At 36.9% G+C, this 72,089-nt stretch overlaps 1 protein-coding gene across 1 annotated transcript; it reads right to left on the bottom strand.

The window, feature by feature from the left end:
- Window positions 1-33,381: 33,381 nt before the first annotated feature.
- LOC129248160 (lipase 3-like) lies at window positions 33,382-51,941 on the bottom strand. The gene is made up of 5 exons (XM_054887607.1): window positions 50,904-51,941; window positions 50,645-50,822; window positions 37,477-37,838; window positions 37,243-37,401; window positions 33,382-34,015 (listed from the first exon to the last, which is right to left on the bottom strand). Exons 1-5 carry the CDS (start codon window positions 51,114-51,116, stop codon window positions 33,623-33,625), a joined length of 1,305 nt encoding a protein of 434 aa, XP_054743582.1. The 5' UTR covers window positions 51,117-51,941; the 3' UTR covers window positions 33,382-33,622.
- Window positions 51,942-72,089: the final 20,148 nt, after the last annotated feature.

Here is a 72,089-nt window from a genome sequence, read left to right as displayed (position 1 = left end):
GGCTAAAAAAAATATTTCCTTGTTTCTACTCCACTAATTAATTCCCTACTTTTTGTTTACGGCACACCACTTTTTGTAGTAAAATTTTTTGGATCACAATTAATAAGAAACAATTTTTGTTTTTCGTTTGCCAAAAAAAAATTATCCTGTAACCAAATATCCACAAGCGCATACTGACTTATTTCAGCCACTCGAATCTCCTCACTTTAAAAATAAAAATTTTTTGATAAAAATATCTTTGCTTCCTCTCATTCCTGTTGCACATGAAACCCACAGATTTTGTCGCTAACGGCCATACAACTCGAATCGGCAACGTTCTGGCCTGGAGTTGGAGACCAGCATCTCTAGCCAGTACTGACACTTGCAATGAGGATTATTTGCATGTACGCAAGTGGGAGTTTTCCGCAACCAAGCATGCATAAAAGGATAATAATAATAATATTTAACACATACACACCCATATCGGAGCACACAGTCATAAATATGTACACACGTACTTACAATCGACACCTTCTCCCTCACTTTTATCCTTTGCTGCACCACCCTCAAGTTTCGGCCAAAGTAAAAATTTCACCAAAAATGGTAAAAATGTAAAATAAATAAACATAATTCAGTGAAAAAATGTTGTCGAAGGACATTCGCATTGGTGGCGATCGCAGCGGGTGAGTGCATTGTTTTTTCTTTGTTTGTGTTTTTTTGTATTTAAAATTTTTCGACACTGAATTTGCATTTTCACTTTTTATGCCATTGCAATCGCACTCTAACCCAACACTTTGCAACGCATAGTTGCGCATTCGCTCAGTTACAATGAAATATTAGTTTGTGTGTGTGCGTGAGTTTGTACGTCCATATTCGTGCGGTTTGGCTTGCCGCCCCAGCCAACTTCGCTACTTTAGCATTCCTGCTGTGCTACAGACATTCGTAGTCGGCATCCCAGCGTTGCTCCAGAATGTTGCCAAATAATTGACAAGGCAACCTACTGCACAGTGTAACGAAAGGGTAAAAATAAAAATAGGCAAGTTTCTAAAATCCGAGGTGCCTTGTCATGCACACTCAGGACGGAAAGATAGTTTCTCTCATTGAATTATTTTGTTAAGCTCTACGAAAGTGTGGTCAAATTACTCTACGACCTCTAATGTGGTCAAAAGTCCTGACCGCGAGCCTATAATAGGAGGCTTCTAATGAATTTGAGCACTTTTTCATTAATTTTGTTACATAACACCTAAGTATTTAGAGGAAGGAGAGGTCTTCGTCCTGCGAGGGCTGCAAATTCGCATGGGATGCGCTCTGGCGTTTTATCGCTCAGCTGACTAAAATGACAGACGCCTTTTTCTATTAATTTTGGAAATGATAAAGATGCATAGATGCCGTGTGTTGCATAAGGGTACGCCATCAGAGCCCTTCGAAGCTCGAAACTGAGTGCGCCAGGTATGTATTCTATCGCCCGTTTTATTCCTTTTAGTAATAGGAGACGTCCTCGAAGCAGCCTTAGCTGTGGTCTTAAATGAACGATGACTAGCATGCTACAATCAACACAACTTATCTATTATGCGGATGCTTCCTGGCACATCGCCTAACCGAACTTAAGGAAATGGGTAGTAAATTCAAGTTTTACAAGACGAAGGTGATGAGGCTGGCAAATAGGATGGGTGGGTATGTCGAGATCGAAGGTAACTCTATTGAAATAATGGAAGAATGTACTTAACTCGGCAGCAAAGTTGCACCGGGCGGTGGGACGGATGTAGATATACGCCCCCGAATCGAAAGAGCGAGAGGGGAGTTTGGCATGTTGTACCCTGTATGGCGAAATAAAAACCTGAGTGCCAGTTAAAGGATAGGATCCAAGCATGGAGCCACTAGAAATTTGGGTTAGAAGACAGAAATGTAGGTAGATTGGTCAGACTTTACGCAGTGAAGACGGTAGCATAGCGAGGAAGGCAATGGAATGGAACCCCCTCACAGCGAGAGGAAGAGCGCCTGGCAGGCCAAGGAAAAGAACTAAGGATCGCAAGACAGCTCAACACAGGTTAACCTGGAAGCAGGTGAAAACATTATCCAGGAATCGGACGAGATGGCGCGTAGGTGTTGTTAGTGCCCTATATCCCGCTAGGGATTCAAGGAAACAATGATGATAATGACAGTGTTCCGCAGGTGTAGGAGCCTACTTGGCGCTCTTTTAGAAATAAGTATAAATTGGTTTGCTTGTCTCTATCCTGAACTTTCCATACAGTTAAGTGTGAATTTCTTGTTGTTGTTGTTGAAGCAGCATAAGCGTTCTTCATACATTTACGGGCATAAGACGGTATAATTTTACTGCAACATCTTCTTTACTGCAGATGCAAAAGAAACCTCGATAGTGTATAACATCCATACGCCAAACATATCACTGGTTCTTCCTCGTCTTCCTTCTTCAGCTTCGGTTCACTTGTGCACCAGATTTCCAAGCCTGGTTCAATGTATAGATTACCCTATCTCTCACGGCGCCGAATGTAAATCGAAATCTATAAAGTTGCATCACCAAATCCAGGAATAATAACCAGAACCATATCCACAAAGCGTTTAGACTTTACATAACCCCACAAATAAAAGTCAAAATATGTGATATCACACGATCTTCGTAGCCAATCCACTAGTCCGAGACGAGAGAGCAAATCGCTCACGGAAACGAAGACGCAATAAATCTATTGTTTCACGGACTGTATGGCAAATAGCATCGTCTTTTTGCAACCACATGTTTTCGAGAACACGAATTTCAATTTCCGACATATGGCATCAAAACGTCGTTTATTATGGCGCGAAAGCGTTCTCCATTCACTGTTACATTGGCGCCAGCCTCGTCTTTGAGGAAATATGGGACGATGATTCCCCAGCCCATAGGCTGTACCAGACGGTTGTTTTCAATGTACAGTGGATGTAATGCATGCTCTTGTATTGCTTCGGGTTGCTCTTCAGCTCAAATACGGCAATTTTGCTTATGGCGTAGCCATTAATCCAATAATAGGCTTGGGTTAAGTACACCATAAGTTGGCCTGAGCGCGCGATGAAATTTTTCACAGAGCGTCGATTTTCGTAATATAATTTTACGATTTGTAAACGTTGTTGAGGCGTAAGTCTTTCCATGATGAAATGTCAAAACATCTTATTGGAAAAAGTACCTCCAATCTGATCACCCTTTAGATAGACCTTACAATAGTATGTACTTAGGTTCCATTTGTTTGGGCGGTGGTTGTGACAATTTTCCATTTATCAGAATTTTTCTGTATGCCGCTTAATTACGACTAAGAAGTAATATATTCAAATTTTCAATAAAACTTCACAACTCATACCATTTTTGGCCGCGTCTTATATGGAAGCGTTCCACTGTGCGCCGCCTGCATTACAGTTGTTTACTCATATTCACATACATACACACGCAAGCACATATTATATACTGGAACTGTTGTGACGCTCAAAAGCACGCAACAAACCTTTCAGCGTCGTGGTGGATGGTCACTGCAAAGCGCAGCCAAAAATGAAAGTGACGAGCAGGATAAGTGAGGTGCAGCAACTGTGGTGAAGGCGACGATGCGCCAAATGAGATTAGGAAGGATATTCGGTAATTAACCGGCAAATGGCTCACATGAAAGAAAAAATGAATATCTACGAAGGAAGAGAAAAAAGAAAAAACATGAAAAAATATGAACCAATCTCGAGCTAACACCCCACGCCGCGCTCGACTGCCAACGTTTCCTGCTGTTTCCTGGACTGCTAGTATTTTTCTTTTTACTTTCAATTTTATTGCGATTCATTCGTATTTGTGTCTTTAGAATTGCAGGCACTTCGGTTTTTATTTTATTGTTTTATTGTATTATTTTCAACAAAATGATGTTATTTTCTTGGCAGGTGTTTTTTGCTTTTTTGTTTTGTTTCTATTTTTGCCATTTCATTGCTTTCATTGCTCTTTTGCTCTTCTGCTTTTGTGGCTTATTTTGGCTTTTGGCTTTCTTTTTCTTACACTCGATGTGTAATAATTGTTTTCCCATTGTTGTAACTCGTGTTCTTGTTCGCCTTCAACAGTTGTTAGCTCCTGTTTTCCTTGCTGCTTTCAACCAACGCCTCTTTGCTCTCAGCTTGTGGTCCAATTCAAGTTGTGTCTATTACTGCCGCCTTTTGTCCATTTCACACCAATAAAAATTGTTAATGTGTGGGATGCAGTCTGTGTGTAAGCTTCTCTCATGGCTCTTTGGCAAAAGCAAGAGTTCTACGTTGAATGAATTCAATAAATGCAAAGATAAAGGAAGTTTCTGTGGAAGTATCACATTTTTGAATGGCTCTGCAGCAGCCTAGGCAGTTTTGTGTGAGTGCAGCCAAATCATGCAAGTGCGTTACTTTTCATAGCTCTATGGTGTTAAATAAAGAAACAGTAAGCTTTAATAAGTATCGCGTGTTGTATTGACTACATTGAGGGCTGGGGCATTTTTATCCATACAAATTGGCTTGTCCAAAGGACTTTCTATGCTGGCTATTATTCCTGCCTATGACAGTACACATAACTTGGGATCAGTAGTCGAAAGAGGTCTCAAGCTCATACCAAACTTCTTGACAAAAGCTCTTCGTAAGATTTAAACGATGATATTTGTTCTGATATCAGTGCAGATCCACGTACAGTTGATCAATGCGTTTTAGCTTTAGTTTACGGCATTCACTATTGAGCGATTCCTTATCGAGTGATCCAAGTATTTTAGACATTGCCGTCAATTTTTCTGAAATTTGGTTTACTTGTTAGTTTGAGTATAAAAAGAAGTAAACTGAAAAAATTTTGAAAAAAATGTAATAATAGAAAAAAAGAAAAAATCGAATAATATGATAGAAAATAATAGATTTCTTCAAGGTTGAAAATTTTTGGACAAAATATCTTCGTTTCTCTTGAATGTTTTATCAATTGTTTTTTTTTTTTTTAATTTTTTAGATTAAAAATAATATATTAAAATTTTTTTGGAAAATCTTTCCCAAATTTTTTTTGCTTAAAATTTTTAGGAAAATATTTTATTTTATCATTTTTGGAAAACATTCTTGGAAAATATTAAACAAAAAATAAACTGAAAAAATTTTGAAAAAAATTTCATAATGTTGAGATTTCTCCAGGTTGAAAATTTTGGTATAACATTTTTTTAAGCGAAATAACTTCGTTTCTCTTTAATGCTTAATAAATTGCTTTTTTTAATTTTTTAGGATAAAATATAATATATTAAAAATTTACTTGGATAATTTTTCCCCAATTTGTTTATTTAACATTTTTAGCAAAATATTTTTTTTTTATCATTTTTGGAAAATAGTCGTGGAAGATTTTTTTGCCAATTTTTTAATAATAAAAATTTTTAGGGAAATAATTTTTGAAAAGCACTTACTTTTCTTTTCTTTTTTTCATTATTAGGTGAGACTATGATGCTCAGTAGTCCCTGAAAGTTGCATTGTGGAAGTCCCATAACTTTTCGAGATATTTTCGAATGAAAAGTCTTATACCTCGGTTATTTTCAACATTTTTATAATTTTTCTTTTAATTTTTTTTGATAAAATAAGGTTTTTTCAAAAAAAATTTTGAAAAAAAATTATTAAAAAAATATATTTTTTTGGTTTGTTTGACAAAACACTCCCCTTCAGCACGTATTTGAACATTACTCCAAAAATTAAGGGGCTCCCACTATGCAATTTTCAGGAATTACTGAGTACAGCCTCAGCAATTAATACAAAAATAAAAAAATCGACCCTAGCCTTTAAAATATTACAAAAAAATTGTTTTCCAAAAATATTTAATATAACAAAACAAAAAATCCAACTAAATAAAATGAAAAAAAAAATTTTCCCCCAACATTTCAAATTCAAAAACAGAATTTTTTTTAATCTTATAAAGGGTGGCTAAACTTTAAGGGCCGATGTTGAATGTGAACCACACCTAAACGTCAAGTTTCTTTTATTTCATTTTTAGTTCCAGATTAATTCAATTGGAACCATGGAAAGATATACAATCAAGCAACGCGTTAAAGTTATTCAGGCTTATTATGAAAACGGGCGTTCAAATCAAAATGTATATCGCGCACTTCGTTAAGAAAATCATCTTCAGTGGAGAGGCACATTTTCACCTCAATGGATTCGTCAATAAACAGAATTGCCGCATTTGGGCGAATGATAATTCAAGAGCGATTGCCGAAAAACCAATGCACCCACAAAAATTGACTGTTTGGTGTGGTTTATGGGCCGGCGGCATCATTGGGCCGTATTTTTTCCAAAATGAGACCGGTCAGGCAGTTACTGTGAATGGTGTTCGCTATCGTGAAATGATAACGAACTTTTTATGTCCCAATTGGAAGATATGGATGTGGACGATATGTGGTCACCAGGACGGCAGGACAGTGCCACTTGTCACACAGCTAACGAAACAATGGCTCTTTTGCGCGAAAAATTTTATGGCCGAATAATCTCATGTCGCGGCGATGTCAACTGGCCGCCAAGATCATGTGATTTGGACCCTTCTTTCTTTGAGGATATTTGAAAGAAAAGGTGTACGTCGATAAGCCAGCAACAATTCAAGAGCTAAAGGATGAGATAATTCGACACATTAACGGCATAGAACCTCAATTACGCCTCAGCGTCATCGAAAATTTGGACCATCGGATGGAGGTGTGCCGCAGAGGCCGCGTCGGCCATTTGGCCGATATTTTGTTCCATACGTAATTGAGCCAAATGACAATAATTTCCTAAAAAAATTGTATTTATTTAAAATCAACACCGGCCCTTGAAACTTAACCACCCTTTATTTAAAAAAAAAACAATTGTTGAAAAAAAGTTTCTTTGTTAGTTTTAAAAATACTCCCCTTCAGATCTCTTTATTTTATTTTATTTTATTTTTTTCAATTCATTGGCTTGTTGAATGTATTTGAATATTACTCGAAAATTTAAGGGACTCCTACTATGAAACTTTGAGGGATTACTAAGTATTGCCTCAGCATTTAACACAAAAGTAAGAAAAAAATCTGAGAGTGTCGTTTTAAAATATTACAAAAAAATTTTTACCCAAAAACTTTTAATGGAAAAGCCAAATATTTTCCAGTTAAATATCATAAAGATATGCAAAACAATTTTTTTAATACAAATTCAAATAAATAAAATGGGAATGAAAAAAAAAATTAATAAAAATTTGAAATTTTTTTTCCAAAACTAATTTTTGTTTTTAATTTTATATTCTAAAAAATTTTACAAAAATTGTTCATGATGCTTTGCTTTTAAAAAACTACTAAACGAAATTTTTTTCCCAAAAATTTTTAACAAAAAAGAATTTTTTTCCAAATAATTAAAAAGACAAAAAAAAAATTATCCAAAAAAATGTTCACCAAAAATATTGAATTTTTTCCAAAAATTGGAGTGTGTATAATATTTTGTAAAAGCTGTTGAGATGAGGAGGAAATAGATTTCATTCAGTTATATCAGCATGAATGGCCTGCACCTCGAGCAATGCGCTACAGATTTCTGGAGAACTACTTCTTCAAGGATTAGATTATATAAGATTTGTGGGGGTTTGGACAAGCGATTCGGTGTGGTCGTGAACGAAGACGAAACGAATTTCCGCCTGTCATCAAACACTCTGTCAGCGTACTCGCGTATCGACATCCACGTCCCAGTTGGCGGTTATAATTAGGTTGTAGGAGACTTCTTTTATCTAGGAACCATTACCGATAACAAAGTCAGCCTTAAAATCCAACGGAGAATCTCTCTGGCCAACAAATACGACTCTGGACTAAGTTGCCAATTGAGTAGTAAAGTCCAATCTCGGCGAACAAGACTGACAATTTATGAGGCTCTCATAATGCCCATCCTAACGTATGGCGTAAAAGCTTTGACGATTGGACGACGACGATTAGAGTGTTTGAGAGAAAGATGCTGCTGAAGATTTTTTGACTTTTGCTCGTTAACGACGGCGAGTATCGTAGGCGATAGAACCATAAGCTGTTTGAGCTCGACGACGACATAGACATAGTGCAGCGAATAAAGATCCAGCGGCTACGTTGGCTGGATTATGTCGTCCGAATGGTACAGTCGCACCGGCTCTAAAAGTATTCGATGCGGTACCAGGAAGACGAAGATCTCCTCTGGGTTAGAAAGGTCCGGTGCAGAGGGACTAGGCCTCACTTGGTGTGTCCAACTGGCGCCGGTTAACATGAAAAAGAAAGGACTGGCGCGCTTTGTTAAACTCGCCTAAAATCGTGTAAGCGGTTATCGCGCCAATCAAGAAAAAGAAGAAGCCGAAAAAGACAAGCCTAAGCACTCAGTCAGGAAGACCATTGTACTACAACCCAATAGATTACAGTAGAAAGAATAGAGAGGCGGGATAGATACTATACGTATTTGGATGATTAGACGTAAAAATTGGTTAGAGGTTACTCTTGCGTAATTTTTTTGGACACATTGATGAATCTTAAGAAAGCGGAATGAGGAAGAGTATGAATCTTAACCATACTCAGTACATCGCAACCCAGCAACCTAAGTCTGATTCTAGAAAACGCCAGACAGTTATAGAGAAAAAGCTCTGCCGTGCCCTGATGTCCTGCGGGTAGCTAAACTGTTTATCGCTGGGGCGGTTGATTCGATTTGACATGAGATAGTGTTGGTTTGAGGGCATATAGTGATAGTAATACTTTTCTGGGCGTCAGTGTGTTGGCTGTGGCCAACGAGTGACTCCTTTTCTCAGAGCGCCAGGCTAACCTAATCTGACCCAACCCCTCAGCAAAGGTGAACATTTCCTGCTCAGATTGTTTTCCACTTCTATTCTAAAACATAAATTTTCAAAGGCTTTAAAGAGTCTTTTGAAACAAATCATTGTTTGAAATCGTAGATGGCCAAGTGAAACGTATGCTCATATTACTTACTATCTATTCTAATTTGGTTGTAGTAGTACAACTTCATCGGAGGCTGCTACAATTTTACACATCAACCAACACTCAGACAGGATTAAAATTTGCAACGCATATCATTGTGCAGGAATATTAAAAGCAGCAGAGAATTCTAATGTAGGAAAACAAAAAACAAAGAACGAAGTTTTATTAAATTTTACATATTTACAGTGCGCTGTAGCTCCTGTTACCACATCGGCGATGGACAAAGAGTTGCAGACTAAATGAAGGGAATGGCAAGGGCTGGAGAGCAACCATTAGTTACGAGCAATGGGATGACCAAAGGCGGTATGCACATGAGTTGAACTATTGTCTCTAATAGCAGGAAACAAAGGGTGCAACAGAGGGCAGGCGTAAGACTGCTGACACAGCGCCCATAGCATACGTAGAGGTACGTAGTGCTGCTGTTGCCACTTCTACATTTCTGCAAGTATTATACGTTTTTGATGCTGGATTGAATATTGAATTTCATAATTGCAGTTTGTTTAGTTTGTGAAGTAATTATGACGAGATCGAGCTATCGGTGCAGGCAGCGTGCAAACATTAATGAGCTGGAATATCAAGGAATCAAAGCGGCAGCAGCAACCCCTGCAACAGGACACTGCGACCAGGCTGCGACCCTTAGGGCAATATTTCATACTTTTTGTTTGCTTCGAAAAGGGTGTGTTGAGGTCCTTGCTTGCTTGCTTGCTTCCTATTGTTGCTTTTAAACAATTATTGTTATTTTGTAATTTTTCCCTGTTATCAACTACAAGATGTTGCATCAACTCAAGAGGTACTCAAATTCTCAATGAAGACGCAACTAACCATCAATGCAATAGCTGGCAAAGGCCAGCCAAGCATTCGGCCACCACAACTAACCATTTGGCGAGCAAACAAGGGCCAAGCACATGAACTTAGAACAATGAGAATGATAACATCGAGCAGAAAGGTTTTAAGAGCAATTGTGAACAAGAATATTTAGTTATAATGTGCAGTCTAAAATTACGCCAGCTTAATTACTTTGCATTGTAACCGAAGCAAGAAGACAACCAACGAGAGACAACCAATACAAGCTGAACTCGATTCCCAAGGCGTAGATGGCAGCGAAGGTGGCGAGCACAACGACAGCAAAAAGGACAACATGCCACAGCAAAACTACTTGAATATTCACATTAGGGTGGATCACTCTGCGTACAAAAAGAAAATTGGTACTGGTTTTCTAACGGAGTTATAAATTTTTTTATATTTTAAGGCGTTCTCAAAAATATATTGTAATATTTTGAAAAAATCTAAAGATTTACGTGCGCTGTATCGACTTGAAATATCGATTTTTTTTTTAAATTGTTTAATAAATTTTTTTTTCAAAAAAATTTCCTTTTTATTTTTTTTTCAAAAAATTGTTTTTTGAAAATTTTTTTTTGTCATTTTTTTCTCTTCAAAAAAAAAACATTTTTTTTTAAATCACCTTAGATGATACGAAAATGATCAAAAATTTTTTTTGTTGAAAATTTATTTATTCAAATTTTTTATTTTTTTTCAAAAATTATTTTTTTTTTTAAATCCCCTTAGATGATACGAGGGTCGCTTGAAAAATTTATCCAAAGTCAGAGAGATGGCACTACTTTCGCGTATCGAGGTTGAGTTTACTTAGTAGCATCTCTTGGAAGATCACACACAAAGTTTCAGCCAGATCCGTGTAACTGTTTGTGTTTGGCATTCCTTTGAATTGAGGAAGTCGAGTGATTTTCAAAACAGTTCTTTTCCTTAAAGCTTAAAAAGTTTGCATAAAATAAAAATAAAAATTTTAACTGGGGCAACATATTCATTTTTGAAAATGTGGGACGTTAATGGGCTAAGAAATGGAAATGTAAATGTAAATGTTTTATTTTCAATAAAACCTTAAGAGCCTAAGTCGGTTAAGATTTGACTCATTTATTCAAGTTTTTCTTGAACTTACCTTCAAGAAAGATCACAAAATGCATTAAAAATTCGCAATTGCGTTGATTCCGTTGATAAATGAAGAGATACTACGTTAAAGAAAAAGCTCCTGTATTATGCGAGTATTCAGAAAATTCAAAATACAATTTTATCCCTCAAAAATGATATTATCGCCTTCAAAGTACTCGCCATCATCTAGGACTTGTACCAGCATTTGATGCAGCTCCCAAAACATTTCTGAAACTCTATTTTCGGTACAGCCATCCGAGCCGTCTTCGATTTTTTCATTACTTCCTTTCTTCAGTTAAAATGCCGAAGTGGTTCCTCGTAGTGATTTTTTGACTCGATAAAACAGAAAAAAAATTAATTATTTCATAATTGGTTGTTATTCCCTGACCAATTATGAAGAGAAACTGAGGTATCCGGTTAAAATATATTCATTTTCCAGGTTTTTACATGAAATCTACGAAAAAGTATTTTTTTCCCATGCAAAATACATGGGATATTTCAAAGCCCCGGCGGCACCATTAAATATGGTCTGATTAAAAAAAAAAAATACGGGTCTTTTTATTTTTCATTCTTTACCATTATGGGGGGCGGCAGCATAAAAATTTTAATATAAAATTTTTCCCATGCATTTTTGGACCACCCATATATATATATAATTGGCGCGTACACCCATTTTGGGTGTTTGGCTGAGCTCTTCCTCCTATTTGTGCTGTGCGTCTTGATGTTGTTCCACAAATGGAGGGACCTACAGTTTCAAGCCGACTCCGAACGGCAGATATTTTTATGAGGAACTTTTTTTGGCAGAAATTCACTCGGAAATTCACTTACTTCAGTAATATAGATCACGCCGAGGCTGAATGGGTATCGATAATCATTTTTATGCAGACTTTTATACCAAAACTCGTCTATAATCTGAACTAACTTTTTGAAAAAAAAACAAAAATTTTACACTAATTTAAGTGGACCCGGTAGTCTAGAATTTTCAAAAAATCGAGTTTTTTTTTTTTGGATATTTCTAAAATATAGTATCTTAAGAATATACTGTGAAATTTTCATGTGGAAATTTCCAATATTATAGCTTCTACAGCCCATTAACTAGGTAGCGAGCGGTTTGCGCACTTTAAACTCATTTATCTGGACTGGTTAGCGCAGGAAAACTCTTTGAGAAACCAATAAAGCATAGGCTTAACGAAGCCGTAGAGAACAGTGGCGGCATCTGACAGGTAGCATGGTTTTAGAAGTGGCAGATCTACCTTAGGAGCCATCCAAGATGTAATAGCTAGCGTAGAACATGCCCAGGCAGGTAATCGATACTCCAAACGCTTAGTTTTACTATCCACACTGGATATTAGAAATGTTTTCAACAGTTTAAGTTGGGACGACGTAATTCAAGCCTTAAAGGTAAAATTCAAGATCCCGAATAATCTATTGAAGATTATTCGTAGCTATCTAAGCAATCGCGAGCTCTTATATAAAACGCGAGAAGGGTGTAAGACACGGACTTGAACTTTGGCATATAAGCTACGATACCACTTTATCGACAAAAAGAGTAGTCAAATGCCTAGGAGTGCAATTAGACACAAGGCTAACTTACTGGGCGCATACGTAAAAACCATGCTGCCACAAGAGCTGCCAAAGTAAGCGGTATGTTAAGTAAGCTCATGGCAAACCTTGGAGGTCCACCGCAGAACAAGCGAAAACTTTTAATGTACACGACGAACTCGATTCTCTTATACGGATGCGAAATATGGGCAGATTCGCTAAGGGTGCAATGCCGGCGCAAAACTCTGCAATCTGTGCAACGCACCTGTGCTCTGAGAGTGGCTGCGTCATGCAGAACAGTATCTGAAGCAGCGGTGTTAGTTATCAGCGGAACCATCACTATACATATTCTAACACAATAGCGCAAACGGAGATGGGAGGCAAAAACATAGGAATCCCAGTACCACGCTTCTCCGATATTAGAGTTCAAACGCTCACACTTTGGCAGGCAAGATGGAACTCTGAACGGTATGGTAGATGGACAGCGAGACTAATACCCGATCTAAAAAAGTGCGTAGAAAGAAAGCATGGTGAGGTTAACTCACACAGTTTTTGTCCGAAGAAATTATCGAGAAAATGCTGATAGACGAAGAAGAATGGAATGCCGTTGCAAATTTTGTGGAGGATACTATCCGAAAAAAGAAGCGCAAAATGGAAAGTTATGCCGAAGACCATTGAGAACTATTCGAATCGTTTGAAATTTTAATATGTATGTTGTTCACAATATCAATGGCTACAGCCCGGATTAGAATCATATTATTATCACAATTATTTCGTATTTTTTTTATTAGAAAACTGAAACAAAAACCGGTTTTTTAGAGTGTCAAATTCAAAGCAGCGCCATTTTGTCATTTTTTTTTTCTAGCACGGGGCATAGCTACAGTCATACTGATTAATAAGTTTTTTGGTTTTCGTTTTTCAGATAAATAGAAGAGGCAAAATGGACAACACCGTCTAGGTCCAATTTTTCGAGAGGGTCAACTTCAGCGCCATTTTTTAAATTAATTTTTTTTTTTAATTTTTGCATGTAAAATAAGTTAAATAAAAAGCCTAAAAAGTTAAAATATCGTTTTTAATTTTTTTTATTGTAAAAAAAAAATTTTTAAATACCCTAAACTTTCGAGCTCTAGACCATCGGGACACCTTCAGTTCAAGAAAAAACATGATTTTTGAAGCTGCTTTCAAATCGGTTCAGTTCATGTAAATTTTAATAAGTATTTTGGCGATGTTCTTAAAGTTAATACATTTTATAATTCTGCTGAAAAAACCGCAATATCTTTTTTTTGTTTTTGAGTCACCCTAATGCACATATACAAGTGTGTGTACTCGCATGTTTGCTACAATCACTTGGAATTCATATGAGAAGTCCGACAAGATACTCAAAAGCGCGCATTGTTAGTTCAACACGATGGCATTGTGGTATTTTAGTAATTGTTGCAAATTGTTGTAGCAATAATGACCGACATGAACTTGCAAACAATTATGGGCCGGCGGCCTTTTACCTTCCTGTCACATATTTTGTACCTCCTGATCTCATTCACTAGCTGCTCCATCTACCGCCTGCAGCGGAGTCCTCCTTCATTCAGTTGAGTCCTCATTCTCCTAGCTGAGTCCCTCTTCACGTATTTACACGAGTGCGTCTTCTACATTAATAGCTGGTATGCGAAATGTACATTCAGCAGTTAAATGTCTCGGCAGTGAGACCTTTTGCTCAAGGGGCCTAAGTGCTGGTTTGCGGTAGCAATTGTTTTGATATTTGTTTGTTGGTGACAAGACACGAAGATGTTAACAACTAAGTGGTGGCATACTCCCAAAATCACTTAGGGACAGCCACAGAAATAGCTGTGTGCATATACGAGGTGTAGCTATTAAATAGTGAGACTGACGCTTTGAAAAATTTCAATTTCACTACGTGTATTTCCTTCCAGGCTGAACTGATGGCACTAATTAAGGCGATACCTGGAAATGATACTCGTATCTACATTTTCACTGACAGCCAAGGGGCAATAAAATACCTCACAAAGCCGCCGGCGTCCTCCTAGGTAGCCATGAAATGCGGCAAATATCTTAAAGAGTTTGCTAAGACATTTCGCGTTAATGTGCAATGGGTGTCTGACCATTGTGACTTCGAAAGAAATTGAAGGGCCGATGAACTAGTCAGAGAAGGCACCACACTTCCTAGGTATACCCTTACATACATGTAAGGTACAAAGTTTTGAGAAATTTGTAAGAAAAGCGAGCTTTTCGATCTACGGAACGATGATTCGTGGCTTAATGAATCCACCTACAGAATTAACCACAAAACACAGAATCTCTTTTTATCCAAGGAAAGCATTGCCCTAGCAAACTTATTTCTGTTATAACGAGGCACTGTCATATAGGGAGAGGCAACCAGAAGCTAGGCACGCAGTCAAATGAATTCTGCTTAAGTTATTTACATGATGAAGAGAAAGAGACGCCACTATCCAGACGAACACTCACCACTCCAGGGAGAGAATTCTTTAATGAGTTTGTAAGCCTCAACACTGTGGAAATCAGAGATCTTCAAAGATTTGTGAACAGTTCACCTTGCTTTTAGGGAAGATTAAGACAAGCTGTCCATGGGGCATCACAATGGACTATGACAAGTGAGTGTGTCCCTTAGTAAGTAACCGCTACAAGCTAACCTAACCCACATATTTACTTACTTTTATATTCAATATAACTTACTTTTATATTCTCTATAGCTATAATGCTCTTTTTAGATCTTCCATATTTTAGTATTCTTTTGCTAGCTGCTGCCAGACGCGTGCTCCTTTTCAGTTTTACGATATATCTCCTTTAAAGAAACATTTCAGCTTAGAACACGAATACTAGTCGGACGCCGCATGATTCGCCTAATAAGGCGGATGATCTAACACTTGGAACCTGTACTTGAATAGAAACCTCTTGTCAGACAACCATTGATAAACCAGCGCTTTGCCTGCTAGAGAACTCTTGACTTGTTCTTCAACAATTCGCGACTTTGTTTCCTCGCTTGTTCACGGAGTTTATCAAGAAGCTGAAAATTGACTAAAAATCTTATTTTCAGGAACCCAGTGTAGGTGTAAAATTTCAATATTTTACTAATGTTTTCGATGTTGTCATTCATTTTTGACGTGAAAGCGAGACCCCAAACTGAGCACATTATAATTCGATACTGCTTTGAGTACACTATAACTTTTCGTAAAATTGCTATAACTCGCTCAATTTTGCCCCGATTAGCCTGAAATTTCGGGAGGTACTTGCTAAAGTATTGGGCTTTCCAGACATGCAAAAGTGATAAAAATCGGTTGTAAACCAACAAAACTGTCAAATGCCGAGTGAGCCAGAACACCTCCTAATTTGATGCTGCTTTGAGTTCACCATAAGTTTTCGTAAAATTGCTATAACTCACTCAATTTTGCCTTGATTAGCCTGAAACTTCAGGAGATCGTTTCAAAAGCGTCAGACTTTCTAGGCATGTAAAAACGATAAAAATTGCATTTTTGCCTGCCTTGGAAACGCCTAGCCCATTAAAAAACACTAGCAGATAAGTTACGGGAACGCATTTTCCAAGCTCCACTTGAAATTTGCAGTTACAGTTAAAATGTTTCATGTGCGAAAGCAAGCTATACTGATTTATTTAAAGAAATGGAAGAGGCAAATCGCGATCGCGCCCGTTTGGCGCATGAACATCAACTCCTCCTATAGCAGCAACAGACTCCCTATTTCTTAGCCACATCCCATATTCTTCCTACCATGGGTGAAGAGGTTTGAAAGGCATTTTTCGGGTACTAGGAATAAGAATTTTCGCAATCTTCTTTTCCTTTAACTAGCCTTAAGCGATACTGGCTTTTGAGGCATGCAATCAAACCTTCCAACGAGTCGGTATGTGAGCCTCTTAGGTATTCAAATAAGTGTCAGAGATTCCCTCGGAAAATGCTGAATAGACCTGATCTCCTTTTCATTTCTCAGCTCCTACAAACCTGGCTTATATTTATAACATAATTTTCACGTGCACCCTTTGCTAGGTGTTTGATCGAGCTCTTCCTCCAATTAGAGGTGCGCGTCTTGAGGTTGTTCCACAAATGGAGGGGCGTACCGTTTTATGCCGCCTCGAAATGGCAGCCGGCTTTTTATGAGTAACTTTTTCATGACAGAAATACACTCGGCGGTTTGCCATTGCCTACCGATAAGCCACCGCTATTAGAAAATACCTTTTCTAGCATTCAATGTTTCATGCCCAAATTGTAGTCACTCATTCGATTCTGCTAAAGTGGCTGCATACAAATGAAGTATATTCAAGTGGCCCCTTTTTTTATATCCTTGTTCACTCAGGAGCATAGGGCCTCGACAAGACGATTCCATCTTACACGGTTCTAGGCTTTTGTTTATGCGACGTAACATTTGTTGTTGGCATCTGCTAGTTCGTGCAACATAGACCTCCGCCAAGTGATATTTGCCCGACCGCGGCCTCTGCTCTCTTGCGCGTTCCAGTCTAGTGCCATTTTCGAGATGCTATCTGGTGATTTTCCCAACAAGTGACCTATCCATCGCCACTTTTCGCGTTTCATTTGCCATAGGATGGGTTCTTCATTCGTTGATCTTCACAGTGCGTCGTTGCTGATGGTTTTCGGCCAGATTACTCGTATTCTACAGATGATGCGGAGACATTTGTTGATGAAAGATTGTAGATCTGAGTGATGGTGTTAGAGACCAGAAATGATTCTTTTCCGTAAAACAATATTGACTTCACACGGAAGCTGAATATTCGCAGTTTAGTGCGCCTGGAGATTTGAGAACTCGCCGATAGTGTATGCATTTAGCCTGTCTGTTCACATCTTCATCTGCTCCGCCGTCTGTTGTGATAGTGCAACCGTAGTAGCAGAAGCTTTCGATGAATTCCAAATTCAAGTGCCCCATTAATTTTCTATTAAAGCTCTTAAAAGAGGTATCTAAAGTCCGTGCCTTCATATCGTCCCCTTAGTATAACAATAGCCTATGTGCTCATAGGATATTATTTTTTTATTGAATTTTTGGATTCTCCATCGTCGATTTTATATGTGGTCAAAATTTTCTCAAATTTTAGTTCCACAAAGTGGGTCAAAACGTCAGTCAAAAAATAATAAATATTTACAGACATAACGAGATTTGAGTGAAAGCGACTTTCGACAAAAAGTTTGAAATTCATTTACTCAAAACATCAAAAAATGTATAGGCTATTTTAATACTAAGGGGACGATATAATCATTTTGCTTGTTATGATCTATGTAAGATCAGACAAGTTGAGAGATCAGTTGCGTTGATCAGTCAAGTTAATCTAACCCAAGAGCGTCAGTAAATTTTCTATTCTTCTTTCAGGTGTGTGTGTTGGGAGTAGTTCACAAGCAGTTGTTATCTATTCTATGCTTTTCCGCGACTATTGAGTAGAGGAACCCAAATTTTTTCCTTTTTGTTACATCAAGAACGGGTACTTTTTAAACATCAAGAACGGGTACTACGAAGAAGTCAAACGATAAAAACTCAATACAATCAGTAAGAGGGTGGCGCTAGAACCCTCAAAGCTGCGCGGCTGCGGATCAGCTCTTTCATGTCCATACATACATACATACATACATACAAATGTAGGTGTTGTTCAAGAAAAGACTCAAGGGATGTACAAGAGTATACATACATACATATGTAAATGTGTGTGTGGCTAACACTGTTTCTTTGTGTTCAACACATATATTTGGCCATTTCTTGTCAGCCCTTCCGGCTGCTCGACAACTCACGCCCATCTTTGAAAAGACGCACTCGCAGGCACACATCCGCATATTCCCTAGTCAAAAATATTATATCATTTTAATTAGATTCAGCTTATCAGCAGTGGAGCATCTGAATGGAACAAAATATATGATTAGAAGCAGGAAAGGTCCAGCTGCTTCAAAAGAAAGCTGCTTTCACAAAAAAAAAAAAAAAAAAAAGTTGTAATAATGAAAACTGAAATCGTATATTTTAAAATAAGAATTTTATTTTTATTTTTTGAAAAGCAAGAGGAATATTTGTTGAACCACATCTACGCTTTTATTTTCTAGTTTTTGCTTTTATTAAATTTGATATTTAACAAAAAATTCTCTAATCCGATCTGCTTTTGTTTTTAGATACCAACAAAAACATGAACACTTATTATCTATACGCATATGTGGGCTTCCAACACTACTAAATTAATGGTTAGGTTGCCAGCACAACAAAGCACAAACAAAAGCAATGCTCGTGACAGTCGAATGTATGCAAAACTGGAAAAATTTCTTTGAAACTCAACACAATTTTGCAATTACATTCAAAAGAAATATTCTTAAGTCTGTGCTGTGTGTGTGTACTAGGGATGCCAATATTGGAAAGAAATGCTGATTATGACATTTCAGGATAATTTTAATGTAATCTCGGAATCGCTAAATTTCGGTATTCATCCCATGCTAAAAATGTTGAATAAAATGCTTTATATTTCCCGAGAAAAACTTTTTTTGTAATCAAAAAAATGTAAAAAAATTTAAAAAGAATTAAAAAAAATCTCGGGAAAAAATGTTGTTTTTTATACTGAACACAATTATAAACATTCCAAAGAAATATCCTTAAATCTATCAGGGCGTACGGATGTGTGTACTAGGGATGCCAATATTAGTGACATTTGCAGATTACGCCGTTTGGGGATATTTTAAATGTAATCTCGAGATTAATTTCGGGATTCATCCCGTGCTAAACATTTTGCAGAAAATACTTTATTTCCAAGAAATTTTTTTTCTTTTATTAAAAAAAAAATTAAATAAATAAAATGAATTAAATAATTAAAAAATATTCAAAAAATTAAATAAAAAAAATGATTTTTTATTATTATTTTTAATTTAATTTTTGCTATTTCATTCAGAAGAAATATTCTCAAACCTATCAGCGCGTATGTATGTATATGTGTACTAGGGCTGCCAATATTAGAAGAAACTACTGATTATGATACTTCGAGATATTCTTAATGTTATTTCGCGACCCCGAAATTTCGGTATTTTGAATAAAACTTGAAACTTTGAAGGCAGACAAAGAAAGAGGGAGAGTCCCGTGAGAGAATGAGAGAGAGAGAGAGAGAGAGAGAGAGAAATAATATATATCTAAACAAAATCACAACATTTGCAGAGAATACAAATAGACAAAATTTACAAAACACGGAGAAGGGTCCACCGATGTAGGTAAACGCCGGACACAAACCGTGGCAACAACGCGCATTACTCCGAGTGTTTATCACCCGCACAAACGCAGCGATTCCAGGACCGCAGCAACAGCACAAATTACCGCAAGGCAATACCAATAAATCCGACGCCGGAAGGGATAGCACTTTATAGTACGCACAAGCACTAGCCAGGAAACGGAAATAAGTGCCAAAAAGTAGGAACAAAAAATACGCCTAAAAAATTTGGACCAAAAAACCCTCCAAACAGTACCAAGTACAAGTTTGCCACAGCAACCAAACGCCAAAAAGTCTTCTTCTTCTTAATTGGCGCTATAACCGCTTACGCGATTTTGGTCGAGTTTAACAAAGCGCCCCAGTCGTTTCTTTCACGTGATCACCGGCGCCAGTTGGACACATCAAGTGAGGCCAAGTCCTTCTCCACCTGATCTTTCCAACGCAGAGGAGGCCTGCCTCTTCCTCTGCTACCACCAGCTGATGCTGCATCGAATAACTTCAAAGCCGGAGCGTTTTTATCCATTCGGACAATATGACCCAGCCAGCGTAGCCGCTGGATCTTTATTCGCTGTGCTATGTCTAAAGCTCAAAAGTAGGCAGTGTTATTTCTCACTAGAAATTAGCAACCACAAGGAAAAACTCAGGAAAAATAGCCTAAAGTGTATCGAAGATATATGTATAAAGTAAAGCTCTCTCTCTCTCCTTTTCCTCTACATTGTTTCTTTTTTCTCTCTCGCGGAACGAAAATGCCCAAAACGTTGCATGGCCTTGAAAGTTTTACGCCCCATTCTCGCTCGTTCATCGACGCCTAAGAAGTTTCATTTCAAAAATTAATAACAAAAAAATGTCGCGATATTTTTAATGCAATTTCGGGATCCCGAAATTTCGGCAAAAATTTAGAACACAAAAATTGATTGTTTCCCCCAAAAAAAAGTTTTTAAACAATTTTTATTCTAAAAAATTAAAACAGAAAAATTTTAAATAATGAAAAGACTACCAAAGTTTTCAACTTTGAATAAATCTGAAAATTACTAAATGTTTCTAAAAACTTCTCCAGTGTACTCCAGCCCACAAATAAACCAGTTTATGGAAAAATTAATGATTATGACCAAAATAGTTGGATCACTTGACACACTTTTTCCAGCATTTAATATTTCATGCCACAATGGGAGAACCAATGGAAATCACGCACAACCCCAACCGGCTACGACAAACAGGCAGTGTTGCCGACTTAAGCAATCCGTAAAAATTTACGAAATAGAGCAACTCTGCGCGAAATTATGACTTGTCACTCTAACTAAGCTTTACTCTTTTATATCGCTCATTTCATTTTTATCGGTGCACGCGGACATATACTACTGTGTCCAAAAAATAAGGTGACATTGTATTTATTTTGAAAATTCTTTATTTATTCTTCCAAATCAATTTCATCCCCTTCAAAGTAATCCCCTCCCGACACAATGCACTTATGCCAACGTTTTTTCCAATTTTCGAAACACTGGTTGTAGTCACTTTCCGGGATGGCCTTCAGTTCCGTCTTCGTTGCGGCTTGAATCTCCTCTATCGTGTCAAAACGGTGTCCCCGGAGCGGTCTTTTGAGCCTGCTGAACAGCCAGAAGTCGCACGGTGCCAGATCAGGTGAATACGGTGGTTGCGGAACGATATGGGTTGAGTTTTTGATGAAATTATCACGAATTACGAGTCCAAAAAATTCAATGTTTTCGGTACCAGTCGAGATTTGACGCGCTTGAGGCCCAAAACATCCTTCAAAATGGTATTGACTGAGCCTTTCGATATGCCAACATCATCAGCAAGGTCTCTAATCGTTAATCGACGGTTTTTCAACACCAAATCTTTGATTTGTTGGACGTGAGCTTCGTCAGTTGAGGTTGATGGTAGCCCAGGACGCTCTTCGTCTTCGACACGTTCACGACCGGCTTGGAACTCACTATACCACTTGTAAACATTTTTTTTAGACATAGCCTCATCACCAAAGGCTTTCTGCACCATCCTCAACGTATCCGAAAATTGATTCCGCAAACAAAATTTAATGCAAATTCTTTGCTCAACAAATTTCGACATTGCAAAAAACGAGAAACTCACTTTTAGCAGCTCACAAAACGACGCGTATCTCAAACAGTAAATGAATATTTCACATGAAATTTGACAAAGATGTCACTCACAGTACTACCAACCTAAAAAAAAAAAAGAATTCTCCTAATCCTTCAAAGCGCGCAGTTTAAAATCAAATGTCACCTTATTTTTTGGACACAGTAGTATAAGGCCTAATTGAAAGAAATAAAGAATAAGAGAGGAAAACTAAGGTAAAGAAAAACTGAAATATAATTAAACTATGAATTGTAAAAAATATGTAAAAACTAAAAGAATAAAATAAATAAATACCTTTACCGGTTTTTTAAAGCATCAATCAAAGAAGCTATTAAAAATTAGAATCCTCTTTTCTTTACAACAGGCAGCATAAAGCATTTTTCAGTTTTCTATTTCAAAATTCTGCTTATACGCCAAGAGAGGAAGAGCTTTCTGCAGCGAACTATGACACAGGATGAAAAGTGGATGCATTGAGATAGTCTCAAGGGGAAAAAGTACTCATCTAACTTCGGTTAACCGTAGGTAATAGAATTATAAAGCTAAAATATTCGAAATTGCTGTTGAACAAAGCAACAAATTCAAAATGAAGTTATTACGTGCACACAATAAAGAGCGCATTTATGCCTGAAAGTTTGTATGTAGGTATATCGAAATTCACAATCAATTCCATAGACACTCGTTGGGAGCAACAACAATTCATCGATTGCACTAAGAATATCATTGAGTAGTTGGCCGTCCGCACTGTGTTGCATGCAACATGTACCTACTTCAAATATGGATGCATGCATACCTACATACATACATACATACATACATACAAACATACATATAAGGCGAAAATCCGATTAGAAATTTTTGTGTTTGCGTAATTTTAGCTTACCGGCATACCACCTGAGGGCGTGAAAATCTCGAAGCGGGTCAAAGGCAGGCCAAAGCACAGGCCACCATACATGCATACTTGCGTGCATACGGATGCGAATGTGTGTGAGTAAGTGTGTGTGTGTCTAATCAGTAAACGGAAGGCTGTCACTCAATGGACAATAAGGACATGCCACTTACCACACGTCACAACAGTTGAAATGAGCGTTGGCGCTCGCAACGCAGGGCCTGTTGTACACACCAAAACTTGGTTTAGGTGAGTGGCTATGTTTTGCGGCGCTGATGCTCACCAATACGATGAAGTATGCCGCTATGCGCCTAAAACCACACAATACAATTGTTTGTCCAGCGCAAGACCACGAGCTGAGGATGCTGCGCCTACAGCTCGTAGCTACCCGCAATGTTCATGTATTCCCCCGTTTAGAGTGTGGCTTATGCAGCGAGACAAGTTAAAATCTGATAGCGCAGCCAATATTTGGAAATCGAAGTGAACACTGATTTTTCACACACTTTTTTTTATCTACTTAAGTTTTTTTTTTTTTGTTTTTACTCTCCACTTCCACTCACTGTTCATCTTTGTATTGCCTGGCATTGAATCTTGTTGCTACTGCTGCTGCCGCTGCTGCATATTAGCATATCCTCTTATCACATCAGCTCCCATCACAGCCTGTCAACTCAGCCAATGTGTTTGTGCATAAACATTGCACTGTATGTGTGCTTATGGGCGCTTGTTTACTTAAGTTTGTCCCTTATACCACACAAATGCTCTGCTGTCATGCCTCGTGACAACAGCAAATGTCGAACATGTTGCACTGTTTTGTTTCGTTTTATATGGAAATTGCTAAAATTCGACAATGTATGGCCACATGTGCGCCAGGATGCTCATGCAGAAGTACATAGAAGGAGATTTATGTGTGCAACAGTATGGCGAGAAGATATCAGCATATGAGCATAAGGATTTATGGGAAAAAGTATTTGTTTTTTTTTTTTGTGGGGAGATGATAGATGAAAATTGCATGTAGAATATTTAATAAAACATTAAATCCAATTGGTTGTAATCAAAAGTGGATTATAGACCAATTATTTCATTATTTGAATTTGAATGGCGATGTAAATGCGAATACCCCACATAGGGAGCCGTAGGAAATATGACCGAGGGGCATACTAGGCAAGCATTTTCTAGCTTTCGTTTTCTAATTTCTGCGTATACGTCAAGAAAGGAAGTCGTTTCTGCACCGGATTGTGACACAGGCGGAAAAGTGAATGCATTGTGATTTCCCCAAAGATAAAGTACTCATCTAACTTTGGTCAACTGATGCCACAGACGCTTACATCAACAGCATAGCCAAATATTAAATATTGTGCAGAATCAAAGTGATACTCTTATCACGAATTAGCAGCCACTGAAATCGTGTAACATGAGAACTAGGAGTAAGTACCCAGTACAACTAATGCGCTTGAGTCGAGCAATGAAAGACAAATGTGAAGAGATCAAGAAAAGTTAGCATCCCATTTTACCCAATCAAGCCACCTTCGACGTTCTTCATCCAACTAAACTTAGAATCAAAACTAATACCTAAGCATTAACTTGATGTGGTCAAGAACTTCATATACCCTATGATCAAAACGGACCGCGCACGTGGGAACCAGTCCATATTTTTTTCTTATGTTGGTAGTACTGTAAGACACACATCTGTCACTTTTTAGCGCCATCGGATCATTAGTGTCTGCCTGGCCAGCCGGAAATGTGGGCAAACAATTCTTGGATTTTGCATGATGATAACGCGCCAACGCACCGAGCCCGAATTATTCTGGATTATTTGAAGGAACACCAAGTAAATACCATCGTGCAAGTACCGTATACACCTGATATGGCCCCGTGCAACTTATTTTTGTTTCCTAAGTTGAAGTTACCACTTCGTGGAAGGAGATTTCAGTCGTTAGAGGAGATCAAAATGAAGATCAGATCAGGATATCAGAATGCGACGAAGGAGCTGAAGGCCATCCCTTCGTCGGCCTATCAGGGGTGCATGGAAAACTGGGTTAAAAGTTGGCACATGTGTGTTGCTTCAGACGGGTCATATTTTGAAGGAGATAAAATAAATTTGTCTGAAATTTAACTCTGTTCTGTTTTATTTAAACATTTCCGGTACTTTTTGATCATAGATATCTTGCTTCCGCTATTACCAGCAGCAACGATGTCAGTCTTGAAATCAAGCGAACGCTAACTCTTGCAAACAAGCCTAACTCTTTGGGCTAAGTGCGCATTTGTGTAGTAAAAACCTCTCTCGACGAATGAAAACAACACCCTACAGTTTTTTTATTTTTGTATGGACTTTTCAAACGACCGTCGTAGATCTCATCAAAGATTGCAGTGCACTATGACCCGATAATACTAATACTAATATTTTTTTTTTTTTTAGAGAAAGCTTCAATTGGTACCGTCTCACCAATGTTCGAAACGCTCCCACTAAAGCAAAACTCCTCTCTTCGGCTGATTTCCACTCGGAGACGCATGTTTGCGTTACATCAAGATGGAGGCGTGATTGTGTCTTTTGACCGCTATAGGAACCTCTGCCTGGGAGGTATGAAGGTAATACGGTGAAGATAGTCTCCAATTGCTTTCACAGTGCGTGGGATCAAACGGATCTTGTCACTCTATGATTTAGTCGTGAGTTTTTAACTCAGGCCTCTGTGACTGTCAGTTCGTTTCTATTCGACCTCCACTGGAACTCTGATTCTAAATAAATACAGGCTGAGGTATCATAGAGATCAGCCTCTAGCTGCTGCTGTTAAAACAGTTCCCTTCTTCACCTTTCTTCATCGAGCTCACTCAGCGACCGCATCACCAGCTTAGCAAACTTGCATGCCGCATACCAGCAGTGTTTTTAGCTGCACATCATTTTTATTAGGGCAAACACACTAGGTTGTATGCCACACTGCAGGGTTAACTCCTCGCGCCTTCTTGCGAACCCATGGCAGTGGAATACAACATGCATCGCGTCTCGCGTCTCTTCCGGGTAGGTGGGGTAATATGGTGAAGCTGCCAGTCCAAATATGTGCAGATAATGCTGAAAGCATCCATGTCTAGTCAACAACTGTGTTAGGTAAAAGTCAAGTAATAATTATTATTATTACAGTAGTATGAACTCTTTACACGCTCACTAAGAAAGGCTCGCTCACTTGTTGCTTCTTTAATGCCACCAATCGTCGACACGAACTCGCCTGAATGCAGCACAGCCAAATCGTCAATATAGGCGATAACTTGATTTCTTTTTACCTAGAAAGATTTCATGATGTCATTTATACATAACACGAAGCTAGAGTAGAAACTCTCGTAGTATTTCCTTTTTTTTATCCCCAATATCTGAGACGTCACTTCTAGGGTCATGAGCCCATTTTACTGTTTTAGTATTTGCAGTCTAGTCTGTGTAGTCTAAAAAGTGCGTCTCAATACAGTTTTCCATCGATTTCCATAAATACTTCTTATAAGCAGACGGCCGATGTATCACTCGGATGTAGCATAAAACAGAAGCTCTTTCCATTTTTAGAACCACATCAAGACGCGCCTCCCAAATGGGAAGAGAACCTCAGCCAAACCACCTAACAATTCATGTATGCGAAACTTATGAGTGTGTGCATACATGTACATATGTGTGTATAAGTACACATACAACAACAAAATACAAATCAAAGCCAACAACAAGAATCAAACATTCCGTCGCATGACCGCATTGTAAGCCAGCTTAAGTGACCGAATTCGTTTACAGACAAGAAGAGTAGTGACAAAAAATATTGCTAGTGTAAAATTGTTTTTGTTTGAACATATACATATGCATGTACATATGTGTGAGATTTGGGTAGTGTTTTGGCTTCTGCATGAATGCATGCAAATTGAATTTGTTTCCGGTTTTGCACTTAAACTACGAACGAAAATATTATTCAAAAAGTTCAACTACATCTTCGACAGCAGCAGACACAGGAACACAAAAGACTAGAAAAACAACTAAAACAAAAACTTACTTATAAGATGTTTGTATTGCATGAACATTCATATGTGCATGTATGTGTGCCTTTTTTCTTGCATCGACAGCTGATCCTGCAAGTGCCGCGATACTAAAATTCTTGCCTTGCATTAATAAGTAGGAAGGAACATTTTATAATACCGAACATTTGCCTTTGTTATCCCTGCGGCATTTTGAACTTTATGTAGATTTCCATAACAAAAAAAATTAAAAGTTAAACTAAAATTAATTCAGTATTAATTAAAAAACAATTGTGGGTAGCATTGCCAAGTATCATAGAACATAAGAGGGTCGTTTTAAAAGTCCGTGCAAAGTCGGAGAAATAGCACTACTGGCACTTGTCGATGTTATCTTTAGTTAGTAGCATCTCTGGGAAGAACGCACGCCAGGTTTCAGCTAGATCGGTATATTTCCTTGTGCTTGGCACACCTTTGAATTGAGGAAGTTGACTAATTTTCCTTTTTCATCATCGCAACGCCTGCTGCTGTCAGCTAATAACACAGTCCTGCGAGGGTGAGTTTCTAGAATGGCTGTACTTGTTTCTTGTAGTTTTTTATGCGCTGAAAACGAATCTGACCTTCAAAATGCTCCATCACGTCAGGATTTTTGGTAAATGAAGCGTAAAAGGTCAAAAAATGGCCATTTTAGCCATTAGACGTTATACCCAACGTATACGTAACTGAAACTGTTAATTTCAAAATGTCATAACTTTTTTGAAAAAAATCGTACAATAATTTTAAAAAATGGGGTTTAAAGCTAAAGAGTTGTACTATGCAACCTTTTCGTCGAAAATTGAAAAAAAATTTTTTCTATCCCAAAAAAAATTATCAAAAATGGCTAAAATCGCCATTTTTTGACCTTTTAGGCTTCATTTACCTAAAATCCTGACGTGATGGAACATTTTGAAGGTCAGATTCGTTTTCAGCGCATAAAAAACTACAAGAAATAAGTACAGCCATTCTAGAAACTGAAAAAAGTTAAATTTCGCAGGCCTGTGTAATTAAGTAGTTTTTATTTTTGCACGTACTTTTCAAACGGCACTCGTGTGGGGGGAGCGTGTCTTTTATCGTTTAATTATTTCCTATTTATGCAAATAGACTGAGCCATAGCGAGTCGTAGCTGGATTGAGCTAGTTTTAGTAAAATTATTTCGCATACAAAATAAAAAGAGGCTTTTTACTTGGAACTGAAACTTATATTTATCTCTTAAAAATTTAAAATATTATGGAAAAGGGAATTGAAAAGTTTATTGCATTTCTGTGATCAGTAACTTCGCAGATTTCTGTACAGTTGGTGAGAAATAGAGAAGCAACGAAAATCACTTTGTGAGTTTAAAGGAGAAGTGAAACCAAATTTGCTGATTTTATTAGTGTTCAGCCGAAACTCAACCGAAATTAATATTTCCAAGAGTACAAAAAATATATATGGAATTTTTAATATTACAGCGTTCTTTCAGCAGACCTAATTTTAGCTTTCTGGAGGCCTAAAGACCGTTTCAAAGAAATTAAGAAGGTAGAGCAAATTCAAGATTTCAAAAAAAAAATACTTTTGAAGTAGTTCTTTCTTTAGTACCGCGGGCTTATTTCTTCTCATCACAATTTATGTAAGCTTACAGCTGTATGTTAACACTTTCTGTTAACACTTAATGCTAAATGTTTATGGCCCTGTGGACACTTGTGGACAAATTTTAACTTAATTAAAGCGACTGATCACAATATTAACTTCAATTTTCAACAATCAAATCAATCAAAAAATATTCTTCTTGGTGAAAAAGCAAGTTTATATAGTGAGCGATTCCATGTCAAGTAATCTAAGTAATTTTGACATTTTCATCAATTCTACTGAAATTTGATTTATTTATGGGTTTGAGTACAATTAGAAGTAGACTGAAAAGTTTTGAAAAAAAAATTTAATAATTTTCCGATATATTCAGTGTTGAAAATTTTGGTATAGAGCTTTTTAACCCTTTCGACCCGAATGGTACATATGTGTACCACTTAAAGATTAAATGTCACAATAATGACTCAGTGAATTTCTGCTGGTTTATATCGTACTATTCACCTGAGCATCTCTACTCTTTTCGAAATACATACTGATACGTTCTGTTACAATTTTTGTTGTCTGTACTAACGGAGTCTGTTTTTTTGCTTTGACAAGCAGTAAAAAATTAAAATCGCGGTTGGTTTCCGCGAAGTTTTTCTAAGATATTCAGTGCCAAGGTGCCAAAAATATGGAAATTACATACAATAAAATAAAGGTTTATAAAAGGGTTTACAATTTGTGCATGTACATAAGTATTTGTAAAAGAATATAGTTTTACACTTATTTTAGCATATGGTACCTATTTGTACCACTAGTTTTATCCTTAGAAAATGGACCCTGAAGATATCCGAAAAAAAGTTGATAGTACCAGCGACTCAGAAGACTTCTCTACGGGAAGTTCCGACAATTTTCTTCCAAGTGATTGCACTACTTCCAGCGATAGTGAAGATTCAGTAGACGAGGAGAATAAGGATGCTGACGAGAGATTCTTACCTAATGGTGTCTTGAGCTCTAACAGCAGTAACGATAATACTGAAAGCGACGTTGATGATGTCACTTCGAACCCCGGCGCATCGCAAGTAAATATTATTTAGAATACTCCTGATGAAAATTGTGTACAAAAAAACTGTTTATGGACTTAGGAACTGCACAATATCAAACCACATACCAAGGCCTTCAAGTATAGATGAAATGTTCAATAAACTTTTACCTACTATATATCAGTTTACATGAATATAGCACAATGTGCAAATGGGCACATTGAAATTTACGAAAAGGTACAAACTAAAGCCAAAAAAGCAAAAATAAAGAAATTGTGGGATGCATGTTCGTAAAGTCGCTCGGCAAACCAGTCATTAAAGGATGCTACCACTCGCGATTGATTCTCTTTCATCGATCGAAGCTTTCATTACTTCAAAAATGTATTTTGCGTCACCAGATAAGCCACAGAGTAGTAACAAAACTTAGTGGAATGTTTGAGAAAAACATTTCAGAAATGTCGACAGCAATAGATGCGTCAATGACAAAGTTCAAGGGTCGCAGCACATTGAAGCAATACATGCCCCTAAAACCGGTGAAACGAGGTATAAAAATATGGCTTTGGTGCGACGCTATACGTATGATTTCAACATTTATCATGAAAAAGAAATAGAACAATCGTTTGGAACGCTAAGAGAAAGAGTTGTTTCCAAACTAACCAGTTCAATCCCAGAGAGATGTTGTTTTGTGCTTCGACCGCTTTTTTACTTCTGTGCAATTATTGAACACTATTTCCTACCCAGCTGTTGGTACTGTTATGACAAACAGAAAAGATTTTCTAGTCAAAAACTGAAGCAAGGTGAAACGGAGTTCAAATGCACATCAACTGGACTTCTATGCGCAAAATGGCAAGGCACGAAAGAAGTATTGGTATTGAGTAATTTGCACGAACCTTCTGTGACTAATGCTACAAAAACGTTGAAAACAAGAGTGCAATGCCCAAGTCAAATAAAATTTTATAGGGAAATCATGGGAGGAGTCGACTTGGCTGATCAGATGTCTGAGTTTTATGAATACGATAAGAAATTGGATAAGTGGTAGAAGAAAGTTTTTTACCGTCTGATAATGATGACAGCATGGAACGCTTGGGTTATTTATAACGACCTCAACCGGAAGAAGATAACATCAAATCGTTTTTAGTTACTTTAGCTGAGGCATTGATCCAGGACGGCTTACAAACTACAGACATTCGTCGGTCAAAACCTGGACAAACACCACAAATTGCCAAACGCAAGGCAACACACTTTCCTGTTGAAGGTACTACACGACGTCGTTGTACCAATTGCAGTTCTCAAAAAATTTAGACTCGCACTAAGACGTTATGTAAAGAGTGCCAAGTACCGCTTTGCAAAACGTGTTTCGCACCTTACCATACGTGAATTTATAAATAAAGATATAAAGATATTTTTCACTAAAATTTTCTTGAATAATATAACAATTAAGAAAATATAAATAAAAAAAATAAATAAAATATAAATTTTGTGTATATGTATTATTTCTTATTTCTAAAGTGCGTTTTACAGGACGGCTGGTACTTATTTGTACCACATAACATCCCGAGTGGTACAACGGTTTACCACCCTGTTATTGCACAAGGCAAGGAACGAAGCAATCGAGCAAATGAAATTTTTATGATGCCGATTTAAAAGACTTTGTGCGCAATAATGACCGATTCTTTTTTGTTCTCATTTTTTCTGTTTATTTTTATTTTAACTTTGTTGCCGTGAACTATGCGTGAAATTTCGTGCTTATCTCACGACAAAGCAGTACTCAGTTCACGCCATGAAAACACCGCGCAACATGCCAGCAACATTTTTTCAAACCTATTTAAAAAAAAAATAAAGAGGTAAATCTTCGTTATATGTTTTTGTGTCAATATATATGTATGTTTATTAATTTGTTTAAAAGCACTTTTCTTACCAAAATGTGCCAATTACTTTTAAGGCGATGCTCAAAATTTGACATTTCCTTCCATATCGTCCCCTTAATATTAAAATAGCCTATAAATTTTTTGATGTTTTGAGAAAATGAATTTCAAACTTTTTGTCGAAAGTAGCTCTCACTCAAATCTCGTTATGTCTGTAAATATTTATTATTTTTTGACTGACGTTTTGACCCACTTTGTGGAACTAGAATTTGATAAAATTTTGACCACATATAAAATCGACGATGGAGAATCCAAAAATTCAATAAAAATATAATAGCCTATGAGCACATAGGCTATTTGTTATACTACGGGGACGATATGACTATCAATATTGCTAGCAACATTTCACGGCAAGCCAAATTTATGTTGCTGGCGAAATTTCACAGCTGAGAAGTTGGTACCAACTTTTACATGGAAGAAAACACCCGACACAAAGAAAATTAAAAGAATCATGGCAATTTTTGAACCAAAATTGAATGAGCTATAAAACTGCATTTCCGAAATTTTCCTACAAATTCTTATTATGGAAATGTGAAATTTCGATAAAAACTATTTTTTTTTTTTTTGCATAAAGTTTGAAACTTGGATTTATATGGTTTTTCTAGGAAAATTAACTATATTTTCATATGAAATTATTAAAATTAAGTATGAGAGAAATAAATTATTGAAAGTTTTCCGAGGGACCTGCGCTTTGCTGGGTGGGCAGGTATATAAAGGGTGGTTAAATTTTAAGGGCCGGTGTTTATTTTGAAGAAAATACAATATTTTTGAAGAAATTATTATCATTTCTCTTTATTATGAAAGTATTAGTATGGCCCAATTACACATGGAACAAATTATTGGCCAAATGACTGCCGCGGCCTCAGCGGCACACCTCTATCCGATGGTCCAAATTTTCGATGACGCTGAGGGTCTATGCCGTTAATGTGCCGAATTATCTCATCCTTTAGCTCTTGAATTGTTGCTGGCTTATCGATGTACACCTTTTCTTTCAAATAACCCCAAAGAAAGAAGTCCAACGGTGTCAAATCACATGATCTTGGCGGCCAATTGACATCGCCGCGACGTGAGATTATTCGGCCATCAAATTTTTCGCGCAAAAGAGCCATTGTTTCGTTAGCTGTGTGACAAGTGGCACCGTCCTGTTGAAATCACATGTCGTCCACATCCATATCTTCCAATTGGGGCCATCTCACGATAGCGAACACTATTCACAGTAACTGGCTGGCCGGCCTCATATTGGAAAAAATACGGCTCAATGATGCCGCCGGCCCATAAACCGCACCAAACAGTCACTCTTTGTGGGTGTATTGGTTTTCGGGAAAGCAGTCTTGGATTATCATTAGCCCAAATGCGGCAATTTTGCTTATTGACGAATCCACTGAGGTGAAAATGTGCTTCATCACTGAAATGATTTTCATCACGAAGTGCGCGATATGCATTTTGATTTGAACGCCCGAATCACTTTAACGCGTTGCTCGATTATGTGTCTTTCCATAGTTCAAATTGAGTTAATCTGAAATTGAAAAATTTCAAATGAAATGTAGAAAAGAACTTGACGTTTAGGTGTGGTTTACATTCAAAATGGGCCCTTGAAATTTAATTACCTTTTATTTGACGCTAAGTTTTTTATTAGAAAATGTTTACTTTCGTACAGATGTTCAAGTGTGTAGCATGAACAAACAATTCAGGCAACTTTGCAGCAAAATATTTAATATATTTTCGGCCATTTTTATGACAATGCGTAGCCGCAGACGATACTGAAACCCGATCGGTCTCTACATAAACTTCAAGTTTTTTTTTTTGCCTGTCTAAAACCGCTCCTGTACTTATAAATGGTTACAACCACTTTGAAGTAAGTTTAATTTTTTATTTTTAACTTTTTTCTATTTTCATAAACATGCAGGTATCTCCATCCAAGCATTAAATTTTATCACTTTGTATGTTTTGAGAAAAATGAAATTTATTTCATGTGCACTTTATCATGAATTCTTGTTTATTTTGTATACATATGTACATAAATATAAATATACACACCTACAAGCACACTTGCTCGCTTGTGCAGAGAAACTAATACGATTTATGCATGAAATATGTTATTTAAGCATTTAGTACAAAAAAGCGAAAAATTGAAAATATTTTCACTTTTGTTGAGAGCTTAGAGTTTGGTTTTAAGATTTATTCATCTGCAATTTCAAAGTTCACTTAGAATAAATATATATTTTTATTAGCACGAATGTTCAGGTTACAAAATACAAAACTAAAAACAAAAAACAAGAAACAAAAACAAACTAGCAAATACAAACTAAATGCGCTACCACTACAAATACATAAGAAATAAAATCTATAATACGCGCTTAGAAAAAGTCAAGTTTAAATTTATGAAATAATTTCGAATACGTGGAACTTAAATTGGAGTTCGCGTCGCAAGAAACTCGACTTTACCACACTTGAGTATACCCCTCAACTAATGCCTTAGAATTAGAAGTACTTCAGAGTTCGCCTCGCTCAACCAAACTCATTAGCCGCAGTAGGCGATCATAGAGCAATCCACGTGCATCCACACCCCAAACAAAATCCAAATGATTGAACTTTGGATAAGCCACTAGAAATTTACCGATCACATTCGGCAGCTGCATGTGCAATTCTTCAACATCGACCGGCGTTGCAAGCCAATCGTTTTGTGCGTAGTGAAGCGCCACTTTGTTACGTACGCTTCCAATTTGATATTCGGGCGGTACGATGCTGTTGTAGATCCAGTAGTTGCGTATCCAACCGTAATCGAATTGACGGAAAAGCCCGGAATGTTTCAGCTGGCCGTAATGTTGCAGTTGCTTGGTGGCGGCACCGGCGGGCGTATGACCGAGAGCAACAGGCAGCATTGTCTAAACGAAAGATGTGGGAAATTGGTGAAATTTTAAGAAAAATATGTTGAAAATTAGTAAAATTTTAAGAAAAAGATGTGGAAAATTAGTGACATTTTTTTAATCGAAATTAGATTTCCGTTTAATTATTTTATATTAAAGAAATATTTAGTTTAAAAATATTGCAATGTATTTCGAGTGTGTCTCAAAAGTGAGAGCTGATGGTGGCCGGTCGGTTTTCTTAAGTAGTGATTCACCAAGAATCCAATTTTTTTGCCGCATCGTCGCTACAAATAAGTTATGCGGGTTATTCCTACATGACTATATCCCATCTATGCGATTGAGAAGCCTTATAAGTTTGTCTATGTCTCTACCAGCCAGCTCTTCAAGGTTCTCAAGGCTTAACAACCTCGGTTTGCCAAGGCTTAACAACCTCGCCTTCCAAATCGCAAAGCATTCACAGAGAAAGTGGGAGATATTTTCGTTTTTCTCTGGTTAGTTACAACTATGACAATATGAATTGCAAAGCTGATGGTGAACCCGGTTCATATAAGATATGAAACTCGTACATACATATTTCACTCTGGCAGCTTGACTGCAATTAAATCTCTGCAAAACGGAGCTCCTCGGACGTAACTATGAGGTCTCGAACCAAATTGCAAGAGGTGCCTCTATAAACGGCTCTACGTGATTGGAAAACAGTGAATGAACTCAGACAGGTGAAGGTATTTGGTTACTTCTTTGGTTGCAAGACATAAGTCATAAAAAGGCTGAATGGGATATAAGAAGCCAATTCGGCGCATCTTGTGGGCATCCCTTTATTCACAAGCAATCTCTACATCAGATCGGTCTACAGCGCGCAAGCCAACAATAGATGGACAACGGAGCCGACTTGTGAGATAACTGGAAAGATCTGGCCTAGTTGGAATGAGCACAGAACTAGGTCGCTCATGAAACTACACAGATTGGCCTACCATAAGAACAGTATTGGCAGCAAGACCGGGCTTAACGGCCTAACGAGAATCCATGTGTTTTCCTCTAATAACTTCTGTCGCAGCTGTAGGAAATAAAAAGAGGTGGAGGGCATTGAACATTTCCTCCACCACTGCACCGCTCTTGCCAGAACGCGATAATGCAGTCTACATTCTTACTTGATTGGATGTTTGGCCGATTTGGAATCGGCAGGAATCCACAGTATTTTATGTTTTATCTAAGAGACGAGGTGGCTTGAGTCTAGGCTAGTGGTATCACAAGGGACCTTTAGACCTAAGTGGGCTCCTTTGGTCCTTTATGGAGAGTGGCAACTGCCGTAAACTAACCTAACTTTACTTGCAAGGAGGTTCAAGCCGTTAGGTAGGCCTCACAGTCATTCACAATACACTGCATTTTCTCATGCACCGCTCGTGTCTATCCACGAAAACGGCTTGCGGGCTTAATCTTGAGAATATTCAAACGTCAGAGTATATTTTATGCAAACGTCCTGCTCTTGGATAGGCAGCGCTTGAAATAGTGCATCTATTTATTGAACTCTTGAACTAATAATTGAACTCATTAGCGTTGCAAATTCATCTATCAAGCACTTTTTTCGCATTCACTGATATGTCGAGGATCACGGTGATAGCCAGGGATACTGCAGCTCTAACTACAGAATTCTAACTATTCAGAATTAGCTTTATTATACACAACATACCCCCTTCATCAAAAAGTTCAAAATACAAGTTTATTCCTCAAAATGAACTTCAAAGAACTCCCCATCAACCAGTGATGGTAAATGATTTTTCGAAAAATCCCTACACAACCCAAAAAAATTCCCTACTTTTCCCTACGCTTACAAAAAATGTTCCCTATACAATTCCCAACATTTTTTCTCCTGTGTTTACACTATAATGAGGCACTTGCAACGTCAAAATTGAATTATTTGCTTAAGTTTTGGACTTGGTGCTATTTTGACACTTTATAATAAAAGCAAATTTTATTTCAAATATATATAAGTACACATATTTATTATATTAGAAACACAAATGTAAAGAAAAATTCAGCAAAAAGGCTAAAAATTAGACTTTTTCATTACATTCAGTTCTGTTTAAAGCAAGGCAGAGTTTTTATATTTTCAGAATCTGGCGAAGAACATGCTAAGTCTTAATTCAAAATTTCTGGAACCATTTGGTTTACTCGATTTTTTCTTAAAAAACTCTGTTTATTTTATGTGTCTTTTTTATTGCCTTCATATTTTTTTGGTGCATTTCTGATTCGGTGTGATTCTGAAAATCAGACTTGCCGCAGTTCAAAACTTTGTCGCACGCAGCGCATTTTCATTTGACTGGATCGTTAGCCACAGCTTCCAACCAGCCACAAAAATTGTCGTCCTCAAGCCACTCGTTATTGAACTTTTGTTTCCGATACTTGCATTGTTTTTTCTGGTGTTCCTCCAAAGAGTCAGTCGAAGAGGGGGAACTCATATATAACTATATATGCATTTTAAATATAAAAAAAGCTAAAACAAAATTATTTGCAAACTTACTTCAAAAGTGAAAAGCACCAGAAAACAAACAATTTTCGCGCGAAGAAAAAATCCTGTTAGCGTTAACGAAGAAAAAACGGCAATGTTGCCGTATTAACGCTTTTAAAAGTATTCTGCCATAAAGAAAAAAAGTCTGGCATGAAACCTTACTGCGGATTTCTATTTTAAATGAACTTTTCTAATTTTTCCCGCTATTTCAAATTTTTTTCTGTCCTTCTTGAAAATTTCTTACATTTACAGAATGTAACAACATCTGTCCTTCTTTTCCCTACACCCACATTTTTCGACAAAAATCCCTACATGTAGGGAATTTTCCCTACATTTACCATCACTGCCATCAACTGCAATGCACTAAAGCCAGCATTTGATCCAGCTCTCGAAACATTTCTGGAACTAAATTTTCGGTATAGCTTTCAGAGCCGTCTTCGATTTTTCCATTACCTCCGTTCGGCTGTTAAAATGCGTTGACTACAGCGTCACCTGGCGAGAGATTTTTGATCAAGATGGTATGTCCAGCATGTGAAATAACCCCACATTGCACTAATCACCCCCTCAAATGCTCATTTAAATCTGCTTATCTAACAGCAGACTCTACTCATTAATTTATCTAATACTGTGTCAACTACAGAAATGTGAGCCTTACTACACTGAATACTCCGGCTAAGATTCTAAACCCAACTTCATATTATTACTTGGTTCTTCTTTACCCCGTCTAATGCATACCCACCTCATTTGCCTGGGCCTTGTCGAAACCGGTGACCAAAAATATAATATTTGTGCAAATTTCCGTGGAAATTGTATCCTCATCACAGATAAATTGGCTGAACATCACTCGAAATTCACTACTGGGCAAAAATTCATGTGCGCCAATAAGTTTCAATAGTATCTGAGGGAAAAATAAAGAAAATGTTATTCAGCAAATTTTAACTTCTAAAATCTATACACATTTGCTTATACCCACACTGATAGGTTCCTGGAAGTAAGCCAAAAAATTTAGCACCGGACTTTTGCTGTGCTTGATGTATGCCACTGGTGCCAATGCTTGCATCAAGATGATCTTCTCACTATACTCCGGGTGCTCACTGCACATTATCCAAAAAGTCATGGTGCCCTGCGAGTGACCAATGTACTGCAATTTCTCACGATCCGTTTGCGCCAAAATGTAATCAATGCTAGCGGGTAGATCATATTTGCCGATTTCATGAAATGTGAAATCCCAGAATTTTGCATGCCGCGTACTGTACTTGGTGTGATTGCGTGAATAGGTGTTGCCGCGCACATTTGGCATCCAGACGTCATAGCCAGTCTCGTAGAGAAGGTAAGCTGGGATGAAAGAATAGAAGAAAAACAAGATTATAAATCTTTAGGCGGGTGGCGAATGAGTTAAAATATTATTTGCACACATAGATAATGCCAGGTTTTCTGAAAGTAAATAGGGGCTGACTTCTGAATTAACCTTTACTTTTTTCAGAAAGTTTAACAGATATTGCACAACTTATTTCTGAGGAAAGCACAGAAAAGATGAAGCTCCACTGTGATTTCGAAAACCCTGCAGCCCCGGTAGAATATGTGGAGGACTCAGGAAGTCCTCATTCAATTCCAAAATCGTAGCTATGTTACCGGTCATTCAACGGTCATTGAAAAACTAAGTTTACGAGTACCATTTAACTCCCCTGGCAGAAGCTGTGGGGAGCTTTCAGAGAAGGAGACTGTTGAGCACTTTATCTGTAAATATCCAGGTGTGGCAGCTAGATGATTAAGCTCACTGGGTGCTCCTTTCTTGGACAGCTTGGGCCAGTGTATCAACATAAATTCCACCAATCTTCTCCATTACATCAACAACTTTGCTAGCTGTAGATATCTGCCTGTTGGAGGTCTCATAATAGTATCAAAACGTCGCTTTAGTGATACTTGCGGAGTGCCAGAGTGGTAATTCAACCATTTCACCTTCCTATCTGACAAAGGTAAAAGGACCCCTATGTAGCAGGAGAATCTACGTTTCACTCGGGACAAAAGGAATTGATGATGATGACGAGATATTATTAAAAAATATTACTAGAACTTTGGATTAGTTATAAATAAGCAACATGAATTTCAAAGGGAGGTCGGTCGTCATCAAGGCTTCAGTGCGGAGGCAATTTGCTGCAACGTGGAAAAGTTTGAGCTAAAGGACACCCTTTTGAAATTTAACCCACCAACCATTTAGAGATGATTGGATAGAAAAATGTCACTTTGGCGCCGATCGGCGGAATTGGTTATCGACAAGGAATCATATCGGTTAATTATGCGGTACGATTTGAGCTGAATTCGTTAATGAGACGTTGGAGATCGAAGATCGATGTACGATCACCTTTTTTGGCTTAGCGGCTATATCACCAACCAAGGTTGCCGTTATTAAAGCAAACACAATACATATATCTATAAATATTGGACCAAGCGTCAATGCGTCTATTAAGATTGACAGTTTGGATGGGGCTTATGTCATGGCTGCATCATCAGGATTTTTTTAAATAAAAAAAAATCAAGCCAAGAAACAAAGAGAGATTTGGTGACTCCTAAAAAACTCAGTCTAAAAAGCTTTGGAAAGTAAAAGGGTTGATAGTCAAGGATGAAATGGGAGAAATAACAGAAAGAAATAGATATGATAGAATAGAGACAAAGAGGCAGCTACACCTGTGAGAATTTTTCATATTATTTAGCCAATCTAAAAATATCCTTCAGTTTGAGAGAACGATTTTTATTCATTCTCATGAAAGCCAAAATTCTTAGCTTTGCTCTAGCAATGCAGGGCAATCACAGAGGAAATACTCTGTGCTATCCGCCTGCTCTAAGCAAAACAGGCAAATCGGGTCCTCAATAATTCCAATGGTGGTTATATGTTGACCCCACTGGATTATGTTCAGTAACAATACCGACTATCAACCCAACGTCTTTTCTTCCAAGTTTTAGACGAAAGTTCCACAGTTTTCTATTCGGGTTGTCACAAAACACTTTGCAGTTCTGCAGCTTTCTAGACCGGACCATTGCTCCTTATGTAAATTCACATAATTGCTGATCCAATTCATAATTGCTACAGAACTTATTCCGATTATTAGCTCTGGCTCCTGTGGTGTAACCGCTGATCCACGGTTAGCCAATTCTTTGGAAATTTCATTCCCTTGTGCACAGCACTGTTCTGGAACCCATATTTGGCACTTATTCTGTCTTGCAACAGGTTCGTCTTACATTCTTGAACAATCTTTGAGGTTTGCTTTGCGTTCTCCTGACAGTCAAGCTGCACTAAGCAGGCTCCAACCTGTTTCCCGTTCCATTTTCTCTCAGTTATCCCATCTGCTACTTTCAGAATGGCAAACATTTCCGTTTGCAAAACAGTTTCCCTTCCTCCCATAGCAATATGAAGGATGAATTTGACGGCTGGATTATTTGAGGCCAAGGGTTCATTGATAGGTGCAAGCAATCATACAACTTGACACTCTTCGATTATTTTCCCGAAACCTTCGTCAAGTCCTTAGTCTATTCTAATAAACCCACGGCTTTGGACGAGCTTGAGATCAGATTACGAGAGAAATGGCATGTGGTACCATTCGGCTGAAAATAGAATATTTTAAGTCATATTCACGCGCGATTCGGAACAAAACCTTTATTGGGCATGACCCTGTATCAATTTTCCTTCGTTTTTAAAGAAATATACTCTGATTACATTTGCTTTCCATAACCACGATGTTGATAAGTCACCTGTGGACAATGCGACAATTTTGCCTACTGTGTCCGACATTAGAAGTGTAACCAATTAAAAAGGCCATAAAAGAATCCCTTTACTTTTACTCGAGATGACCACATTTTTCCTTGACAATGGCCTTGAGATGGTCCAGAAACGAATCGCAAACTGCCCGACTTGCAGGTATTTTGGCCCACTCCCGGACAATGGCTTTTCTCAGGGCCTCGAGACTGGTGAATTTTTTTTTCAGACCTTGCTTTCCAAAATGTCTCAAAGAAAATAATTCATCGGATTCGCGTCTGATGAATTTGAGAGTCATTGTGTGGACGTTAAGAAGTTCGGAACGTTGTTTTTAACCATTCTTGGTTCAGTGGAGTTTTGTGAGACGTTACCAAGTCCTCTTGAAACGTTTATGGTCTGCCACTGAAATGTTTGTCAGCCTCAAAGCAACCTTCGGAATACTAAGCGACTGGAGAGCGCCCAGCGGCTACAGCGGTCCAAACCTTTACCTGTGGCGGGTGCTGCCTCCGATGACTCAAATTCTCGTATGAACGGTCGGTCAAATGAACCCTATCGTTTTAGGAGTTAACGAATTACTCAATTTGAAAAATTTATTCGTCAGATATTCGGAAATTCATCCCTTTCGGCCAAGCGAAACAACTCCTTCGCTCTTTCAAGTCTGACTTGTTGCTGCTTTGGTGTAAGTCTGACTTGTTGCTGCTTTGGTGTGACTTTGAGATCATTTTTCAGTATGCGGCGGATGCTGCGGTCAGATATTTTCAGTTATTTCGCCATTTGATGGGCAATTCGTCGGGGATTTCGCTCAAGTCGCTTCTCACTTTTTGAACCATTTCACGTGACGTTGCAGTCTTTTGTTGAACACCACTATGACGTTTCGTGATGCTACCAGTATCATTGTAACGAGTAATGGTGCGATAAAAATTATTTTATTTACTTTAAGGTGCTCGAGCTCACAAACAAATCGCAATATGCTACAGCGCGCTTGCAAACAATACTCTGGACTGTCATTTGGCCAACTAGCAGACAGCTGATAGCCGTGCATCAGCTGCGCGAGTGGTCTGAAGTTGGTTACACTTCGAGTGCCGGACCCTGTATTCACAAAGCTACTGAATTATAAGTAAGTCTCAGCCGCGAACAAAGATTTACAGTAATACATTTTTTATGGAGACTAATTTTGAAAACCAACTCTCATTGCTTGGCTTTAAGTATTCAATGTCAGACAATACTGAATGAACAACAACGGCCAGTATGACTAGGCAAATTGTAATTAAGTCAGAGTTTCTCACTAATTATTTTTTCGTTTTAAATTCAATGTAGTAACCGTTATTCTAGCGCACTAGTAAAGCTGCCCATGGCATGAAATACACCACAGCGCATGGTGAAAAAATTTCCTCTGGCATTCATAACTCGTTCGCATCGTAATGCTGATGTTGCATATTTTGTTTCCAGTGCGTCGTTACCTATTGCAGGTGGGGTTTTATAACAAAATTCATATAAAGATTGCGGAACGGTTGTTTGTAACGGAGTGTAGTCTGAGAAACATGAAATTAATAATTGGAAATAAAGGTTTGCACTTTTATGCCCTCTACTCTTCACAATACCTCAAACTCAGCTTCCTCGTATAGCCCTGGCTTGAGCTGAGCGTTTGAGCCTCTCTTTTAGCTGTATTAAACCGAGATGTTTACTTCTTCCCCTCGCTATGGCTACGCCTTCGAGAGCAAGTGTGGTGGTGTTTCTGGAGATATGTCGCGGAATAGATAAGAGTCGTCAAACGATGACTGGAGTGGCCAGTAAAAATGTCTATGAGCATTTTCAATTTATCTTAGGGAGGCTTCTACGAAATTATAATATCTTCCGAATATACTCTCCCAGTGAGAGCTTTGTCACACGTAACTTGACAGTTAGCGTTTCTTAGCCTTAGCTCTTCAACTCTGAGCTGAGTCGCCTTGATGGTATGTTGTCCCATGTCTGGGAAAGGCGCGAGTCCAGTTGGTTTTTAGCCAATACTTTCGCTTCGTCGATATGGATTTGTGTCCCGGAGTCCTAATGAGCTTAATGCGATTGCACACCCTAATAAGCTTAATCTTTATATGGACTTCAGGACTATTGCGGACTTCACCTCAAAGGATGGTAGGATCTTAAGTGGCCTGACTATGGCTCCAATTTGCAATCAGTAGTTTATTTTTAGACTGATCTCTGGAAGATATTTGGACAACTACTCATTGGCGTTGACAGCTTTATTTAGAAACCAAATATCCCCGCGCGCATGCCTTCGGGTGTTTTCGTGTCATCTGTGTACCAGAGCAGTGTAAACTATTAGAACTTCATCTCAAGGCAAGGGGTACTATAACTTACTTTAATATCTAGACCAAGGATCCAAAATCTTTGGACCAAAATTTGCGCTGTTTCCCTGGTATGCAGTATCAGTTTCTCGAAGCAGTGTAATAAAAGGTGGCGCAAAACTAATCACGCTATCGGAAGATTTATAATTTTGGTAGATGGCGTCGTATGTCAATCATATTTGACACTTTTGAACTACCAGCAAACAAACAGAAAAGCAAGGGGGCGTGTAAAGCTCCGTCAAAATAGAGATTTTCATCACTAAAAATCATTATTTTTGTTTTATTTAGTAAAAAAGTTGTACGAAAAAAGTTGGATGATTAATTTTGTGCCATCTTGTATAATACAGGTTAACACAAATTTTAAGCCAAAATATATACTACACTTTCCCGAAGGTTTTTGACATGCTAAGTCCGAATGTGAACTCAGAATAGCTTCAGTATGCCAGATTTCAAGTTATATTTGGCGTTATGTAAGGTAAGGTTAAAGGCGGCCGCCGTAGCCGAATGGGTTGGTGAGTACCATTCGGAATTCACAGAGAGAACGTACAGGGTTTGATTGAAAAGTAATGAGCCTTATTTTTTTAAGCAGTTTTATTAAACCTTTTGGCTTACACAACTAATATTCTTCAAAATAGGGCCCTTGAGCCTTAATACACCGCTAGTAGCAGTCCTTCCACTGCAGGAAACATTTTTTCAACTCATCCGCCGGAATCGCGTTCAATTCGGCTGTCACAGTTTTTTGGATCGCCTCAATGGAGCCGCAACGCCTCCCCTTAAGCTTTCTTTTCAGGCGCGGGAACAAGAAGAAGTCCGGAGGAGACAGGTCTGGGCGGTAGGGAGGGCGGGGAAGCACCGGAACCCCATCTTGGCCAATGCAGAGGTGCAGAGGAGGGCGGTGTGCGCCGGCACATTGTCATGATGAAGGGTCCAATTGTTGACGAGGTCGGGCCGAACCCGGGCGACGCGGTTTTTCAGCCGAAGGAGCACTTCTTTGTAAAATGCCGCGTTTACAGTGCTTCCTAGAGGTACAAACTCCTTGTGGACGATGCCTCGAGAGTCGAAAAAGACGATCAGCATGGTTTTGACTTTGGATTTCGACATTCGCGCCTTCTTGGGTCGTGGCGACTGGCCCAACAAACTTTTAAAACAGCTTTCACGCGCGGAGCGATGTTGACTGCACCGCTGTTGCCAGCGAACTGAGACCGATTTCTAGTGGAAGGGGAAGGTCCAACGATCATTTTCCCCCACCAGCCGATTCGGTTGATCACTTGGCAGACGCTCCGCGAGGGATGGCTCATTACTTCTCAACCAAACCCTGTAGGTTCAAATCTCGGTGAAACACCTAAATTAGGAAAAACATTTTTCTAATAGCGGTCACCCCTCGGCAGGCAATGACAAACCTCCGAGTGTATTTCTGCCATGAAAAAGCTCTTCATAAAACATCTGCCGTTCGGAGTCGGCTTGAAACTGTAGGTCCCTCCATTTGTGGAACAACATCAAGACGCACGCCACAAATAGAAGGAGGAGCTCGGCCAAACACTCAAAAACGGTATACGCGCCAATTATATATATATATAAGGTCAGATGGGTCAGGTGAGATTAATTTTTTTAATTCCAATACTTTCAGCTTATCTGCATAAACAACAGACTGCAGGGTGCGCAAACCTCAAACTCAAAATCCAACTCTTGTCACGGAAGTGTGACTAACAGCAACGCAAAGTATGGATGTGCAACATAGGTTCCGATGACTAATATAAGGAACTATCTCGTAAGGAGTAAGCATACAATTCTGAGGAGAATTTTTGGTCTTACAGAATAAAACATAGCAATGAGATCGAAGAACTTATAAAAGAACAAAACATAGTGCGCTTCCGGAAGGCGCAACGTCTTCGAATGAATGCCAACAGAATTGCAAAGAAGACTTTGAACTCTCGCATTTTTGGCAGCAGAAAGCGCGGACGGCCAACAAGAAGGTGGAAAAATGATTAAAAGATGACCTGCGTGGCATTAACAATCGAAAAAGCCATGCAGTGAACCGAGACGTCTGGAGAAATATTGTAAAAGAAAGCATTGACTTATTTCGAGCTGATCGGACTACTATTTGTCCCCAATTTGAAGAAATGGCTGGCGGGAAAAGGATTTTATTCAAACGAAGAGATGATTGCAGAAACGAATGCCTATTTTTCAGACTTGCATAAATCCCATTATTTGGAAGGGATCAACATCCTAGAACAGCGTTGAACGAAGTGCATAAGCCTAAAAGGAGACGTATTAAGACAATTAAGTAGTTTTTGTTTTGCGCGAAATTTTCAAACGACCTTCCTATTTTAAGATAATTTTTTTAAAAGCAAATGTTTACTTTAATGCCAGCATTCAAGAATGTAGCCACAACAGGCAATTTATGCAACTTTTGAGATACTTTGAAAAGGGTTTTTAAGGAGTTCACCGCAGCCATTATTGTCATCTGCAATAGCTGTTGGGAGTATTATTTCGGGCGCTTATGATGCCATTTTTACTGTTACTTCAGCCTCTTCCGCAGTTTGTAGTTTTTTGTTCTTTGTATTATTCGTATTCATGTTGTATGGGCCCCAACTTCTAAGCCGTTATCCATATTCCGATGCGTAGTCACCATTGACAATTCCATGGTTATCTTATGTTTACGTTGGTGAGTGTAAGCACCATAAAAGCCTCTCTTGTTCTAAATGGTTACAACCACATTGAAGTAAGTTTTATGATCTAATATTTTTTTTTCTATTTTGATATTTATAAAAATTGATTGTCACTTTGTATTCCCATATTCCCAGTTTTCTCTCTGTTTTGCACGTCAAATTCAACGCCAATTTCAACGAAGTAATTTGTTGTTTACATCTTTGCGTGTGTATATAGGTATGTGTGTACTTTTGCTGACCTCATGCCCAGCCATTATTGTCTAAGGTTATCATTGTGTACTTATTCAGATATTTCAAAAGTGACTTTTGCTAAAAAAAATGTTAAATGTGTAAATTAAGCTTAACATTTTTCTCACTGTGAAATGGCATTGCTTAGTTTTATATATTTACTTATTAAGTTGCAGTGGCTAATTTGATTTTGTAAAATCCATTACCAATGATAATTCAAATAATAAATTACGCTCACGCCTTCTCTAAATTGTGCAATTAGTTTTTACAAAAAAAAATTTACAAGCGTCCACCTGCAATAATTAATGTAGACAAATTACTATGAAATTAGTATCATTCATGAAATTTTAGTTTCGTTGTCATTTTCGTAACGCGTGGGAGCAAGTCGCACAATGGAGCGCATTAGTTAGCTAACGCTCCAGAAAAGTGAACAAAAAGTATGAGGAAAGAATTTGAATTTCCCGCCGTTTCATCACTGCTCCCACTTGTGTTCATGTTACCACGAAATTATTTCCAAATTAAAGCGCTAAGAAGCGGACAGTTGGCCCATAGCTAAATGCAAGCAGGTGCTCAGGTAGGTTGCTACTTAAGCTTTCAAATATCGCAGCACCAGTGTGAGAAGGACAAATCTGATATTCGTCTCTCAGTATGTGCCATTTGTATAGCTTACAAGTACTCGAAACATTCCTCTTGGATGATTCTTAATCGTTATCGTTTTCGTGTGATGCTTTGCTATGATTTTCGACGTGGATGGAACAGTTTGCCTATCCACTAACTGCAACAGCCTTAATTCGCTGGTTACTTCTTTAGATTACGAGTTTCGTGATGATCATTCAAAATTCGTAATGCGTTGCTATGCTTACGTGAACCGACATTGCAAGATCGTCTAGCCGCATAGCGTGAGATTGAGGCGTGCCGGGACATAAGTTTCACTGTTATTTGTACGTGCATTCATTCCAGCCTGCACTAAGTCATGGCCGTCAAAAAGATTTACTGGCGCCGAATACCTCCGCAAAATGATGCTCATGTTAATTGATGCAAAGAAATGTTGAAACGCATGCAAAACTTATTGATCCTCATATACAATATTTTGGGGTACAAAAAATGGATTATAAAAATCGACTTCAAAATCATATCAAGTGATTTCAAAAACTCCCGGCTAAGGAATTTCAAGCCAAATCGATAGATTTTTTTGTAACCTTTCCGCCTATAAGATCCGCCATTTTGTTCTTTTTTTTTGTGTTTTCAAATTCAGGCCACATAACTTTTTGGATTCTGCAACTCAACGTAGAAGAAAGTTACCCGTCCTAGAACTCGACCAGCGACATTAAATGCAATGTTTCGAAGAGGTCAAGATAAACAAATGGTAAATTTACAATATTGGGCAAGAAAGTGGAAGCGAGAAAGAAGAATCTGCTAATTAAGTGCTTGAAATACAGCGACATTTATATGGAGGGTCGGTTCAGTAAAATTTTAAAGGCGTAGAGCAAATTTTACGAAGATTTTCTGGGGTTGGTGTCGAAATTCTGTATGTACAAAATTCTAAAAACAAAATTCTGCTTTTTAAAATTCTGCTTTTTTAAAATTCTGCTTTTTTAAAATTCTGCTTTCTAAAATTCTGTATTACAAAATTCTGTATTAAAATATAATGTTAACAATGTTAAAGAGGTAATGTAATTATTTAATTTATTATTATTATTATTTTTTATTATTATTCGAGATATTAAATAAAAAATAATAATAATAATAATTTTTTCTTCAGTTTCGATAGAATCCACAGTATTTTTGCGTAGAACTCTTCTAAAAAAAACGAACAGCTGCGAAGAATTATTAAGAAAAGAAATAAATTAAGTCACACTACATATTTAAAAAGAATTCCAAAAAATATTGTAATTGGCTAAACTAAAATATTGTTATCGCTTAAACATATACATATGTATATTTATGGAATAAATGTATATTTTGTTACTTCTTGTATGACGAAAATCACAAAACTTAAATAAAGCAGCATTTTTCGCATTAAACATGCAGAATTTTGAAAAAGCAGAATTTTGGAAAGCAGAATTTTAAAAAGCAGAATTTTAAAAAAGCAGAATTTTAAAGAGCAGAATTTTTTTGCAATTTACAGAATTTTGTCACCCAGAATTTTGTAATACAGAATAATGACACGCTCCCGATTTTCTGTACTCATTCTGTGCGGTTATTCTGTAGATGGTTTTAATCCAATTTTGTTTTTGAATAACTTTTTTTACAAAATACAAAAAATACTTTTTTATTATATGCAAAAAAAAAACATATTTTGAGTGGCGCAAAATTAATCATCCAATGTAGGTTTTTGAATAACTTTGCTTCTAAATACAAAAAATTATTTTGAGTGAGTGATGCAAAATAATCATCCATTTTTGTTTTTAACAACTCTTTTACTCTACATAAAGAAAATATTTTGAGTGAGTAATTTGAGTGAGCAAAATTAATAATCCATTTTTTTTAATAAACTTTTTACTTAATAAAAAAAATACTTTTAGTTCTTAAGCTCTAAAATTCTATGAACTAAAATTTGAATATAAAATTCTATTTTTCATTTCTGCTTAAAAAATGTGAATTTTTTATGAAAATTTATCGAATTTTTTAAATTTACATAAAGTTTGAATTTTGGAAGCAAATGGTTTTCATGCAAGGTGGCACAAAATTAATCATCCATTTTCGTTTTTTAATAACTTTTTTATTAATACAAAAAGTGCTTTTTTAATAAACTTTTTTACTTAATAAAAAACAAGAATGTTTTGCTCTTAAACTATAAAATTCTATGAGTTATAAATTGCATAATCGGGGCTCTTTTTTAATTTCTGCTTAAAAAATGTGAAATTTTTCTTAAAATTTATCGAATTTTTAAAATTTACATAAAGTTTGAATTTTAGAATCAAATGGTTTTCATACAAGGTGGCGCAAAAATGAGTTTGAGTGAGTGGCGTAAAATTAATCATCCAAATTTGGTTTTTTAATAACTATTTTATTATATAAAAAAATATTTAGAGTAGGTGGCGCAAAATTAATCATCCATTTTTGGTTTTTAATAATTTTCTTACGCTATAAAAAAATTGTTTTTGAAGGAGGGGCGCAAAATTAATCATCCCTTTTGGTTTTTTAATAAATTTCTTACAAAATAGAAAATAATGACTTTGAGAGATGGAAATCTCTATTTTGACGGGACTTTATGCGCCCCATTGCTTTTCTGTTTGTATGCTGCAGCTGTCTAGTTCACAAGTGTCAAATTCGATTGACGTACGACACAATTTGCAAAGATTATAAATCTTCCGATAGAGTGGTTAATTTCGCGCCACGTTGTATGTGTATGTACAGCTGGCGTATATATTCTCTATTAGGTGTTTGGGCGATGATTTTTAAGAGAAAAGTTTTTTCATATAAGAAATGCACTCAAAGTTTTGGCAATACCTTTTGAGACGCAACCAAAAAATTATGTCCATAGTAGGCAAAGTGCCTGAGACCGATCAGTTGGTAGACACTCATAAGCACATTCGACTCAGAGGGCCGCCAATCTTTAGTGGATGTCGTTCTGCCTCATGCTATATGGTAGTGAAACGTGGACACTCAGAGGTGCGGATAGACAGAAGCTGCTGATTTTCGAGAGGAGAGTTCTGCGAAAAAATTTTGGCGCGATATGTGATAAACGCGAGTGGCGGAAACGCTACAATCATGAAGTCGAAAAACTATGTACGTATATGCGTACCTATCTGTGATAACTACAATCATGATCAACAGATTGAGATGGGTAGGGCACATATTGCGGGCTACCACGAATTACCCCCTTGAACAAATTCTATTCGGTAAATGCTTAAATGCATGGACGGTGTCGAGATAGACGCAGACTTATTGGGATTTCGTGCGTGAAAGACACATGGACGAAACCGAGATATTTGGAGTCATATACTACATACAGCAGGCGACCAGGTTTGTCCAGCCAACAATGATGATGATGGTATTTTGAAAGTACACTCCTCTGATAAAAGAAAAAAACTCGAGCGTTGGACCGTTGTTACCCGAAACTTTTTAATGGCAGAAATGCATTCGCAGTGTTGACTTTGCCTGCTGAACAGCGTTCGCTTTCTGAAGAGTGATGTTTCTATCATTTTCATAGAGATCGTATCTAGAACTGCTAGTACAGGGTGGTCCATATACTGTTTTTTGTGTAATCATTTGTAATTTTGACAATGACAGCTCTCACCTGTTGGAAATCTTGACAGAAAGTCGAAACGAAATGATTCGCTTTACGCTCGAACAAGGTTGTGAAATATTGCAAACTTATTAGGTTTGGAGAAAAAAAATCCATTATTTTCTTGGCACATGGCTGAAGTGATCGATATCTCTTCACATTAAAAAAAATTCTTTGCTGTTTTTTGTTTGTTCCATTCAGTGGTGAGTTACAGGGTGTTAACAATGGAAGTCAACAAAGGCAAAATTCGTTACATTTTGCAGTTTTTCTTTGATAAAGGCGAAAATGCAAGCCCGGCCGATGAAATTGTGAAGGGTGTTTATGGTGGCGATGCTATAACAGTTAATTACGCACGATTTTGGTTTCGTGAATTCTGTTCAGGCAGTTTTGATGTTAAAGAGAATGTCGTTAATGCAAAAATTTCGATAAAATCACAAAAATAATTGAAGTTGGCCGGCATGTTAATAGTCGTAGCATCGCCCAGGAGCTGAAGATCGACCATAAAACAATTTTATAACTTTTTCGCAAATATTTGACGCAAAAATAATGAATTTCTTTTTCCCCAAACTAATATTTCCAACGCGAATGTTGTGTATCCCTAAACAGTGCATTTATTGAAAATAATTCAAAATCGTCACGTCGGACGACACTCATTTTCATCTCGTTGGCTGTGTTAGCAAGCAAATTTGGCGCATCTGGGGATAGTAAACCCCACAAGTGAACGTCGAGAAGACAATGCATCCTAAAAGAGTGCCTTTTGGGAGGGGATTTTAGAATCCAGTTCCATTAATAACGGGAATGTTTGCTCTTTCGAATAAACTAATAAAAAAAATGATTTTTCTTCTTCTTTTTTTAATTGTATGTACCACCCTGTATATCACGTGCACACACACAATAACAAAGTATCGCGCATCACTTACCCAACCCCTTATCGGGCCCCATCATCACCCAAGTCGCTGACGAGTCCAGTAATCCATGCATTAATAGCACCGGCATGGCGCCTTTTCGTGGAATGCGATGAATTTCCAAAATGTAGCCATCATCGGTAATCGTATGATGTATTTCAGCTGGAAAACCATACTTGCGTATCAACTCCGGCTACATGAAAGACACGAAAAGAGCGCGCGCAATTTGAATTTAAAATTTTTGAAATTTATTCCTCAAAAAAATATTCTTTACCGTCTTCAAATGTGAGTCTTCAAGCACATTTGGATCCAAATTTACGGCGTTGCCAACACTTTCCAAAATGGAACGACCGAATTGCGGTATGTTGAATAGTGAATAACGACCGAAATTTAAGGAAAACAGACTCGGTTCATCTGCTGCGCTGGGTGTGGAACAGATGCAGAGCAAAAGAAGTGAAAACACCACGAAACAATTGGCGCGCGACATGTTGTGGCCAGTGCGACGGGCAAATGTAAACTGAACGCGTTGCACGAGATCAGGGCTCGAGATTTTTGTTTTTTGTTTTCTGTTTTCTTTTTCCTCTTCTTTTTTGTTTTTGTTTTTCTTTTCGTTTATCGGTGTGAAAATTTTGTGTACTCACAAAAGGGGGCTCGACGCGCTTTTGTGTTTTTTCTTGTTTGTGCCACCGAATGCGTACTCACTTATGGCAGGGCGTGTTTTTCGCTATTAATCACTGTTAAAATTTATTTATTTTTACTTCAGTAAATTAAAATTAGACGAAACACATTATTTCTTCATTCTGTTTGTTTTTTGTGAGCACAACCTCATTGTTTGGCGATTAAGCGTTGAATGCGATTAGTATTTGGCCACATGGTGCGCGACACTGACCAATATTGAAGGGATTGATAAGTATTATTGAGTTTGATTATATTTTATTAATATGCACACATGTATATGTACATATATATGTATGTATGCGAATTCACGCTACTGATAAAAACCACTGTAATTGACGCTTATCAGCGGTTGAGTTGACGCACAAAGGCAAATGCCCGCGCTAGTTCCGATCGTTAATAAAGCGCGGCTGATGATCTGCGTAAAAATATAAATGCGCGTATGTGTGGAATTGTGCCCATATCCGCATCTGCATTTACTTGCGTATGCGTGCGCTTGTATATGTGCGTAACTCGTATTCACAAGTCTGACTTCACAAGCGCTGGATTAATCAATAATATTTCAGCCCCGTCGTACGTTATTTGCAGCCACCAACTGCAGACTGTCTTCGAGTCAGCGTTACTTGATAGCAACTACTCAAGCCCACTTAGTTTGTGATGAAGATTTGCGCGCTCTCGCCTTCAAAGTCACTGAGGCGTATTAAATATTGCGGCAACATGTTGCTAGCAACATTAAGCGTGCAATTTTTTTGCTTGCAAATGTTTACATGCTTTTTTTCATTTTTTATGTAAGCAGTAATTTAGCACTTTTTATTGCTTCAAATGATCGCGCACATTTTCGCTACACTGTTCGTACTTATGAAACATTTTTTTTTAATTTACTTCACCCCAGTAGAATCCAACACATTGCGGTTGGCGAAGATTATCGGTAGTTTCACTTTTTCACAAAATTTGTTGTTGTGTTGCTGCATATTCTAATATTTATTTTTTTGTTTTTTGCTTGGAATGCTTGTAATCGTACACCTTTGGCCGCGCTTGATAAGTGACCGACCAAAGGACAGTTTATGCAAGCTGCTGCTCGTTACTCAAGTTCAAGCTTAGTAGCTGTAAAATGATCATGCGAGTGTGCATGTATATGAGTATGCAAATGTTGCTACACCTGCGCTCAAAATAATAAGAGCGGAAGGAATTTCTAAGTTTAAAAAAAGTTTTTTTTTGTATTATTATATATTTTTTTTTAATTCATCATGATTCATAACACTGTGCCACAGTGATATTATACTTTTATGGAGACCTAGCACAACTTGTAGATATAGTAAAACTAAGAAAAATGGTATGGGAGAAATTTCCAATACACCCCCAAAATCTCGTTTTATGGCCAAAAAACCGTTTTTCAGTAGGTTGATGTGAACAATCACTCCTTACTTCACCAATTTCCATCCGATTTCTAATTTTTTTTTTAGTTCGAATGAACAAAAACAAGCCTTTTTGACAGTGTGTTCATAATTTTTTTTAAATTGAAAACTGACGAGACTGTAGTTGTAAGTTTTTGGAATTTTTTGGTTTTTCTCCATTTTTTCAACTTTGACATCATTTTTAAGATATTATCCGATATTGAGTATTTTTTTTAGTACACCATCATTATGGTAAATTTAATTTTGCATCGAAAAAGCTATATTTTATTGTAATTGGATGACAATTCATAGAGTTGTGTGAGTTTTTGCGTTTTGAAGCATGAAAATGATAACAAGTGCCATTATAAACACATAATATTTAGTGGAGTATAGATATACAGTACAGTGCAGCACTGTACCCATTAATTCGATGTTTTGGGTGCTCAAAAATGCAGTTGTTTGAGCCGATGTGTGAGAGCTCGCATTGTCCTGGTGAAGAGTGATCCGTCTTTGGCGATTGGTTTTCCTAATTTCTTGGAAGACAACTGGCAAACAAATGGTTCTGTATAACTCAGAATTTACTGTTCTGCGTTGTTATAGTGGTACGGTTGCGACATGTCCAGTTTTTCCGAAAAAACAGGTTACCATTTGCTTGGAAGTGCTTCGTGCGCGAACAACTTTTGTTGGATTTGGCTCATCTTGAAACACCCATATAGTCGACTGCTGTTTACTTTCGGGCTCATACGCGTAAATCCATGATTCATCACCTGTCACGATGCCATAGACGTGTTTCGAAGCCCCGCGATCGTATTTTTTGAGCATTTCCTTCGACCAATCGGCACGAGCCTTTTTTGAGCGATTGAGAAATTGTGTGGGATCCAACGCGAACAAATTTTTTTGACAGTCAAATGTTTATGCAATATTGAATGTATGCTGGTTCCACTAACGCCTAAGATTGTCTCAATCTCACGATAGGTCACATGACGATCTTGCAATATCAGTTCGCGCACAGCATCAATGGTTTTCGGAACAACAACTGATTTTGGACGACCTTCACGAAATTCGTCTTGGAGTGAACTACGACCACGATTGAATTCACCATACCATCGATAAATACTGATCCTTGATGGAGCTTCATCGCCCAAAAACGAATTAAGTTCATCCATGCAATGTTGCTGAGTTAATCCACGTCGAAAGTTGTAAAAAATAATCGCACGAAAATGTTCACGATTTAATTCCATTTTTGGACCGAGATGAATCTTTTAAGTTACTGTAAACAACACAAATAGCGCTGGTATTTCAAAACGTTCTGAGTACGTAAAAGCCAAAAAATGTCAAACTTTGCGATACATCTGTCAGTTGCCAGATTTCAACACCAGGGTTGCCAAATCCCGACATATAAAAGGCACCCCTCGTATACTACGGTACACTACAGTACAGTACTGTGTAGTACAGTACAGTAAAGTATAATACAGTACAGTACTCATGCATGATCCATCAATGAAAAGTCGCCACCCATTGGATTCGTGATAAAAGTCCAAGAGGTAGAATAATTCGTTTACATTCGAGCAATTAACAAGTTTGTCATTCTCTTCATCAGTTTTAAATACTTCTCTGTAAGAAATTTGATCATCATCTTTCCGCGAATACGTAATTCTGAAGTAGTCATCAACTAAACTCCATTGTTTAAATCGAGAAGCGAGCGTTTCAGATTGTCTTCCCGATAGAAGTAAATCACAAGAAAGATCCTAAAAATCTGAATTTGATACAATGTGTCGTTCTGAAGACTTAGAACCAGACGTTCATTGTTATCAGTTTGATCATCATCAGCAATGAGTTGAGCTTCCTTCAATTCATGACCTGCAGTTGAGTCAATCATATCGTCCAAGACTACGAGTTTCTTACCAGTTGCAACATCAGCATACTTTATGTGCTTTCGAGTTTTATAATGATGACCGTTTACGTCCGTTTTACAAAAATAACAATCATCTGGTTTATGATAAGGCTGATGATGCCATATCACCGGAGAATATAAGGAAATTCGACTTTTCTGGCAACGTTTTTATTTATATCTCTTGAATTTCAACACTCAGTACAAGCAAATTCCGGTTCATACCAGCGATCAGAAGTAGTATAGGGTTTTTCAGTAAGAGCGCTTCAACTTTTGAACTTTTTTGAATAAAACACAAACGATTTGACTTTTTTAACTAATTTTTTTTTTATTATCGAGTTTGAGCATATACATTTAAGTATGAAATTCGATTTCTTTTGCATGACCACCGCGTGCACGTTTTACGAAGTCCAATCGTTGAACCCAATTTTCGACCACTCTTTTGCATAAATCGGCCGAAATTCCAGCAATTTCGCGTTCAATATTGGCTCTGAGCTCACAAATCGTCGCCGGCTTGTTACTGTAGACCAATGACTTCACATAACCCCAAAACGGGACGGCTTGTAAAATGGACCGTAAAATGGCCGTAATGCTCTTAAAGTAGCAGCAACAGAACGATTATTTTCATAAAAAATTTGCACGATTTGCAATCGATTCTCAAGTGTGTAGCGTTCCATGATGAAATGTATACTAATGAAGTTTACAAATGACAAGCGAAAAATAAAAAATATTGCGTCGTTCGCCCTCCCTATCGGAAAAAAGTTGAATAACCCTATATATGTAAGCTTAAAGAAATCGTTGTTGCCATCAACCAGAGCTTTATTACTCTGTAACTTCAAACAATGCTTTTGAACCACGAACCACATATGAAACAAAACTTATTGCGATTATCGCACATTTCTTTTTCACAAATTGAAGCAAAACAATAAAACTTTGACGTTTTAATAAGGATAATTTATAATAACTTAGGTACACTTGGGAGCTTTTTCATATTTCTATTGAAAAAGAAATGCGTGATAAAAATCTCAATCAATTTTCTTTTATCTGCGGCTTATTGGCATAAATTAAATTTTTTTATATCATAAAAAAATTCGAACCCTTCCAGGAAAATAGATCAATGGACGCATTTCAATGACCGCTTGAACAAAATTGCAACGGACAGGGGGTAACGGGTTGACGGGTAGGCATAAATTTCGCACATCATTTAGTAGCATGAAATTGCACAGAATCATTTCTAGTTTCTCCGACGGGTTGAAGGCTCAGGTTTGGTTTTCTAATTCCTTGATGGCAATTTATTTCTTTACAAACAAACGCAACAGCAGACAAATAACAAGCAAACAATAATTGATTTGTTTTTTTGTAGTTGATTTTTTTTTTGTTTTCTTTTGTAGTAGTTTTCGAAGTTGCTTGTTTTTTTTTTTTTTTGTAACAATGAGATTCAACGAGTTGCTTCACAAAGATAGCAAACGAAAACGAAAAACGATTTCACTACAAAAATATGTAGTTTTATTATAATCACAAAATGTCAGCTGAAAAACGGCCCGTCCCAATAGTATTTTTCTGAATGCGATCAGAGCAAATATATTCAAAACGCAAAAATTACCGTTACGACACCGTACTCGATAAAAAACGCGCATATATGGTTGCCAACGCATTGTTCGTAAGTATTTTTCAACAAAAACCATATAAGTCAAAGATCCAAGCTTTGTATAAAATTTACAAAAATTTAATAATTCTCAAACAAAAACAATGTAGGACTCTTTAATAAGAGGTGTTATTTTGATATTCAAAGCAAAATGCTATTTTTTAATATAAATGATCGGATATTTATTTTATTATAAAGAGGTAGGTATGCCGTTAATAGTGGAAATTACGCTCACATGACAATATCCTTTTCATGAAATTTTCCATAACCGAATTGCAAATTGTCTACCCTATGTCCTCGATAGTCTCACGGATTCCATCTTTGAGGTCTTGAATCGACCCTGGGCTGCTGGCGTAGACCTTCTCTTTCACGTGGCTCCCAAGAAAAAGTCGGAAGGTGCTAAATCACAAGATCTCGGTGGCCAATTGTGATCATCTCTTCAAGAGATAACACGGTTCGGAAACTTTTCCCTTAAAAGATCAATGGAATCATTGCTTGTGTGGCACGTAGCTCCGCCGTGTTGAAAATAAACGTTCTCCAGATGAATATCATCCAATTCCGGCCATAAAAAATCGTTAATCATCTCTCGATAGCGCAATCCATTCACCTGTAACAGCTGTTATTCGAAAACCCCTTATAAGTAAGCACCCCGTTGCGAAATTATAAAAGCGCGACATATTGGCAAGTATTGACAATTTATATTCATAAAAACAATAATCTATGAATAGGCATTTAGGCGGAACAAACGGCATCGGCTATCGGTATAGGCTGAACTAATTGCTCATTAAGCATACTGAATTGCAGAACAGAAATGCATAATTGTGCAGCCTTTTTTTAATGATAAGTCTTGAGTTTGAAGACTGGTGCATAAACTAAAATTTTGAACAAAAAAATCCTGCCAAAGTTCCGCCATTTCGAGTAAAATCTGAATCAAACTTTGAAGATCGAGTTTCACCAAAGTCAGAGTTGAAGTTTGGAAAAATTCGAATAATAACCCTTTGAGATAGATGATCTCAAAGCAAATAAAATCGTGTATTGATTAATTTTTTTTATTATGAAAAAATATAAAAAAATAAGCATTCATTCAGATTATTTGACAGCAAGCATTACGCAAAATAACGAACAAATATTAACGTTTCTCTAAGTACTTCTTTACTCACTGATGCGTTTCGATTTGTACGCATTGATTGCTCACTTATTTACGCATTTACCGTTAGCGCATAACTTTTTCAACCGAATGTAAAACTTTGAGTAAAATATCAACCGTATGACTATGAGATGCTTGCGGTTTTCGAGGTGCGCCAAAATATATCCCACCAAACATGAGGAACTCAGCAAAAGGTGTAGCATTTTTTAACCCATCTAGCGAAAACGATTTAGCGATCGTTTTACAAATTAGGTGCTATTGTGTAACACAGTGGTCGCCAACCCGTCGATCGCGAGCTACCGGTAGCTCGCAAAGGCAATTCTGGTAGCTCGCGCTGCTCACCTTGCAAAAAATCCAAAAGTCTGAAAATCATACCAGTATTAGCAAATTTCAAAAATATTCATAATAAATAGATAAACAGCGGCAACACTGCGGTAAGCGACTTCTCGCCGACAAACACGACGCGAAGTCGCGTCTCCGTTCTAGGATCGGCAGGAACCGATTAGCGTGTTCGAGAATTTTTTTCTCGCCGACAAACACGACGCGAAGTCGCGTCTCCGTTCTAGGATCGGCAGGAACCGATTAGCGTGTTCGAGAATTTTTTGCCTTTATATATACGTAATGCACGTCGACATTGCGCTCAGTTTAATACTGAACGGCATTATCAACGTTCTGTGTGCAGCGGTTGGTTCGAAACATTATGGCAAGCAATAGTAAGAAGGCGAAGACATACCATTTCCATTCGGAATAGGAAGAACAATACTTCTTCACAGAAGTTAAAGGCAAAAGTGTTTGTTTGTTATATAATACATCTGTGTCAGTTCCTAAAAAAGGAAATATTGAGAGGCATCATAAAACTGTACATTCGAATTTTGAGAAGGCATTCCCGTTAAATTCTGCCACCAGAAAAGAAAAACTGAAACATTTAAAAATCCAGTTAATTGGACAACAGTCAATATTTTTGAAAACAATCGACAAAAATAAGACTGCAACTGAAGCATCTTATCGTGTTTCCCAGATAACTGCACAAAATAAAAAACCTTATGAAGACGGGGAAATCATAAAGCAAGCATTTTTGGAAGCTGCAGATTCTTTATTCGCCAACTTTAGAAATAAAAACGAAATAGTGTCTGCTATAAAATCTATGCAACTTTCTGCTAATACAGTGATGAGGCGAGTAGAAGTAATGAGCAATGATATTTTTTTACAGTTAAAAAGTAACTTAGATAACTGTATTTATTTTTCACTGCAACTGGATGAATCAGCAGATGTAGTTGACACCTCACAGATAGCCATATTTGTCAGGATGGCTTTTAGTGATTTTACAATTAAAGAAGATCTTTTGAAGTTTATTCCACTCAAAGGACATACTACTAGGATAGAGCTGTTTTCTCATTTAAAAAATCTCATCTCTTCTGAGAAAATTCCAATATCAAAAATGGTAGGCCTGACAACTGACGGTGCTCCAGCTATGGTGGGTTGTGATAAGGGATTCGTGGCGCTGTGGCATAAGGATGAAAGTTTTCCACAATTTCTTAGTTACCACGGTATTATACATCAGTAAGCATTATGTGGAAATTTTCTAAACTTGAACAACGTTATGAAACTGGTGGTGAAAATTGTGAACAAGATTAGAGCTCAAGCGTTACAAAGAATATTATTTAAAACCTTGGCTGATGAAATTGACTGTCAATACGGAGACCTACTTCTTCACTCTGAAGTGCGATGGTTAAGCAGAGGATGAGTGCTCAAACGTTTCAATGATGTCCTGCTATACTCCAATTTTTCAAAGAACGCGATGAACCGATTCCTGAACTGGAAAATTCGACTTGGCTCAGAGATTTTGGTTTTCTTGTGGACATTACAGAGAAATTAAATGAGCTTAACTTGCAGCTTCAAGGCAGGGATAAAGAATTAGCGGAAATTATTTCTGAGATAAATGCATTTATTACAAAACTTGAATTTTGGGAACAAAACCTAAAAAACCGCGATACTAAGCATTTTCCTATTCTTTCCGAAAAGATATCCAAAAATCTATTAGAGCCCTATACAGTAAATATCATATGGAAATAGTTTCTACCTTGAAGGAAAACTTCAAAAATCGTTTCAAGGATTTCAGCAAAATTGCTTTAGTGACGCAATTTGTTGTTTCACCTTTCATGGACATTGATATACAACAGTTTGCAACTTGTGGTATGAACAACTTTGGCGAAGACATTGCTGTGACAGAAATGGAACTGATTGCTTTTCAAAGTGACTTGACTTTAAAATCTTTAGGTTCAAGTACAAAATGTATATGGACTTTAATAAGTAAAGATAAGTATTCAGTTTTATGTCGTGTTGAGTTGAAAGTGGAAGCGTTATTCAGTTCAACTTATTTGTGTGAATCTTCTTTTTCCAATATGAAATTTATTAAAAATAAATACCGCAATCGGCTTACAGATATACATTTGGATAACTGTATTCGAATGACTGTATCAAATTATACTGCAAATATTAAAAAAAATATCGATGAGTCAGAATGTCAACCTTCTCATTAAATATGCTCTTTTTATCTGCCCATATTTTATTTATATAATAATGTACTATTACTGTTTTGTTGTTTTTTTAAGTCGCTTGTGATTTGCCATTATGACTGTAAAAAATTTTGTTACGATTGATAGGTGTGAACATGGATGTAGTTATGCATAAGTATAAGCACTATAAGTCATAAGTTTATTATATATACTATAGATCGTATCTTAGTAAAATAAATACATGTATTGTGGTATGTCGAATATAACTGTGTATTATTTAATTTATGTTGGCTTGTGCAAGTAGCTCGCTGTTTATTTCAAAATCTTGAAAGTAGCTCAACACATTGAAAAGGTTGGCGACCACTGGTGTAACATATAAATTCCAAATAATGGACAGAAATGAGTCTCAACGCTGCGGGTGATTTCACGAAAAAATCTGATTCAGCTCACAAAGGATTATCAGCCCATCCACAGAACGCAAATGAAAGTTAAATGGCCTTAATTCTTGTAGGAGTTAAATCTTATGCGGGTGTCAACTACGACCTTAATATAAAGAAAACTCTTCTAACCTTGTCGACGAAGCTTTTGAGGACCACTCGTTAAAAGTGTGAAATACATTAATTCCCATGAATGTGTGAAAGCTTGAATTTTACGATTGATACTAAACAACCTACATACTTGATTGAATACCCGATTTGCCTGTGCTGCTTAGACGAGGCGAATAGCACTGAGCATTTTCTATGTGAGAGTCCTGCCATTGCTAATGCAAGATTATGAATTGTGGGTGCCGTTGTCATGAGAACAAGTAAAATTCGTTCTCTCAAACTGAAGGATATTTTCAGATTTGCCGAAGCATATGGAAAATTCTCACAGATCTAGCTACCTCTATGTCTCTATTCTATCCTATCTGTTTTGTTATTATTCTCATTTCCTCTTTGACTATCTACCCTTTTACTTTCCAGCGCTTCGAATACAATGGGCGTTTTAACCTGAACCAAACAATCTACTTACTTCCTGGAATTGGTGTGAGATTTAGAGATCCAACGGTTGAGTTGAATGTCGCGTAGAGCGAGAGATGCTCCGTACAAGTTGAAGAGATTAAATGTAGAGATACTTGGCTTCCATCTGACATTCTTAGTAACTTCAGTTCGCCCAGTATGGAAATAAATCATTCGAATCGGTTAAGCCACTTTTTCATCAACTGGCCACTTAATGTACACCTATGTATCACTTTACTTTTGCGCATACACCTATAAATATCAATGTTCTCAGGAAGAAATAAATCGCATAATATTTCTAGCTGATTCAGTAAAAACATTTTCCTGCCTCGCCAAGAAAATAAACAAATAAATTTGTAAATTTATTTACTACAGTTATTCATGATGCATAAAAACATTAGCAATGAATGTAAACGATCGTTAGCACTAAACACCTCATTACTAATTCATAAGCATTAGGGTGGTTCACATTTTTCCAAAAGTAAGAACTCGCCTTTTACAGATTATTTGAAAAAATATTTTTTTTTTGCTGTGCGTCCACTTATTTTAAATGTTAGTTTAAGGTTCCAATTTTTGTTTAGTTTTGATAAAAAATATGCCAAATTAGAGGCATATTTTTTTCCTCAATAAAATTTTAATTAATTGCTGACAACTAAAAATTGCTACTTGATACGGTTTGGAATTTATGACTTTTCACTAAGTCTTTCTCTCTTGACATAATTAAAAAAAGAATTTTGTGGACATTATTCGGCAAAGTATTTTAAAAACTAAAGGGTTTTCCAATAAGAGGTGTTATTTTAATAAAAGATCAATGGTGATCGTTGCTCGTGTGGCACGTAGCGCCGTCTTGTTGAAAATAACCATCCAATTCCGGCCATAAAAAGTCGTTATTCATCTCTCGATAACGCAATCCATTCACTGTTGCTCCAGCTTCATTTTCGAAAAAGTAAGGTCCAATGACTCCGCTGGACCATAAAACGCACCAAACAGTCACACGTTGAGGATAGAGAGGCTTTTCAACAATAACTCTTGAATTTTCTAAGCCCCAGATTCGACAATTTTGCTTGTTGACGAAGCCAACGAGGTGGAAATAGGCCTCATCACTCAAGATTTTTTTCGATGGAATTCCGGATCGTTTTCATGCATTTCAACGACCCAATCAGCAAAGACACGACGTTGTTCTTATGTTAACTGGACTTTATAAGCCTTAAGCCCCAAATCTTTATGCAAAATATGGTGTAATGACGTTTGTGGAATGCCTAATTCCAAAGATCGACGAGGAATGGACGTGCACGGGTTTCCTCAACACTTTCGGCTACAACAGCAATATTTTCGGCTGCTCTTGAGCGACGTGCACGGGTTTTATTCATCACACCAATTTCTGTATTGCGGTCCGACAAGGTGCTTCACGATGATCCATGAACGATGATGTTCGAGTTTTACGAACCGTCTCTGCCAAATTTTCACCATTTTTATAGTGAATTTTAATAATTTCAATGCGTTGTTTAAGCGTGTCTCGTATTAATGGCGTAGTTTCTACTTGTCAAATATCAAAAAATGACAACTTCAAAATTGACATCTACCGAAATAGCGGGCTATTCAAAATAACACCTGTTAGTAAATATTTTTAGCTATCCAAAAAGGTGAAGAGTAAAATTTCATAAGAAATTTTTTTTTTATTTATACTTACTTTTTCCTCCTGACTGTGTTGAGTGTTTTCTTCCATATAAAGAAATGTACAGTTTTATGTAGCTTTAAATGGAGAAAGTGCACAAGACAGCGTCCGAAAACTTTTTTAAAAAAATCAGCGTGATTTTTTATCTATTTGAAACATTCGCTTCATTATAACAAAATTCAATTATCTATTAAACTGCATACCCGAAATTTGTTTAAAAACTCAGAGTAAAAAGTTTGAAATAATGATGAACATTTGCTGAATTTTTATAAATTTTATACAAAGTTCGAAATTTTACTTTATATGGTTCTTGTGGTAGTATGAATTATATTTTTATAAAAAAATTATAATAGTTGAAATTACAAAATGAATAAATAAATAGGGTCAAAATTCATCAATATGTGGTGAATTTTTAATATTTCCATGCTTCAGAAAAAAACAATACCCCATTTTGAAATCGAAAAAAAAATTTGTTCAACCAAGATTAACCACCCTAATGTGTTTATGATCTTGCATGCACACAAATAAATAGCAAATTAGTAGTATGGTATGACTAATATATTGAAGACAAACGCGGACCGGTTTATCGCTCAACTACTCACCACACACACACACACACATTCTTGTATAAATATAACAGCTTACTGTCGAAATTGCTTTTTTCCGCCAGCACCAGCTGACTTGATTGGCCAAGTATCACAGATTCAAAAAATGCTTCATTAATATTTTATCAGCTGAGTAATAAAATGCAACAATAGCAGACTTTAAATAAAGAAGCGTGAAATTATTTTGAACTTTGTGCGCAAATTACTAACTGCAGTACTTTAATACCTTATCGAGTAGGAAAACGCAAAAGGAGAAAAACAATAACAAATAGTACGAAAGTCTAAAACATTTGAAATTAAATTGTACCTATAATTAAAAATAAGTAGACTTGTCATTGACTATTCATTTATGGAAATCAAACCTTGTCATGCAGATATAGTATACGCTTGTTAATGATAACTAATTCAAATGCAAATAGTTTTTCTAAGAAGTGACTTGTAAAATATTCGAATTTTTTTTTATAAAATTATATTCATTGTACTTATAGGTATATACAATAGTTCGCAGATTTTCTTTAAAAAGGGCCGATGTTGAATTTCAACCACACCTAAACGTCAAGCTTTTTCTGAATTTCATTTGACATTTCCTAATTTCAGACTAACTCAATGGAAAGATACATAATCGAGCAACGAGTTAAAGTTATTCAAGCTTATTATGAAAACGGGCGTTCAAATCAAAATGCATATCGCGCACTTCATCTTCAATAATTAGGCCCATTTTCATCTCAGTGGATTCGCCAATAAGCAGAATTGCCGTATTTGGGCGAATGATAATCCAAGAGTGATTGCCGAAAAACCAATGCACCCACAAAGAGTGACTGGAGTTTGGTGTGGTTTATGGGCCGGCGGCATCATTGGGCCGTATTTTTTCCAAAATGAGACCGGTCAGGCAGTTACTGTGAATAGTGACCGCTATCGTGAGATGTTAACGTACTTTTTATGGCCCGAATTGGAAGATATAGATGTGGACGATATGTGGTTTCAACAAGACGTTGCCACTTGTCACACATCTAACGAAACAATGACCCTTTTGCGCGAAAAATTTGATGGCCGAATAATCTCACGTCGCGGCGATGTCAATTGGCAGCGAAGATCATGTGATTTGACACCGTTGGACTTCTTTCTTTGGAGTTATTTGAAAGAAAAGGTGTACGTCGATAAGCCAGCAACAATTCAAGAGCTAAAGGATGAGATAATTCGGCACATTGCTATGTTGTGTGCTATTTTGTTCCATACGTAATTGAGCCATACTAATATTATCATAATAAAGAGAAGTGACAATAATTTCCTAAAATAATTGTATTTTATTCAAATACACACCGGCCCTTGAAACTTAACCACCCCTTATATTTTTTCTAATATAATAAAATTCGAACTAAGCATTTTTAGCAACTCGAACTGTCATTATACTTATACATGTAATTGAGACATTTTCTTAATTATTATTTTATTATTTACTTCATTATTTGCATTGCGTTTTTTGTCGTTTTTTTTATTTTGATTTTAAACAATTACTTTTACGTAAACGCCAGCACTTTTTCAATTGCAAAATGCATTCAAGCGTTACATATTTGCCTTTCGACTGTCTGCTAGAAATTTATTTTGTTTGAGAATTAATAGGAAAACAGCTGACACGCGCAAATAAGCTTACGTACATACATACAAATCAAGTAATTTAAGATATTATCGCATTACTGAGTGGAATTAGTTATAGTTGTTGTAAAATTAAAAACTGGTGTGAAACCTAATAATTTTTTGCCATTAAAAGTTTATTTTTTTAAGTGCCAAATTATCTTGGAAAATAGATAAAACTGGGCGGTATGTTAATTCAATACATAAGACGGCTTAGATTGGGTTAGGTTGACCTGGCTGGCTGAAAGCCATCACATAGGCCTGTTGGACATAAGACGGCTTGGGCAAAGGTGATTAAAAATGATGATTTTCAAAGTAATGTCGCAATATTTCCCAGCGTTCTTTGAGCGTATACTTAACCATTTTCGTTCAGGGGAAGAATAAAACTAATTTTCTGTCAAATCAGATGACAGCTAAGTGTTATCATTCTTCAAATAATACCTAGTTCAAATCATAACGATAGATGGCAGGCCCTCATACATAGGGATGCTAGTACGGATAAGAGATCGTGCAATAAATGCCCGGTTTATTAACACCAACTGGTTTGATTTAAACTGTCGTCCAATGATCATTATTTGTCAGCTGTTATATGTGAACTTTAAGGCTTCGTTAGGGGCACAGAACGCATAAAATTGTAAAAGTCTACTACCTAAATGGAAATAATTTTGAAGACTCAGTTCAAAAATGCCATTACAATTTAAGCACCCCACCTAAGTCATACGACAGGCGTCTGTAACGACTTGTACTTCTATTTTGGAGGTTCCATGATAATAAAATATGATAAATGATAATAACCCAAGAACCATTTCTGATTTGAAAGTAGGGATAGGAACTTTTTAAACGAGAACTTTGTTTGCGTTCAATCGTTGTTTTTCATTCAAGTTGTAAGGCGTATAGAAAAACTTAGTTCAAAGCCTAGTCTTTTCGGTTTGACAAAAAGTAAACAGCAGAGAAAGAAAGACTAAACTTAAAAGCAAAAATGTATACTGATGCAAACTTAAAGTTGAAGATGAAAACAATTTATAAGTACAGTGGACTCTCGTTAATTCAAACCCGCGATATTTCGAACCTCTCATTAACCATCATTCAAAGTTATCACGAATCCCCTACAAAATCTCTTTATATTTCGAATTATGTCCATACATTTATATGCAAACTCTTTGAACTGGTCAAACCCTCGACAATTCAAATTTGCAAAGTTTCTTGGTGTGTTAGTAAGAACTTTAAATTTTGGGACCCGTGGTTGCGTGTTATGCATAAAACATAAGCACATTTTGACGCACGTTCCGCACGAATCACTTCGTTGGTATACAGATTAAAAATTTTTAAATTAAATCTGAGTACTATGTTTGAGGATTGCTGAGAAACCTTTGCTACGCTTCGTAAAAGAAGATCAAGACAATTCGCAAATAATTATGGATGATGAAGACCCCTAAATGGCACCAATAGTTGACATCAGCGGTGTGAGTTTTTCTGACTATGTTCAAGTGGATGAAGATGTTGCTGTTTCAAAATCACTAACCGATGGCAAAATTTGATCTGCGACGGATACGAATGAAAAGAACAACAATGAAGATGAAGACGATACATCAGAATCTTTGGCAGAGGTATAGGTAGCAAGAGCCGCATTTGATAACTTAAAAGGCTTTTGTCTACAAAACGAAACTGATGAAACAGCACATCAGACACTTTTTCTCCTTAAGGAGGGAGCCTGGTTTATGAGGTCTAAAAATTGCATCTCTTTGCAATTTTTTTTTTTTTAAGGAAAAAATTAATTTAGCACTGCAAAGTTTTTTCTATTTTTTAATGGACATTTAAAAAGTATAAAAAATTTTTGTACTGGTTAAAATAAGTTGAAAAAATGTTTAACATAGAAATTAGTAGAGCGCTCCAACGCTGGAGTTTCCAACTGGTGTACAAGATACAGCTCGTAATTATTATCTAAAGCAAAAAATTGAAATGGATTTCTAATTATCATGATTTTTTATTATAGATGAACTAAGAAAACTGAGAGAAATTCCAAAATTTCAACTTTTTTGAGGTGTTAAAGAAAAAAATGCCTTTCTATAAAAAAAAATTCACTTCAACTTGGTATAAAAATCTTGAAAATTTTTTTTCTTATCTATTTTGTTAGTTCAAATAGAAGAGAATTTAATACTGAAGGGAACAAGCTATGATTCATTTCAAAAGGTTCATTAGTTTTTTTTCATTCATGTACGCCAATTCAAAGAAATCATAAAAATGAAAAGTCGAGAAAAGAAGATAAAGTTTGTACTATAGCTGTCCGGTCACAGCGTAACTACCTAACGCTCGCCTACCTTTGGCTTTGTATCTATTGTATGAATTAGGCTCTGTAACTTTGTGTGAATATTCGAAAATATATTAGGAATCGCTTAAAACAAAAAAAAAATTGATTTTTTTGACCTTATAAACCAGGCTCCCCCCTTAAAAAATTATTGAAAAGTCTGAGCAGCAGCAATGTGCTTCGAAGCAAACCCGTATAAATGAGTTCTTTTCAAAGATTAAATTATTCATATTATGAATATGTAAAACATTCGAAGTTAAATAGAAACACTCGATAACTCGAAGTTTTATTTATTTACTCTGAAAAATTTTCAACCATTTAATATTTCAAACACTCGATAATTCGTTACGATACATTCGATACGAGTGCTATTGGGCAGATCTCATGTGAAATAGAGAAAGCCTTTTGTGCTTCCATCAAAAAAAACTTTAAATAGAAAAAAAAAATCATTAGGATACATGAAATTAAAGACACCATTACTTGATAGATAATAAAAAGGAAAATTAATATATTGGGTAGTCGAAAAAGTCTTTTCGTATTTCTAATCAAACTTCAACTCATTTTTTTTTATATTTATAATGAACTTTATTAAACCAAATATGTACCATTTTGGTCGACCACCTTTTGCCATTTTTCTTCTAGAGACATTATTCCATCAAAAACTGCGACAAGTAATTTTCACAGGCTTCTCTTGAAGCCAACTTTACTCCCTAGGGTTGTCCTGATGGAAGACGACGCCCTTTCTGCTGATCAGTTCTGGCCGTTTTTTTTCGATTGCTTGCTTCAATCTCATCAGTTGTTGACAGTAAAGTGTAGAATCAATCCTTCTTGCAGGCTGGAGCAGCTCATAGTGGATGATTCTTTTCCAATCCCACCAAACACACAGTATAACCTTTCGAGGCGTCAATCCTGGCTTTGCGACCATTTGTCGAGCTTCACCACCCTTGCACCATGATCTTTTTTCACACATTATTGTCGTATTTGATCCACTTTTCGTCTCCTATTACCATTCGCTTCAGAAATGGTTCCATTTCATTTTGTTTCAGCAAAGAATCGCAAATGTTAATTCGGTCCATTAAATTTTTCACAGACAATTCATTTGGTACCCAAACATCGAGCTTCTTTTTGTAACCAGCCTTTTTTAAATGGTTCAAAACTGTTTGATGATGAATGTTTAGTGCCTTGGCGATGTCATGACAGCTTATGTGGTGGTCCCGGTCAATCTTTTCCATAATTTCATCGACTTTTTCAACGATACGTCGACCGGAGCGAGGTGCATCTTTCACATCGAAATTTCCAGAACGAAAGCGAGCGAACCATTGTTGTGCTACACGAACTGATACAGCATCGTCTCCGTAAACTTCACAAATTTCATTGATGGCTTGCGTGGCATTCTTCCCTTTTTTATTATATATTTACAAAAATTTCAAAATATAGCGAATTTCTTCATTATTTTCACTCATTTTTGAACAGCTATAACTTTTTTTCAACTTTTCCGAATTTAATTTTTTTTGGTTAAATGAAGCTTAAAATGTCACCTTTCTAACACCATATGATATGACACAATGTGATTGGTAGCACTAGAAATAGATGACTCCAACGAGATCTATTGACAAAATACGAAAAGACTTTTTCGACTACCAATAAAATAAAAAAATAAATGTACCTTGAAAAAGTAGTTTTTATCGCTTTAGTTGATTGATTTTCTCCTTAAATTTCAATGGCCTCACAAATTTTAATTCCAAGTACGAAGTATCATAGTTAGCCCTAAGGCTCTACTTGGTGCCAAGAAACATCGGCGCTACAAGGAATGTACATTTTTCTTTGAGTGTTTCTATCTAAACGGACATTCTGCGCTCTAACATGGCCACGCTTAGGAGCTGGACTGAGAGTAGGGGACTCGCTACTAAACCCGCATAAGCTGAAATAATTCTCTTCACAAAGAAACATAGGTTTCCTATAATCTCCCCGCTGGTTTTCAAGGGTGTGGAGATTCCTTTGAGAGAGAATGTCAAGAAATTCACATGGAAACCTAATATTGAGGAAAGAGTAAAAGAGGCGCAACGTTGCATTATATACTTGCAAAAGAGCGGTTGGTATTAAATGGGGATTAACACCTCGCGTTACTCATTGGCTGTATACTTCGGTAGTTAGACCAATCTTAATATATGGAATACTTGTATGGTGGCCATCTGCTCTAAAGGCGTGTTACGCTAAAATCATGAGTAAGGTCCAAGGAACAGCTCTTTTATGCATCTCTGGTGCTTTAATGACTACCCCAAACAAAGTGCTAGAAGTGCTAATCAATTTGCCTGCACTAAATCTCGTAGGGCAAAACCTGGCCGCCGCCTTAGCGCTTAGACTCAAATGTATGGCGCTATGGAGAGAACGGCGGTTTGGCCATGCCTGTATTTTGCACACTCTGAACAGTCACAATCAAGAAATAGACTATTCTACTTCTAGACTTACCTTCGACAAGCTCTTCAAGACAAGTATACCGTCAAGAAGGGAGTGGCAGACACCAAGGCCATGGAGAAGGAGGAATTAAATTTTTATACAGACGGTTCCAAGCTTAGTGTATTTTCGAAAGAATTAGGACTGGAACTATCCGTTCGACTACCAGACTACAGCAGCGTCTATCAGGCAGAGGTTTCAGCCATAAAAGAAGTGGCTGCATACCTAAATATGCATGCCGTAACAAAAACGACTATAAATATATTCTCGGATAGCCAAGCGGCCATTAAATCAATGAATACGGCTATACTAAGATCAAAGGTTGCACAGGAATGCCGAGCAGCCCTAAATGATATTAGCGTCGTATTCAAGGTCGCCCTTATTTGGGTTCCGGGACACAGATATATTGAGGGAAACTGTAGAGCTGATGAGCTAGCCAGAAAAGGCACTGGTCTTCAACTGCTCCGTGATAAAAGTACCATTGGAATACCTTTGGCCACGAGTAAATTAATAATAAACAACAACATTACCGAAGAGGTCAATAGGTCATGGGAAGATAAAGATACGTGCGTAACAGCCAAGCTACTATGGCCGCAAATAAACAAGAAAAGAACAAAGGAATTGCTTAGCCTCTCAAGAGAAGATATCTCGAAGGTCGTGGCTTGTGTCACCGGCCACTAACTATTTGGAAGGTATTCCTTGAGACTAGGAGTATTCTCCCATCAATATTGTAGAAGCTGTAGAGATAAAGAGGAGGAAGAAACAGTAGAGCACTTCCTTTGCAATTGCCGACTAGAATCATAACCTAACCTAACCTTCTGTCTAAATAGAAAAAGACCATCCCGTTGAACTACTTTAATGGAGAGTTTATTATAAATCGATTTTAAGCTAATCATCCCGAAACAATACAGACTCTTAAGGGGAGCACACGGAGCGACAATTTTATCGCTACTCAAATCAGCCGGCGGACTTTATTAATATTTTCGGAAAGTATACCTATCAAACACTCAATACATTCGCAAAGTTAGCGCGTTTTGTTTTTTTTTTGTACCTCCCAAAGTTTTTATGTTTCCAGTCCTAGTAAGTTATTTTCAAAAAAGTGGAAAAATGGTTCAAATGCATAACCAAACACAATAGCTCGATTGTTTATTATCCTGCTATGCAGGTTTTTATTTCTCCTGCTATGCTTGTTTGGAGTAATCATATTATTGCTATTAAAATTTCAAGTCCGCTATTTTTAAATTTTCCTGAGACTTCAACTATCGTGGATAAGTCTACTTTTTACCAATAACTAAAAGAAAGTAAGATACAATTTAAAACTTTATCACTGATCCCTTAAGGGGGTATTCTAGTCTAAAGGTCCGAACTTCAAGCATTTTTTGACGGTGAATAAAATAAAAGTTATTGATATTTTTACTATCTATTTTTTTATAATTTATTTATTTATATATTAAGAGCACACAAAATGAATTAAAAAAAAATCATGGAATTATGCGTCCTTGAAGTGAAAGGGGAAAACAAAAGGCAGTGTCCTCGTCGTCACGATTCCTACCCTTGTGGTCATCTGATAAAAAAATCATGACAAATTCTTAATTAATATGAATGTCATTATCGTATGCCGCAGAAGAAAAGGGAGAAAAATTGTTTTCATAAAATCGCGGCTACTCAAAAATTGAGCTCGATTTTTCCCTAATTTTTAAGCTTTCTTGAATTGTTTACACATATTAAAAAATTGAAATTTCCTGTTTTTCATGCTTCATCCGATAGAGATATATTTAGAGAATATTCATGACAAACTTCAAGCAAATCGGTTGATTAGAACTTGAGATATCGTGCCGACTATAGCGAAAGAAAAAGTTTCGAGAAAAATACGTTTAAAGTTTGCCGTCCGCTCAAACCAATCTAGCTGTCGCGTCACTAAAATAGTTGTAACTTCGAAAATAATTCGAATTTAAAAAAATCCTTCTAGGGATATATTTTTGAATACTTAAACTATCGAATTGTTTAAATTTCTAGACTAGAATACCCCCTTAAGCGTTATTTAGCCTGCGGCTTGAACACTCTTTTCGTTTAAGGCCCTCGCCTCATTTGAAATGGTGTTTTAGGGTGTTTCTTTAAAAGCTGGTAAAACGGAAACGAAAAAAGATTTTTCATTTTCGTTTTCAGTCTTTTATTTTCTAAGTCATTGTTAAAAAATAAAAATTTTCTTTTGACCATACAAGGTTCGTTCAAAAAGTTGTCAGCCTTCAAAAAATAGTCTTCACATGGACAATGGGCACTGATATGCAAACTACGATTATTTGGAAAAAAATTTTAGTATTTTTTTCGGACCTTAAAGTCAAAAAAAAAGGATCAAAAACGGTTTTTCTCCTTTAAACGTCCGCCATTCTGTCAAATTTGTTTTTTTTTTAAGATCGTAGTTCCCACGATAACGACATTCATACCGAACAAGAACTTTTTTGTAATTTTGATTTCAGACACCTGTGAGTCCCGGAATACGTGACGCCAGCGACACACATGTTT

This window comes from Anastrepha obliqua, chromosome 5, assembly GCF_027943255.1.
Source record: "Anastrepha obliqua isolate idAnaObli1 chromosome 5, idAnaObli1_1.0, whole genome shotgun sequence".
NCBI lineage: Eukaryota > Metazoa > Arthropoda > Insecta > Diptera > Tephritidae > Anastrepha > Anastrepha obliqua.
The sequence above is the reverse complement of the archived record's forward strand: the minus strand, read 5'-3'. Positions and strand labels throughout refer to the sequence as shown.

What these genes read in the sequence shown, in the direction of transcription:
- LOC129248160 (XM_054887607.1), bottom strand. Translation starts at nt 51,116, where the DNA reads ATGTCGCGCGCCAATTGTTTCGTGGTGTTTTCACTTCTTTTGCTCTGC. An exon ending in AAGACTCACATTTGAAGACG is followed by an intron (nt 50,823 to 50,903) that starts GTAAAGAATATT and finishes TCTTTCATGTAG; the next exon opens with CCGGAGTTGATACGCAAGTA. An exon ending in ACAAGGCCCAGGCAAATGAG is followed by an intron (nt 34,016 to 37,242) that starts GTGGGTATGCAT and finishes TCTTTCGTTTAG; the next exon opens with ACAATGCTGCCTGTTGCTCT.